This window comes from Natator depressus, chromosome 1 (assembly GCF_965152275.1).
Source record: "Natator depressus isolate rNatDep1 chromosome 1, rNatDep2.hap1, whole genome shotgun sequence".
Lineage (NCBI taxonomy): Eukaryota > Metazoa > Chordata > Testudines > Cheloniidae > Natator > Natator depressus.
The window spans coordinates 213,282,780-213,354,154 of record NC_134234.1 but is presented as its reverse complement, the minus strand read 5'-3'; the positions used below and the strand labels follow the sequence as shown (position 1 = coordinate 213,354,154).

Here is a 71,375-nt window from a genome sequence, read left to right as displayed (position 1 = left end):
TTCAGGTGTGGTTCATTTCAATCCAGTCCCAAAGGAAACCCCTTGGGCCTGGTCTGCACTAGGAAAAAAGGAGCTTTCTATCCAAGACCCTGTGATGGCAGCCCTTTAGGGTGACCAGACAGCAAATGTGAAAAATCGGGACGGGGGTGGGGGATAATAGGAGCCTATATAAGAAAAAGGCCCCAAAATCGGGATTATCCCTATAAAATAGGGACATCTGGTCACCCTACAGCCATCAGCACCTTGCAGGATAACAATCACATTTACATACTGTACCTATCATATACTGGCTCCACTTCTCTGGCCCAACTTGGAATAATGACCCCACCCAGCACTCTGAACCTTGGGGAAGTTCAGATCTGGACCTGGGGGTGAAACCTGAGGCTTTGGTTCATCCCTGATATTTTCTCATTTGTTTGCCTGAACCCCACATCATTTTACAAATTTGCTCTCCTGTACTGTTTAAACAGGTCAAGAATTGTGAAACATGATCTTCTGGCAAAGATTGACCTGGCCTCTACTCAGGGCTCAAGGAGGAAGATTGGGGCATGGAGGGAAAAGTAGCTACATGGTGATATCCCCTGTCCTGTAAACTCCCCAGCATCAATGTGTCTGCATCATGTGAAGCAAACTCAAATTTCCCATAGAAAATTAAATATATCTAGGGGTCAATGCACAAAAATATATTCGAGATGAACATGTGCTTGGCATCACTACATGACACTATCTCACAAATAACTGTGCAGTAATTTATTGCCCATCTCCTGCAATGTCCGTCTGATCACCCAGGCCTCAACACAGAATTATCCGCTTTTCGGTCATGGGCTCTAACCCCAGGATATTATATCTGAACTTCTTGAAAATCTGAAATATAAACTCCAAGTCACCTGCGAGACAGTTTGGTTTGCTCAGGATTTTCTGGTTATCAGCCCCCTACTCACCACACAGTTACTGAGCTGTTTGTGAAATATACATTAAGGCAGGTTTTTCTCTCAGACAATAATTTAAACTGCTATTTTTGATGAGCAGTTTCAGTGTCAGTTTCTTCCATAGGTGCTGGAACTAAGGGTGCGGGGGGCGGGGGGAGGTGCGGCAGCACCCCCTATCCACGCTTGCCAAGTAGGCTTAAAACAAGCTGTCATAAATATAAAGGGAAGGGTAAACCCCTTTAAAATCCCTCCTGGCCAGAGGAAAAATCTTCTCACCTGTAAAGGGTTAAGAAGCTAAAGGTAACCTCGTTGGCACCTGACCAAAATGACCAATGAGGAGACAAGATACTTTCAAAAGCTGGGAGGAGGGAGAAAAGCAAAGGGTCTGGGGCTGTCTGTGTGATGCTTTTGCCGGAGACAGAATAGGAATGGAGTCTTAGAAGTTAGTAAGTAGTCTAGCTAGGTATGTGTTAGATTATGATTTCTTTAAATGGCTGAGAAAATAGCTGTGCTGAATAGAATGACTATTCCTGTCTGTGTGTCGTTTTTGTAACTTAAGGTTTTGCCTAGAGGGATTCTCTATGTTTTGAATCTAATTACCCTGTAAGGTATTTACCATCCTGATTTTACAGGGGTGATTCTTTTTTTCCCTTCTATTAAGAGTTTTCTTGTAAGGAAACTGAATGCTTTTTTATTGCCCTAAGATCCAAGGGTTTGGGTCTGTGGCCTCCTATGCAAATTGGTGAGGATTTTTACCAAACCTTCCCCAGGAAGTGGGGTGCAAGGGTTGGGAGGATTTTGGGGGGGAAAGACGTTTCCAAACAACGTTTTCTCAGGAACCCAGATAAAGTTTTGTGGTGGCAGTGGAAGTCCAAGGGCAAAGGGTAAAATAGTTTGTACCTTGGGGAAGTTTTAACGTAAGCTGGTAAAAGTAAGCTTTGGAGGTTTTCATTCAGGTCCCCACATCCGTACCCTAGAATTCAGAGTGCGGAAGGAACCTTGACACAAGCCAATTTCTGGACTTGGCTTGCAATATTTTTGAGTTGCTTGTTGTTTGCTTTTGGTCTTTTCTGGCTCTTTAAGTGGCTTGTTGCTTCTTGTACTGGGCTTCTTGCTTTAAGTGGCTTATTGAGTGTTGCTTGTTTGGGCCTTCCAAAGGATTGGCTGCTGCTTTTTTTTTTTTTTTTAATTTCGCACTGGAGAGCATGATTAGCTCCTGGTTGCACAATCCCTCTAACCGAAAAAAAGGATCTGGGAGAGACTGACAGTCCACAGGGCCAATGGGGAGAAGCCAACGCTCCAGGTCAGCTTGATTGACAGGGCACTACAGGCCAATAAAGAAAGGGATTCAGGGAACCAAGAGCCTGGAAGACACGGGATCCTTCTGCTGCAGCTCAAGGTTTGATTTCTGAACCATGGATCTTCTCTCTCTCTAGATCAGCTTGCTTTCTCTAACCTTGGTTGGTCTTGCAGCTAAACTGCCTCCTGCTCACACTAAAAGGCATGTCCATCTTTTCCCTTCTACTCTCCTTTTGTCTCTCCGTGACTTTTCTCCCCAGTGAGTCCTTTTTAAACCCTTGCTCTGTCACTTCTGTCTCTCTGTCCTGTTTGGGAATTTTCTACTTTCCAAATTCCAGCCCCTTGTTTAGGGTGTGGAGAAAACTGGTTCTCCTCACTTCAACCAACCGCCTTAGTGTATCTATTGTGTAATCGGAGTATGTTGTTAAGGTTAACCACTCTCCATTGTCCTTAGTCTAGTGGGTAAAGGCTACAGGCCCTGAAAGTCCATTGTAGATTCCACATTTACATAGAGGCATTCACATGATACAGTTGTTTTCATAGTGACAACTTCATAATATCATCAACCAGAATTCTTTAATTGTACAGAAAATTTCCCCAAATTGTCACACTAGGAAAATACATTTAGTTTTCAGATAGTGAATTCCTACTTCCAGGATGCATATCCCCTTCTCACCTTGGCCATCTGGAATCCCTGGGACTTCACTAAATCCAGGCCCCTCCTTGTAATCAAAATACATCTGAGGCTTATCAGAGGGAGCTACCCTTGTAACAGCAAACACCACACTCAGCCCATATCATCCTGTGCTTCTCTTCAACGAAGGTGGCCCTTATAATTAGAGCCGTTGCTCATGACCTTTTTTCAGGGAAAGTCAGAGTGACCATGGTGAGAAGGGCACTAGTTAGTGACATACAGTAAGACAGTAGTTGTGCCACCATTATTTCCACATAAATAAGTAGGGGTCAGTCCTGTCCCTGCAGAATCCAACAGCAGCTCTTTTATGTGTTTCAGTGGGAGTTTGAATTTTCCTGTTACACTGGGGAGGGGGAACCTCCCCTCTGCAGGAAGTAAAGCTCCTGCTGGGAGGTGACCGGCCTGATCCTTTGTGAGCTCCTGCTCTCCACTAGCCTCTCAGGCAGCCCAGGGATCAGCTTGGCAGTTGTGACGTTATTGTTTTGAACTGGGACCATATAGATCATTGTTGCAACCAAGGTCCTGTAGTGGCACCAAATCTTATATAAAGGGGGTCAAATGAGGTGTCTAAGACAAGGTTGTGGTTTGCTGGTTATGATTATGCTGTCTATATGTGTGTATCATTTTTGTAGTTGAAGTTATGAATATTGGCTCTATACTGTCTGTATTTCAAACTTGTGCTATACTTCTGGGTGACACCCCAGACAAGTTGGTGTCAGCTCTGCCTAGCCTGCTTGATGGCCCATTAAGGACCATCAGCCATACAACTGACCCATTGAGAGAAGGTAGACACGCCTTGCGACTCAGCAAGGTATGCAGGGACCTGCCTATGGACAGAACTCTGAGGTTTTTCCAGGCCATGTGATGGACAGCTTGTCTTTGGAACAAAGAAAGAAAGACCACATGGCAAGAGAATATAAAAAGCTGCAGCAGCTCCTCCATCTGGTCTTCAATCCTGCTTCATACCTCTGGAGGAACTTGGCTACACTGAAGCTTTGAACCAAGGACTGAATGACCCATCCCAACTGTGGATGTTCTCCAGAGACTTGATTTGAACCTGCAGTTTATTCCATCACTGCTGCAAGCCTGAACCAAGAACTTTGCCATTACTGTATGTAGTTGATCCCATTTAAGCAATTCTAACTCATCTATATTTCTTTCCTTTTATGAATAAACCTTTTGCTTTTAGATTCTAAAGGATTGGCAACAGCGTGATTTGTAGGTAAGATCTGATTTGTATATTGACCTGGGTCTGGGGCTTGGCCCTTTAGGATTGAGAGAACCTTTTTTCTTTTACTGGGGTATTGGTTTTCATAACCATTTATCCCCTTAACGAGTGGCACGGGTGGTGATACTGGGAAACTGGAGTGTCTAAGGGAATTGCTTGTGTGACTTGTGGTTAGCCAGTGGGGTAAAACCAAAGTCTTCTCTGTTTGGCTGTTTTGGTTTGCCTTGGTGTGCCTAGAAACCCCAGTCTTGGGCTGTAACTGCCCTGCTTTAAACAATTTGTCCTGAATTGGCACTCTCAGTTGGGTCCCGCCAGAAGCAGCCTTGTTACAGTGGCATAGTCATGCTAGGATCCACAGAACCAGGTCAATTAAGCTTTGGGTCAGAACCCCACGCTATCCAAACTTGAATTTTGGGATTGAGAGTTTGGTTGGTTAAAAAGCAGTTGCAATGGGTGAGCGAAGAGCCTATGAGGACCTTAGCAAAAAAGCCCTGGAAGGTTTGTGTTCAGAAAAGGGGACAAGCTTTAGAAAGAAAGCTACAAGTCAAGAACTGAGAAATCTGTTAGTGGCCAGTAATCAGGAGGCAGGAGCACAGCCCTTACCTGAGGCTACAGAAGCTGCAGAAAAAATTAGAGTGCAAAAGGCAACAAATAAACTGCAACTGGAGCATGAACAGAATCTAGCAGATCTTCAATTGCTGGAAAGGCAAAAATAGCTGAATTAGAAAAAGAAGCCAAAGAAAGGCAGGCTGAACTAGAAAGAGAAGCTGCAGAGAGAGAGAGAGAGAGAGAGAAGCTGATGAAAGGAAGAATAAAGCTCAACAGATGCACCAGGAGACGGCCAAACTTCAGCTCCGAGTATTAGAAGAGCAGAGAAAGTCGCCACCTCCTGGTGCTCCACTTCCCCACCACCACGAGAAAAACTGGGAAAGGATGTGTCCCATTTACAATGATACTGAGAATATAGAGGAGTTTTTTGTCTACCTTTGAACACCTCTGCAATCTGTACCAGATCCCCAATGATCAGCGAATGCCTGTCCTGCTGACCAGACTGACTGGGAAAGCCAGGGAAGTATTTAATGAACTGGGGGAACAAGAAGCCTTGGATTATGAGCGGTTTAAAGATTCTCTGTTGAGGAAGTTCAATGTTACTCCTGATTCTTACAGTTAGGTTTAGAAAGTTTAAAATGTCCAATGATTGTCCTTTTGTAGAATGCCCTGTGTGCTGGGACAAGGGAAATGAGATCCCAAGCTGTGTGACTGTGAAAGGAGAATGTGTCTCCAGCCCTTCTTTGTCTGTGGAGCAGACAGAAGGTGCCTTTCAGCCTGTGATGGTTGAGAGTAGTGCAGTTGTCTCAGAGTTGGTTCTGGATTCAGCTAAAGCCAAGGAAGGGAATGGTCCTAAGTTTGTGTTTGCTAGGAAGAATGGCACTGTAACTACGGTGCATCCAGTTAGGGTCCTAGCAAAATCCCAGAGACCAGACAATTCTGGTGCTTGGATTTTGCCTGTTGCTAATGTGTCACTGGGAAAGGGTGTATCAACTCTGTCTAATCAGGGTGATAGCCTAGCCAGGGCACAAAGAGAGCAGAAAGGTGATTTGATGGTGTGGAAACTTGTAGCAAGAAGGAAAAGATTCCTGAGCTTGTGTGTGGCAAAGGGAAGGAGAATGCTTCTATCTAGGAAGTCTAGAAGTTTGCCTGAAGGGGGATTGTGTAGAAATCCGCCTGATGGGCCAGAGGTGATTCTGGATGTAAGTGAGACCCAGAAAGAGTCTGTTGCTCAGGGAAATGTTCCTTTAGAGCAAGCCCTAGGTGAAGAGGGTAAAGGCAGAATTTCTGTGAGGGGTGAATTGCTGCTTAGACAAGCTCCTGGGGAAAGGAATCCTCATGGTAGTCTTTGCAAGCAGTTTATGGCAACTGAAGGTTGTGAAAGGGATTTAATCAAGCAAGTTTCAGTTTCTAACCGCCAGAAATTTTCTGTGGTGAATGGATCCACTGACTTTCCTTGTGAAAGATCCAGTGTGGATAGCTTTGAGAAGGTCTCGGAGTGAAAGCTGGTAAGAAAGTTGAACAGTCCTATAACCAAGTGGCTGTGTTTGGCCAGCTTGTCTGGGAGACAAGGTTGTTGAGAGAGGAATGTCTCCATGATGATTCTGTGAGTGAACAGTCTGTCTCAGGTTCAGAGGGAAGACTGGGTAGCTGAGTCTGCAGAGCAGAACAGCTGTGTAGTTAATCTCTCAAGAATGCAGGGGATGGCAGGTATACTCTCATCTCTAGACACTTTGGATATGACTTACATTCACTGAGAGAATACAACATCTGATTCCATGTGGAAGCAGAGGTTGGTAAGGGAAGGACAACAGAACTTTGAGTCTGGCTTGTTAGTGAAAATGGATGGTATCTCTTTAAGACCTGAGTCCAGCCTTGGAATTGGTAGCAGTTAAGGATCTGAAAACTGGTGAACTAGCTCCTGTCTGTGGTCATGCTAATTACTTGGCTGGCAGGGAAAAGAAGGACTTGCTAATAGCTGTTAGCAGAGAGAGCACACCCAATCAGCCAGTGAATTCTGTTAAGCAAGAGAAATCAGGGTTTGATCCTTCAGGACAAGGAGGAAAAAGAGACCTTAATTTTGCAAAGGGAAGCCACAGGCTAACCCTATAAGGCCCAAACCTCAATGGTATTGAGCCAAAGGGATGGCATGACAAAAATGATTGTAAATGGACACTTGCAATGAATTTGTTATTGCTAATGGTAATTCTTGTAACTAATGTGTTGCTATTACCAAGAACTGTAAAAATGTACAATGTGCCTAATCTTTTGGAAAATCCCTTGAATATGTTAAAAGTGATACATAAGAACATACTTTATGTTAAAAGGCCTTGTTATACTGATGTTTCACAGTTAGTGCCTGTAAACAGTCTTGGAACTTTTCACAGGGGAAAAGACATTCCAAACCTGATGTGCTGTATGAAAGGGGAAACTGAGGCACACTACCATATTGCTTTCACGGTTAAATGCCAAGATTTCTATACTATGGACAACATTAATATCTACATTGACTTGATGTTAATTGGGTTTCAAACATTTGCCAGAGCTTGTGTGGATAAAGTAGCTATGTTCTTTAGCTCTTGGCAAAATCACATAAGTCATACAGGAACCATGCTGCAAGAGCAGATCCAATCCTCTATTGTTCTAACCAAATTTTACCTTGTGTTTGTAAAGAGATTCATTCGTGTTATTGAACGTGACTTTGATAGATCATTTCTGTTACACACTGGTATGGCTTCTAACCCAATACCAGCTGCAGTAAGACAAAACCAAGGATGGGGAGCTCCTGGGATGCAGTCAGTGATGTTTGCGTCATCCCTTCCTGCATCAATTTTGCGTTGGGGCTGTGACGTTATTGACTTGAACTGGGACCATATAGATCATTGTTGCAACCGAGGTCCTGTAGTGGCACCAAATCTTATATAAAGGGGGTCAAATGAGGTGTCTCAGACAAGGTTGTGGTTTGCTGGTTATGATTATGCTATCTGTATATGTGTATCATTTTTATAGTTGAAGTTATGAATATTGGCTCTATACTGTCTGTATTTCAAACATATGCTATGCTTCTGGGTGACACCCCAGAGAAGTTGGTGGCAGCTCTGCCTTAGCCTGCTCAATGGCCCATTAAGGACCATCAGCCACACAACTGATCCATTGAGAGAAGGCAGACACGCCTTGCGACTCAGCAAGACATGCAGGGACGTGCCTGTGGACAGAACTCTGAGGTTTTTCCAGGCCATGTGATGGACAGCTTGTCTTTGGAACAAAGAAAGACAGACCACGTGGCAAGAGAATATAAAAAGCTGCTGCAGCTCCTCCATGTGGTCTTCAATCCTGCTTCATACCTCTGGAGGAACTGAAGCTTTGAACCAAGGACTGAATGACCCATCCCAACTGTGGATGTTCTCCAGAGACTTGATTTGAACCTGCAGGTAATTCTATCACTGCTACAAGCCTGAACCAAGAACTATGCCATTACCGTAAGTAAGTGATTCCATTTAACTAATTCTAACTCATCTATATTTCTTTCCTTTTATGAATAAACCTTTAGCTTTTAGATTCTAAAGGATTGGCAACAGCGTGATTTGTAGGTAAGATCTGATTTGTATATTGACCTGGGTCTGGGGCTTGGTCCTTTGGGATTGAGAGAACCTTTTTTCTTTTACTGGGGTATTGCTTTTCATAACCATCTGTCCCCATAACAAGTGGCACTGGTGGTGATACTGGGAAACTGGAGTGTCTAAGGGAATTGCTTGTGTGACTTATGGTTAGCCAGTGGGGTAAAACCAATGTAACCCTTCTGCCCGTCAGAGTTGGCAGCAACAAGGGCCGGGTTCAATATCTAGGGGATTCATTCCAATAAGACAATGCAAACCAGCTCAAGCCCCCACCCAGTGACCTGGGACAAATATATACCACCCCCACTGGGCGCCTCCAAGAGGCAATACTTCCCCTCTCGCAAGCACATAGTCTGAGTGTAGCAAAAGCCTTTTAATAACAGAGAGAAACAATGTGGCATTATGTTGGGGAAACACCACCAACAGGATTCGTAACACAACCCGTGAGCAAAACCCCACCTCAAGCAAATTGGGGCATGCTCTTTCCCTTTGGTTCTGAGTCCAGCAACCCCAAATCACCCAAAGTCCTAAAAGTCCAATGACCCAAAAGTCTCTTTCCCTGGTCAGGGCAGCCCCAGAGTTTGAACGTTTATCTGCAGAGCTTTACCTCCCAACCTGGGTGGAGATGGGGTGGCGGGGGAAGAGAGGTAAGGGGCACCTTACGTGATCTGAAGCTGACCACCCCACAGCTCCATAGGCCTTCGCTCCGCTCCGCCAGCCGCCCCACGAACTGCTTCGCTCGGCTCTGCTCCGCTCCGCTGCCCACAAGCATCTCCCGCCGTCCCACAAACTGCTCCACCAGCCGGTCCACGAACTGCTCCGCTCCGCTGCCCTCAAGCAGCTCCCGCCGTCCCACAAACTGCTCCACCAGCCGGTCCACAAGGCACTCCAGCCATCCCGCAAACCGCTCCACAATATATCTTCAGGCTCCCCCACTAAACACAACGCTCAGTGATTTCAGCTCTTAGTCAGTTCAGCTCTTTGGTGAATTCAGCTTGTAGTAGGGGAGCCTCAGTGCTGGTGCACCATTAGCCCAAAGTGAGCTCAGCAGCCTGTAACTAGACTCCTAATGGAATCAAAATTAGCTCTGATATTCCACAGTGGAGAGAGAAGAAAGTGCAATTAGCAAGTAAGGCCCTCACCCAGGGGCCCATGCCACCAAGTATTAATACTTGTCCCCAGCCTCTCTCAATTCAGAGTTTTGGAACCCATGACCCTTGCCTAGCGAGTGCTAATTCGTTGATGGTGAATCCCTCCATCATAACAAAAGGCCAAGTACAGTTCCAAGCACAGTTCCCATAATCAGGGTAATAGCAAGTTATTCTTCCTGCCCCAATAACAGAGAGACTGGGGATCCCACAGCAGCCAAAGTGACCATTTGGGCAGCTATGGCCTCATTCTAGGCGGAGTGGGTGTGCCTATGCAAATGAGATCAGCCCCTGAAGTTCTTTTCCACAACTTGCCACACCTCACCACCAGATATCAGGGTGGAGCTCATCCTGACACTGCTTACACCAAAATCTTCTTTGTCTGGCTGGTTTGGTTTGCCTTGGTGTGCACAGAAACCCCAGCCTTGGGCTGTAACTGCCCTGCTTTAAGCAATTTGTCCTGAATTGGCACTCTCAGTTGGGTCCCGCCAGAACCAGCCTCATTACAGCAGTGCTTCAGCTTCTCAGCAGAACTGGCTCATCTGTTCAGTGTGTCCTCCCCCCAGCCACAGGCTAAACTCCCAGTGGGCCAAAATTCATGGACTCCCTTGAGAGCAGCTGAGGTAGAAATCCTACCCCGTTCTCAATTAGAGATGAGCCCAGGCCAGGAAGTTCAGATCCAGAGTTCTTGTTGAGCTTGTTATAGTGACAGGTGCCAGCTGCATAACTGAGATCCAGAATCTGTGACTCCTTCCTTCCCCAGAGATCTGGTGGGTTTGGATCAGTGAGTTGGGCTGAGCCCATCTGTAATTAAAACAGACAATCTTCCTCTTTCTCAGGGGTGTAAGATGAGCCCTGCTGGGCACTGATGCTTCCACTGAAAGAGACTGACCCATCTCCTCCTGCTGCTCACCTGGGGAGGTCACTGGGAGGCATTCCCAGGGATCTGTGCTTGTGAGATGGTCACATGTTCCCATCCTGAGATTCTGACAGAAATCCTGTTCAATGGGATTAGACCTGACTGTGTAAAATGGGAATTGTGTGAGGGAAAATGGCTGTGATTGCAGAAAGTGTGATAGAAATTCTGTTCTCCAGATTTGGGTCTTTTGGCCTGAGTCTGCCCCTCCCCTTTTACCTTGTTCTGATCCAGGATCGTTTTCCCCCTCACTGTCCCCCGTGCAATACTGCAGCTTTGTCATTGAATCATCTGAGTAGGAGACTGGAGAAATGAGAACCAGAAATTCATCACAGTGAGAACAGTTGAACTCTGGGACTGGCAAAAACATTTGGGTCCTGGAACAGGATTTCTAGTCTTGGTCTATTCCTTCTTCTACAGGAGATGGTGACTCACCCTGACTCTGAGCAGTGAGAGGGGACACAAACTTTCCAAGAAAAATCTCCATGTTATTGTGGTAAATGTGGCTGCTACAGTCTGACCTGAAAGATGCTGGGAATTCCCATATCCTGTGGGATGATAAGTCTCTGGCTGCTGCTCCAGGGAAGTTCCACAATGGTCCTGGCCTTCTCAACCACAGAGGGGGACTCCGCCGCCTCCTCCTCCTTAAGGGTAAATACCCGCCTCCCCCATGAATTAGTTGATCAGCTCTCTGTGGTGTTTCCAGATTAGGTCAAGACTGTGGTATTGGGTACTGTATCTTTTTGTTGTCACTGTCCCAGATAGCTGGGGGGAGGGGCACTCCAGAAGCCCATAATCTCTAGCAGAGACGGTTTGAATTGGTGACTTAATACTGAGGATCTTTTTACAGGGGCTCAAAGTGGCTGCTGAACACTACATCTGCCATGGAGCAAGGAACCTAAAATCCCTGAGAAGCCCAACTTGAGCCAGGGCACCCAGAGCTCCCAGGGATTCCAAGCCCAATGGATCCTCAGCAGGGATCCTGAAAGGCCTGAGATCGGGAACCCCAGACAGTCAACTGACGGAAAGCTACAGATCCTAGAAGCCTGGGCTCCCGAGGAGCCCACCAGATGAGCTGGCAAGAAACCAGAAAGGTTTGCGATGGATTCCAGCCTGGGGGGGCGGTTCCTTCAGAACCAGCCTGTATTTCAGTCACAGATTGTCAGAACCAAGGAAGTTTCCATAAGACATTTTGGTTTCATCAAATTGGTATCTTCCAGTGAAAACCATCTAATTGAAAAATTCCCAGTGAGCTCTAGTGCTGTTAACTGCAGCCAAACAAGTTCTGACCATGTATTATTTAAATCATATCTGGGTCCCACATTAGATTTTAACCTGATTTTCAATATGTTTGGGAGACTTGGGGCCAGATTCACTCCCTGAGTTGCACCAGCACTTGCAACCTATGGTCTCCCTCCACCCCCCAACTGGTGTTAAATCTGCTTGGAGCTGGGACACAACGTGGCAAAGAGCCTGTAACCCCTCCATACTGGAAGAATCAGAGCAGCCTGAAACTGGGCAGGGGCAGCCTTGAGGGAATGAAACCAATGTGGCCATGAGAGGCCCTGCTACAGCACCTCTGCCATGCAGCTTGTGCTGGTCAGTCTTCTCTAGACTCCAGCTAGGATTCAAAGCTTCTCTGCTCCAGCAGAAACCCTGGGGGAGGGAGGCAGATCTCCTGCAGGATAAATCTTCCTGCTGGAAGAGCTTCCAATACCCTCGTGGGTAAAGGCCTTGCACGTTGCACCCCAACACATGCACACACACATCCCACCCTCTGTGGGAGGAAGCAGCTCAGGCCTTATTTGGGTCAAACCTTGCTCACCTCACACTTGCAAAACTTCTACGGGCTTCAGCGAGTTAATGGGGGAGTGACAAGTCAGGATTTGGTCCTTGGAGCTGTTGGATTTGGACCAAACAAACATTTCTGTTGGAGCCCAAATTATTGACGTATTTATTTGGATTTAGAATACTAAAGTGATACCTAGCGAAGGCTCTAGGCTCCTGGATGGCATTGATAACACATTCAAATCCCAGCAGCATTAAGTGACCATTTCAACAGGAACCCAGCCAGCCAGACACCTACAGAAACTCCTTCCACCCCTTTCTTGCTTTGTGAAGAGGATCCTGGGTCATCCCTAACTGCCCCATCACACAGGGCATGGGGGCGGGGACTTACACCTATTAGCAAAGGATATAAAGAGTCGAGGTGATCTCCTAAACTGCTTAGTCCTACCCAAGAAAAGGCTAAAGCCCTGTAATGATGCTGGTTTTGGTGGTACCCAACTGAGAGTGCCAATTCAGGACAAATTGCTTAAAGCAGGGCAGTTACAGCCCAAGGCTGGGGTTTCTATGCACACCAAGGCAAACCAAACCAGCCAGACAGAGAAGAATTTGGTTTTACCCCACTGGCTAACCACAAGTCACACAAGCAATTCCCTTAGACACTCCAGTTTCCCAGTATCACCACCAGTGCCACTTGTTATGGGGATAAATGGTTATGAAAACCAATACCCCAGTAAAAGAAAAAAGATTTTCTCTATCCCAAAGGACCAAGCCCCAGACCCAGGTCAATATACAAATCAGATCTTACCCACAAATCACGCTGTTGCTAATCCTTTAGAATCTAAAATATAAAGGTTTATTCATAAAAGGAAAAAGATATAGATGAGAGCTAGAATTGGTTAAATGGAATCAATTACATGCAGTAATGGCAAAGTTCTTGGTTCAGGCTTGCAGCAGTGATAAAATAAACTGCAGGTTCAAATCAAGTCTCTGGAGTACATCCACAACTGGGATGGGTCTTTCAGTCCTTGGTTCAAAGCTTCAGTGTAGTCAAGTCCCTCCAGAGGTATGAAGCAGGATTGAAGACAAGATGGAGGAGCTGCTGCAGCTTTTTATATTCTCTTGCCATGTCGTCTTTCTTTCTTTGTTTCAAAGACAAGCTGTCCATCACATGGCATGGAGAAACCTCAGAGTTCTGTCCATAGGCACGTCCCTGCATGTCTTGCTGAGTCACAAGGTGTGTCTGCCTTCTCTCAATGGGTCAATTGTATATCTAATGGTCCTTAACGGGCCATCCAGCAGGCTAGGCAGAGCTGACACCAACTTGTCTGGGGTGTCACCCAGAAGCATAGCATAAATTTGAAATACAGACAGTATAGAGCCAATATTCATAACTTTAACTACAAAAATTATACACACACATATAGACAGCATAATCATAACCAGCAAACCATAACATTGTCTGAGACACCTCATTTGACCCACTTTATATAAGATTTGGTGCCACTACAGAACCTTGGTTGCAAGCATGTTCTATTACGTCCCAGTTCAAGTCAATAACGTGACAGGCCCCTCTAACATCCAGGGTATGGAAGCAGGATTCCTGCTGAGAACTGAGAGATTTTGGAATAAATACTGGTAGATGGATCAATTCGCTAAGATGGAAGGTCCAAAGCAACCTTGGGCAGCAACCTGGGATGTGGGACATAAATAGACCTTATCACAAAAAAAATGTGGTACAGCGTGGATCCACCATCAAAGACCCCCCTACTCTATGGGCTGATGTGTTGATAACTACAGAGGCCGCCTTCACAGACAAATGAGGAAGGGATCAGGTAGCCATTGGTTCACATGGGGGCCTCATGAGGTGGTTGAGAACTTGATTGAGGTCCAAGAAGGAATGGGGTGTTTAATGTGGGGAAAGAGATTAGTCAGACCCCTTAATAAATCTGGACCATACCAGGTGAGCAAAAATTGAAACATCTCTTGACTGGGGGATGAAAGGCTGATGCGGCCAGGTGTACCTCGGTGGAATTGATGGATAACCCAGATGTGTTCAGATCCAGCAAGTAAATCAGGATGAGGGAAAGGGGAACCAACTCAGGCTGAAGATAACAGTGACCGAACCAGTGGGTGAAACTCTTCCACTTCTGCAGGTAAGTCGTGTGGGTTGATGTTTTTCTGCTGAGCAATAACACCTGCTCTATACCAATGGAGCAGGAGTGTACTCCCGAGAATCATCCAGGAGCCAGCCTCTGAGATGTTGAACTGCCAGGTTTGGGTGAAGTGCATGACTGGCATCCTGAGACAGGAGATAGGGAATGGCTGGGAGCTTGATCTGCTGTTGGACACAGCTGAAGCAGGTAAGGGTACTGTGACGGATTGCCCCCCTCCCCATACACTGCGAGGTGCCACCTCATGTATTGGAGTCCCACTGAGCCTGCCCGTTCCAGCAGCCTGGGCTCCCTCACCCTGTCCCGCTGTGTCAGGCCCTCAAGCCTCCTCTAGCACACACACAGCTAGGGACACACCCAGCTGCAGAAAGACACAGACACTGAAATCAGCTCTGCATGGGAAGACTCAGCTAGGGGATTGCCCGGTACTCAAGTGCGTATCCCCCCCGCCCCCAGGGTGCAAACCTAAAATTACACTGTCTTGCGCTGCACAGAAAACTGTAGTGCATAAGCTCTTCACTCCCTCCCTCAATGTGGAGGAACATATGCACAGATTTTGCCCCCCAAAACAAAACAAGTTTATTAATTACAAAAGGTAAATTTTAAGCGATTATAAGGGTTAGCAAACAGAGCAAAGCAGATTACTGACGAAATAAAACAAACGCGAACTAAGCTCAATACACTAAAGAAACTGGTTACAAGTCATAATTTCTCACCTTAAATGTTGTTTTAGGCATTTCTTTCACAAGCGAGACACCTTTTCCAGCCCGGGCTCAGCTCTTTCCCCCCCCCGAGTCCTTTTTTCTTAGATGTTGTCAGCAATCATCCTGGGCAGGGATGAACCAAGATTAACTCACTTACCTCCCTTAAATAGGATTTACATATGGTGGGAATCTTTTGTTTCCCAGTTTGGTCCCTACCCCCTATTAATGGAAAAATACTAGTAGGCCAAAATGGGGCCCAGTACCAAGTGACACAATCACATGACCCTGCAGTGACAAAGCAGCATCCCAGGAAACTTGTCAGGAAGGTGGGAGATTAGCATCTTCTGTGTTTCTATTGTTTTCCCTAATGGCCTATTGATTAACCAGACAGCCTGATTGCATTTTGTCTGGTGAGTGTTCCTCAGGTGCAAACATTTTTGTAATGATACATAGTCCATATTCCTAGCTTCAGATACAGAAAAGATAAATGCATACAAATAGGATAATCATATTCAGTAAATCATAACCTTTCCAATGATATCTTACATGACCCATCTTGCATAGAACACATCTTAGTTATGCCATATTCATATCATAACAATATCTCTATGAATAATATACGGCGTAGGGTCACAGGTACCAAGCTTGTCTTGGCCAGGTAGGTACCATGAGAATAACTCTGGCCTTGTCCTGCCTGATCCTGTTCATCACCCTTAGAATTAATGACATTGAGGGAAAGGCATAGAACAGATTCCTCTTCCACAGTAGCAGGAAAGCAATCCCCAAGCAGCAGTGCCCCCCATGCCCTCTTGAACAGAAGAGTGGACACTTCCTATTCTCGGAGGTGGAGAAAAGATCAGTCTCTGGCCATCCCCATCTCTGGAATAGGTCCTGGAGGATCTGAGTATCCAGCTCCCATTTGTAGTCATGGGAGAAGTGTCTGCTGAGGGCACAAGCAGTGGTATTCCAGATGCCTGGAAGGTAGGCTGCTGAAAGCTGGATGTGGTTGACTATGCATCAGTTTCAGAGCTTTATAGCTTCGGAGCACAAGGAGGGGGATCTTGCGCCTCCCTTCTTGTACCTCATTATCCTGATCACTCTGCCCTGATCAAGGGCAGGAAATGGAGACAAATGTTTTTGACCACCTTGAGCTCCAACAGGTTGATGTGGAGACTGGACTCATAAGCTGTCTATCCACCCTGAACTGTGAGGGTGCCAAGCTAGGCTCCCGACCCTGACAGGGATACAGCAGCTGTTATAGTCACTAATGGGTTGGGGTGGCAGAAAGGGATGCCTACACAAGTGGAGTCACTCCTTCTACCAATTCAGGGAGTTCTTTATATGGAAGTGGATGGCCGCTTGCCTTCCCAGGGCATTTTTGGTCAGAGAGTTCTCAACCAACCTTGGAAATAGCAGATGTGTAACCTTCCATGATTGGTCACAAAGGCGCACTCTGCCATGTGGCCTAGGAGTTGAAGACAGTTCCTAATTGACGTCCAAGGGCTTCCCTGAGTTGTTCTTACCAGACCTGACAGAATCACAAATCTGTCTAAAGAAGGGAGGTATGCTCGGCTGTCACTAAGTCCAAGCATGCCCCTATGAACTGAATTCTGTGTACTGGTACTAACATGGATTTCTTTATGTTTAGCTATAGGCCCAACTCTTGGAATACTGCAAGGGCATTCTGAGTGGATGACAACACTGCCTCAAAAGAGTAGCCTTTGAGAAGCCAGTCATTAATGTATGGGAAGATGAGAATCGCTTCCTGTCCAGGGTAAGACACCACTACCACTAGAACCTTCAAGAACACCCTTGGAGCCTTGAAGACCAAAGGGAAGCATTCTGTACTGGAAATTATATTGGCCCTCAGTGAATCACGTATTTCCTGTGTGTGATGGGTGAATGGCTATATGGAAGTAGACATCTTGTAGATCGAGGGATGAAAACCAATCCCCTTCTTCTAGAGCAGGAATTATAGTTGTGAAAATCACCATCCTGAACTTCTGGGGCTTCACAGACTTGTTCAGCTGTCTTAGATCTAAGATCGACCTCCAACCTCTATCCTTTTTCGGTACTAGGAAGTATAATACCTTGCCCCTGTAAGGGAAAGGAACCATCTATATCGCTCCTAGCCAGAGGAGAGAGACCACTTGCCTTAGTAGAAGCTTGTGAGAGAGGGACGGGGAAGAGGGATGGGGAAGTGTGGTGGAAGGGAGGGAGTATGTCAAAAACTAAACAATGTAGCCCAAAGTTATGACCTCCAAGACCCATTGGTCCATGGTAATCTGCTCACAATCCTGATGGAAATGGACAAGGTGATCCCCAAAGTAAGGGAGATGGGCTAAAGGGTTCAACTGTAAAATCAGAGGAGCAGGAGGACTCGAACCCTTGACCAATCATCAAAACTGTTATTTAGATTATGTCTGGATGTTCCAGAGGGAAGATGGGCGGCCCTCCTCCTCTGAAACCTGTCTCTCTTTCTGGAGGGTTCTGCAGGTCTCTGGTACTCCGAGAACTGAGCAGGGCTTGATCTCTGAGCAGTCTGTGACCTCCTGAAATGCTTCTTACTTATAGATGTATACATGCCCAAGGAACATAAGATGGCCCTGGAGTCCTTAAGCATGAGCAGGGAGTCATTCGGGGTCTCCAAGAAAAGCTTGTGACAATCAAAGGGGAGGTCCTCTCCTGTATTTTGGACCTTTCTCAGAAACCTTGAAAGCTGGAGCCAGGATGCCCTGTGCATAACTACTGTTGTGGAGATGGACCTGGCAGCAGTATCTGTAGCATGTAAGGATGCCTGAAGAGCCATTCTGGCCCACAGCTGACCCTCAGCAACAATTGATTGGAATTGTTCCCTGCTGTGGCAGGTGTTTGCTAAAGGCCAGGAGTTTGCTATAATTAGTAAAGTTATATTTAGCCATGATCACCTGATAGTTTACGATCAGAACTGCAAGCTTGTGGATGAGTAAGACTTTCGTCCAAGGAGGTCCAATCATTTTGGTCCTTGTCATACCGTGTAGCCCTGAAACAGTGATATCTACCCTGCTCATTCACAGCATCCATCATGAGGGAGTGGGGTGGGGGATGGGAAAACAAAAGGTCACAGTCCTTAGCAGGCTCATACTACTACTTGTCTGCCCATTTACAGTTGGTGGAATAGTGTCTGCCATACCATCTTAGGTGGATCCAGGAGGGAGCTGAAGAGTGTCCGCTACCCTTCTAATGAGGTTCTGGAACTGTCTGAAGTCGTCGGCGATGGAAGGAGGGGCAGGCATAAGCACCTTATCTGGCAATTACTATGAAATAGGAGTTTCAGGGGCAACTTCCTCATCTTCCCCAGCTTCCAACTCCTCAAATGTCTTTGCCTGTCTTGAAAGGGTGAAGGGAGGATGTGGACCTCCAGTCTCCCTCCAGGATGGTACCAGTTGTTTATTGTTACCTATAGGCAACCCAGTGGTTCCAAGATTGCCATTGTGGGGGGTCCATAAGGGAGAGGGAGATGGCATATAGGGCTGGTTCCACCATGCTTGATGCACTGCAACATCCTCCCCGAGAGAAGGCAGATTTCTGGAGGGGTTGTAGGAGAACCCCTAACAGAAACCGAGGAGACAAACTGGGAGTCTTCTTCCTCCACATCCTCCCATGGGGGAGCAGTCAATGGAAGAAACAGAAAGAAACAACATTTGTAGCCTGGGGAATTAGGCATACCCTACCAGAAGAAGACAAATCTCACAGGAGTAAAGAGAGGGGGGAAAAAGCAATCCTCTTACGTTAACTATACTAATGCTAACAACAATGCTAAACTAAACTAACTTTACAAGAAGTGAAGAGAGAGGCTGAGTATGCTCAAGGTAGACACACTAGTGCGCTGCCTTGGGCCAAGGTGGTAGAGAAGGAACTCCGGGTGGTTCACCCCACGCACTCCTATATAGCCTCGGTGTCTGCCAGGAGGAAGCAAAGGGCGCATGTGTGGGTTGAACAGGCGCTGCTTGCTAGAAATCTCTGATCAAGGCCTCGAGAGGTATATGTGCACCTGTAGTGGAGCACCTCTATGGACATTACTTGAAGAGCTATCAGGTAGCTTCCAGTGCATAGAGGGCAAGTGGGAAGTGAGTAGGGCGATATGCCAGGAGATACAGAAGCAGGACATTGTGGGAATGGCACTGGAGGACTATCTAAACATGAGGCCAGGTGCCTGTACTTTTGCTGTCTCCACACTGCAAAGTGGGCAGGTAAGGAAGTAAGTCAATTATTAACATATGCTTGGCCCTATGCTACCAGCCAAACACGCCAGCATGGATTCAGGGCCCTTGTAGCAAGGGGGCATGGCCTCCCTCTGAGACTGATGGGGAGGAACAACTGTCCACCCCCTGGAAGCAGAGGGGCAGGACAGAAACTATAAAAGGTGGGCCCAGCATCTCAGTTGGGCTGGAGCTGCTGAGGGAGACATATGCCTCCCACCCGCTGCTAGAGCGGGAGCCTGAAGAGGACCTCTAGAGTGCTAAGGACTCGCCAGGATCACCAGAACTGCCAGCTGACCTGGACACTGAGGAGCTACTGGGAATGCCGCTGGTGGTGTACCCTGGGGAGATGGAGAAAAACGCCAACATACAGGTACCCAGCGAGGGGAGTGTAGGAAGTAGCCCAGGAACACTGGATTATAGTCTGGTTGTGTTGTTGCCTGAATCCAAGTCAGCGTGTTTTGGCTGGAACCCTGGTGATCCAGTGGCAGAATACTCCACCACTATTAGGGCCCTGGGCTGGGACCCAGTGGAATAGGATGGGCCGAGTCCCCCCTACCCTCTGCTGCCAACACCACCTCTGGGGTGGCAGCCTCCACTCACGTTTGGTCAGGAGGCCTGTGTTTGTCTGCTGTATGCCAGACCTAGGACGTTAGATTGTTTGTTGCTCCGCCCTGCCTGTGGGCCTGAGCCCCTAAACTGTTTAGTGCTCCACCCTGGCTGAGGGCCTGAGCCTCTAGATTTGCTGCTTTGCCCTGCCTGAGGCAGAGCGCTGGATTACTTGCCTCTTGGCCCTGCCTAGAAGGCCAGGGCCTTAGAGACCGCTAATCGTCCAATAATCCTTGCCTTCCTAGGGATCCGAGAGTGATGGGGCATGGCCTCCTTCCGTGGCTGATGTGGAGGGACAACCACACACTCCTACACATGGTGCAGAATGCGGGCAGCGCTCGCCCCTTGAGACAGAGGGGGACTGCACTTGTTCATAACCCGCCACCAGGCCGAGTGTTACCCCTGGAACTGGATCAGCTGATGAAATGGTGAACTGAGAGCCAGCAGCAGCAATAGGCCACCCAGCTCTAACAACAACAGCAGCTGCTCCAGGAACTTGGGGGCCTAGCAGCAGCAGCTGATCTGGAGTACCAGCAGCTGTGTTTCCAGCAACTGTCTGCCCTTCTGCCTAGCCCCTCCAGCCCAGCTCCCAGAGGAGCGACTACTTCTGTACCCCCGTGTTGTCAGTACAGCTCACAAAAATGGGACCAGAAGATGACCCAGAGACCTTTCTAATCGTCTTTGAGTGGGTCATCTCAGCTGACAGGTGGGCCCCAAACCAATGGGCCACACTCTTGGCCCCCTACCTAATGGGGGAAGCCCAGGCCATATATCGTAACCTCCCCAATGATGAGACCCACGACAACAGGGCGGTAAGGATGGCTATCCTGGACAACCTAGACATCACCCACAAAACCTTTTGGTGCCAGTTTTGGGGAAAGACCTATCCACTCTTAGGAACTTAAGGACACCCGTTGGTGGTAGCGCCAACCCAAGTGGCACTCCACCACCAAAGTAGCCGAGCAGGTGGTTGTTGAATAGTTTGTGCATATCCTCTCGCCCCGAGGGAGTGCCTGCGTCCTGCGACATCCACCCACCGCCCTAAAGGTGGCAATTGACCTCATGGAGGACTTTCTGGCCACAGAGGCTCCTGTGATGCCTGTGTAACGCCTTTGAGGTTTAGAGAGCGTGGCCCCTTTAAATCTTTTTCCTGGGGGGGGGGGGAGCAGTGAGAGAAAGATGGAAAACTTGGGGGTGTGGCTCTGGAGCTCTGGGGAGAGAGGGGCTGCAGGCCCTAGACAAAAGGAAAGCAGCAGAGAACCTGCCTGAAGCCTGAGAGGGACAGGGCGCTTGATCGGGGACACCCCAGGACAGGAGCCAGGAGGAGCACTGTGCCAGGGAGGAATTGCCCGAGAAGGACAGGCCGGAGCTGGATCCAGTATCACTGCTGCCCAGAGCTGCATGGGGCCCTGAGTACTGGGGCTTGTGACTCTGCACGAGGAATAAGGAGGGAGGCCGCTAGCTAGTTAAGTGGGGAGGTGGTCGCTCTGTGGCTTTGCAAAGAGCGGCAGAAGAGGGCACCGGAGGGGTTTGCTGGGGAAAGTTCACTGGTGGTGAAGACGACCAGGAGCACCCAAGGCTCAGCACTGGACTGGAACTTTGCTCAGGACTTCCAAACTGTGTGCAGACACATTGCTCAGTGTCTGCCCTTTCAGACTGTGCTACCACTGGGCCTGAGGGGCCTTGGTTTGAATGCAACCCTGTTCTACTGCTCCCCCTATACTTCCCCTTGTTGTTTTTCTCCCCTTATGCCTCTGTACATAAATATCTCCCGTTGTTATATCCACTGTACTTTTCTGGTGGGTGTGTGTGTTCACTCTGGCGGGTTTGGAACTGGTGCCCCTGGGGTGGAAGGGATTTTTCCTTCTGCATTCCTGCGCACACCGTCTCTTGGCCAGAGTTGCCTACAGCGCAGACTCCATCTTGGTCACAAGGGTGCTAAAGTTACACCTGGAACTGCAGTGACGGCTCAAAGCCCCCCAACCCCAGCCTCAGAAAGACCCTCCAGTCCTAAGATAGCAGCCCGCTGGGACTCGAACCATGACAAGGGCCATCACAATGGTCCCCTGCCACAACCCATCCCAAAGGCCCATGGGATGCTTGCAAGCCACAGCGGAGGGGGGAAGCCAAGGCCCAGACTGTCCCTGCCAAGATTGGGCCCTGTTTCACTTGCGGCAGCCCAACCATGGACTGCTCCTTTGTGCAAGTTTACACAGAGGAGGCCCATGCCTGCTGGTGCCCGACTGCCAAGGTGATGATTCCCATGGACTCTGGCTGTGGGCAGACTTTAGTGTGTCAGGGGCTTGCCCTGGCAAGTGACCTGGCCAGATTTGGCTCCTCTGTATCCATGGGAATGTGAAAGTGTATCCGAGTACTCGAGTGCCATTAACTGTGGATGGAGTGACCTGGGTAATAATAGTAGGGGTCGCCCTGAAGCTGCCTTACCCCATCATCCTTGGACTTGACTGGACAGAGTTCACCAGGATTCTGCACACCACAAGCCTTTGGGACCTGCCAGAGCAGATGGCTCTTGAGGGAGACCCCCTTGAGGGCAGGCTGAGGTATGCAGGGAGGCTCACCCAGGCAACCCACCAGCCCCACGTGGGGGTCTCAGCACTCCAACCCAGTCAGACGACCGGGAAGCCCCCTTGAACATGGGGGTTGACTTCAGCCGGAACCAAAGGGAGGACTCCACCCTCAGCTGGGCTTATAAGCAGCTGGCCTACATTGCCAGGGCGGCAATGAACCTATAGCGCACAGCCCAGTGGCCACGATTTGAGCTGACAGGGAAGCACCTACAAGGGTTTCCCAGGATCCTCAGACCTGCAAGCCCTGGTCCCAGCTAGTCATGCCACCAGTGTCGCTGTCAGACTGTACATAGGATGGCTTATGATGTCCCCACAGCCAGCCATTTGGGTCAGGTGAAGACCCTGGCTTGGGTCTTGGCCTGGTTCTTATAGCTGGGCGTACACCGAGATGTCAAAGATTACTGCGCTTCCTACCTGGAGTGCCAACTGCCACTACCTCCGGGGGTACCGAAAGCTCCCCTGGTCTCATTTCCGGTGGTGGGAACACCCTTTGAAAGGGTCGTGATGGACCTGGTGGGGCCTCTCGCTAAAAGCAGTGCTGGCTACCACTACATCCTGGTAGTGATGGATTAGGCCACCCACTTTCCCGAGGCAGTCCCCCTATGGAACACCACCACATGCAGCATCGTGGCAGAACTCCTGAAGATCATTGCTTAGGTGGGCTTGCCCTGGGAGATTGTGACACACCAGGGGACAAACTTCACCTCCTGGCTGCTCCGTGAAGTTTACGGCCTCCTAGGGATCAAGAAGCTGCGGACATCAGTCTGTCACCCCCAGATGGACAGACTGGTCGAGCGCTTCAATTGGATCCTCAAGGAGATGCTCTGAAAGTTCCACCTCGCACTCTTGGGACTAACTGATCCTCCCCCTCTACTGCTTGCCATGAGAGAGGCACCGCAAGCCTCCACCTAGTTCTCGCTATCTGACCTACTGTATGGGCGTCAACTGCAGGGTTTGCTCGACCTAATATGGGAGACCTGGGAACAGGCACCGACCCAGACCCAGGGGCTCCTACAGCATGTCATGCAACTGCAACAACACCTAACCTGGGCCGGGGACCTAATGAGGAAGAATTTGCAGGCCATCCAGGGGGCCTGGGCCAGGATTTACAATTGGGAAGCGCACTCGGACCTTTGAACCAGGGTATCAGGGCCACGTACTGATCCCCTCCGAGGAGGCCAAGCTTCTAGCCCAGTCGAAGGGCTCATATGAGGTAATGCGCCAGGCAGGCCCCGTTATCTATGAGGTCCATCAGCTGGATCAGCGAAAAGAGTGCCAAATCTATCACGTGACCCTCCTGAAATCATGGCGCAAGCGAGAGGGGCTGCTGATCACCCTGTAATGCCTCCCCCACACTGAACAGGAGTTGGGATCCCTGGTCCCTGCAGCTGCCGAGCCCGAAGTGCCCCTGTTTGGGGACACCCTCACCAAGGAACAAATCCGGGCCTAAAAGCCACTCATTCTCCACTAATGGTTTTTCAGCTATTCATGTGCTGTTCTGAACTAGCTTAATCTAACAATTTATAAAACTTAAGTTCCTTCATGGAGCTGGGTATGAGCTGGGTAGAGCAGTTTGAGATTATTTTTTACATCTTTTTTATTATTCAACCAATTCTACTATGAAGCCTGCACTCTGGAGAAATTAAGGTCACATGAGGTCACCAGTTTTATTGAATCAGGTTTATGCAAGAGAATTGCCAAAACCGAGTGAATTCATAACAAGAGCTGACCACTGAGAGCCACATCCAGCTGTGTGGGGGATGGTCGTCTTCTTGTGTGTATTGCAGGTGGAGTGCAGAGCAACACCTGTGCTCCAGACTACAGTTAAGTTGCCTGGGCATTTCCATTTTAAAGGGATCCTTTCCACCTCCTTATAACTTTTTATCTTTAAGGCGGAAATTTTCTAACCTAGACTCTCCTTAAGGTGATTAAAGAACAAAATCAGCCAAAACAGGCCAGACATTTGAAGAAAAAGAAAAAAATACAATTTTACCATTGTTTAGGAAAAAAAACACCACCACCTTCAATTGAACAGCAATAGCATCTCTGGGGTTTGGTGTAGAAACTAGAAATTTCTCAGAATGGTTGCAGATACGCTTTTAGCACAGAAAATCTTTTAGAGAATTGGTCTAGTGCTAAGAATTTAAAAAATAGACTTTGCTAATGACCTATTAATACAGTAATACAAATAATTACAGATAATTTTAGTGTTCAGACGCCCCCATCAGGATTAGGGTCCCACTGTACATTGAGGACTATACAGACATATATGTTAAAAGATATCCCCTGCCCTGCAAACTCTTACAGTCTAAAAATATATATGAGAGAGAGAGAGAGAGAGAGCACACACTCCCCAAGAGCCAAATTACCGGGGTTTCATAGTTCTATTTACAACTGTATGTTTTTATGAGTGCAGGTTTGATTTTCAGCAGCTGTTATCTCTTATAAGGATGTTTATGTAAGAGATGGAACTAATAGCAGGGAGGAAGGAGCAACATTGCTTGAGGGGAAATGAGTGGTGGGAAAGAAACCACTTTCTTCCTCACTCAGGCCTTGAGGGAGTTTGAGACTTATATAGAGGAGGTACTGTGGTTTCTGCAGTTCAGTCTGAGTTTATAAGGATTAATCTCTGTATCTCAAATGAGAGAATGTTGGGACCCTTTTTTAAACACACACCTGAGACAAATCTCTCTGGATCAGGGTGTGTGTGCATGCTTTCCTGTATGCACCAGTCTGCTTCAAAAGCTTCCTCTGCTAGTCAGAAATGTACTAACTCCTGCAAGAGCCAAACATGTCAGGGGAGAGCTGATGAAATATTTTTTCTAATGAAAAATTATTCATCACAATTGCTGTTTTGAAGACTACAGATGCCAAAGAAATTTCCTTTTTGTGAAAAAAAAATCAATTAGAATTTTTGTTTAATTATTTTCAAATTCACACTTTCTAATTTTTTTTTTTTGTCTCCTTGTTCCTTCTGTTTGGTGACTGATCTTTGTCCCATGCTGCCCGCTGGTGTTCCTTGAGCGGTGAGTGTGCCCCCACATACTGGGAGAGTGTGGGATCAGCTCAGCTGACCTGCAGGTCACAGAGGGTGAACTGCTGCTGCTCTGGCTGTGATGAGCACTGGGGCTCGGCCAACACACAGTAAATGACTGACCATCTGCTTGTGGGGTTCCCTATAGGGCAGCTGAGTCACACTCCCTCCAATCTTTGGAGCAAAGGAAAAGTTTGGGGGCTGGTGATTGCCTCACTCTTTGCAGCTGCTTGGCCCAGGGTTTTCATTACACAGGCCTGGATTCTAGACAGGCCTTAAACGTTGCGGAGCTGGGCATCTGCTGGCAGGGTTCTCTGCTGGGCTGCTGAGCCGTGCCCTTTCCCCATCCTTTCACATCAGCCTCCCCCTCCTCTTCCTTCTCTCCCACCCTCGTGCCCTCTTTCCACCCTTTCACACTCCATAGGGGTTATAGCTGTGACATTTTCAGTATTGCCAACCCAGAAGTTCAAAAATCATGAGTCAGGGCCCAATCATTGGCCCAAAACCAAGTTTTTTTAAAAAAGATTGTATTGCATTTTTGCCTAACTTTTGATTGTTGAACGACCCTGCTTATACCCAGTGGGTCTGTCTGTCCATCTGTGTGTTTGTGTGTGTCATGTGACAATTTAGTGTAGCACCCTCACCTGAATTTATTAAGGTGATTTTTGGCCCCTGCTACATGGACTCACCCCCACATCAGCCTGTCCCCTGCCCAGCAATTCATTCTGCTTTTCAACCCTGCTCCCACGTCAGTTCTGCCCTCCCACCTCACCTTTGCTCCCCCTTCAGCTCCAGTATGATGTTGTCCCACTGGAACAATCCCAGGCTTAAGAACAGTCTGATATTGCACCCAATCCTATCTTCCAGGAATAATGAAGAACTTGGGAAACACATGAGCATGCCATGAAAGTAGCTGTTCTAATCCTGTCCTTTCACTGCCTTCTACGGCTGCTTTATTCTGAGCTACCACAGGGTATCACCCTGTAGGCACGGTAGAGGCATCTCGAAGGTTCAAGAGTTGCCCCCCAGCATCCACCCCAGGATTTTGTAATTCCCTAGATGAAATCTACTCCCAGTACATCATCACTGGAAATGTTGGTCACCAGAAGAAGAGCCCATTTAGTAGGGTGGCCTTACTGTAGCAGCAACTTTTAGTTTCCCTAGGTATGGCTTCCCCCTGTTTGGGCAATTTAATCTCCCAAAAAGAAAAGGAGTACTTGTGGCACCTTAGAGACTAACCAATTTATTTGAGCATGAGCTTTCGTGAGCTACAGCTCACTTCATCGGATGCATATTGTGGAAACTGCAGAAGACATTATATACACAGAGACCATGAAACAATACCTCCTCCCACCCCACTCTCCTGCTGGTGGGAGGAGGTATTGTTTCATGGTCTCTGTGTATATAATGTCTTCTGCAGTTTCCACAATATGCATCGGATGAAGTGAGCTGTAGCTCACGAAAGCTCATGCTCAAATAAATTGGTTAGTCTCTAAGGTGCCACAAATACTCCTTTTCTTTTTGCGAATACAGACTAACACGGCTGTTACTCTGAAACCTGTCATTAATCTCCCAAGGCCTTTGCCTCTATATCACCCACAAATGTCATCTGGCCTGGGACCCACTCGAGAAATAGTCTCTCTCTGACCCACCAGATGTCCGTGCACAGCTTGCACCTGGGCCTCCACTTTTTTAGCCATTTCCCTTGCAACTTTTTCCAGAGTTGCTGCACAGGAGTCACACCGGGGCTGGGAATTAACAGCTGATACCTTTAAGGAAACATCACTTTCTGCTTCCACATTTGCAACTCTGTGTATAATCTGGCCCTTAGGTTTGTCCAGTATGTGATCTTTCTTCACCATCAGCTTATGAAGATCCTCTGTTGAACAGTTTATAAACTACTTTTCACATGGGATTCTCTCACAGCTCGCCACTAGGCATAGGCCCCCTCTCTGCATTGCCAGTTCCAGATTCAGTGCAACAGATTCTGCTTCATTTGAGCCATCTCCCAGGCAGGGTGGTGCAGGGAAAGTCCTTTCGAACAGTGTCTGCAATGCACTCAAATACCTACACAGATGTTTCCCTCCCTGCCACTTCCTGGCTTACCATTCCTTCCAGTATTTCAAAATGATGAATCTCTCCCCCCCCACCATGGTGGTCATACAAATGTTCCTGTTACTGTCTATAAAAACCATGATCCACACTGGGAAGGTGCTGGTAAAATTAGTTGGAGTCACCATCCAAACACACTGCTAGGTACGTGCTGCTTTTTCACCAGACCACTCATTAACAGAGAGCAACAGCTGAAAGTCTGCCAACTATTCACAGACTCCAGTCTCATCTGCACGATCAGCACATTTCTTCTCAGGCAAAACTGATTTTGCCATCTTGAAGCTGGTGCCACCAGTTGTAATACTTGCTTGTAGAACCCAAAGTATTTATTGGGACACGGCAAGTAATAACTCCAGCACCACAGGCAGGACTGAATTCCCAGCTAAATTCCCCACATCGGATACAACAACATAACAACACACAAGACAACAACTTAACACTAAGATAAAGATACAGCACCATCTATTGGTGGAAATACTGTCTACACTAATCATTACTGTATTTTCATTATTTTTTCTCTAAGGACTTGTCTACATGGCCCTGCAATTTGAACTGGAGGGTTGCAAACTGCACTGTGCACTAGTATTCTTTCCTGTAACTGCCCCATATAAACCCTACAGGTGCAAATAAAAGGTACATAATTTACACTGCCATACTCCTGAAACAGGACTACATTAATGTAAACTATGTAACTTTTAGTTTGCGCTCACAGGGTCTACACAGGGCAGTTATAGTGTAGCACATTAGTATGCACTGTTACACCCCTGTACTTCCAACTGCAGGGCCATGTAGGCATGCCCACAGCATTTAACCCTAGAGTCAGCCTTGCTAGCTTGTTACTATTATGACAAAGTCAGGCTGGGGTCCTGTTGGGTTCTGGGAAGTGGGCGGGTATATTAGCCCCAGAACGAGAAAGGCGAGAAGCTGAAAAGGGGTTACTTCAGGTCAACTAGGGACACCTGAGTCCAATTAAGGACTACCTGAGACTTTTAAAAACACCTCCTCAGGTGAGAGACAAGCTGCTGCAGGGCTAGTGGCAGCAGGGAGAAAGGCTTTGCCAGGTTGTATGGTTGCTCTTCTCTTTACAGTGGAAGCTACCTGCCTGCCTGTTTAGGGGAAGAACTGGTACTCCAGGGCCAATAAGAGGCAACACGCCTCCAGAGAAGGATAGGAAAAGGTATTCCCTTTTGCTTTGTGTTATGAACATATTTCTTTTTGTTTGGTGGAGGGGCACTCCTTGGGCCTGCTCTGAGACCTACTTGGAAAATATTGAGAAATAAATCGCAAGCAGGAGAATAAACACCATCTGGAGCAGGGCTGACTTACTCCAGGCCCCCACTGCCAGAGGGGGAAGCAGTGAGCCTGCTGGCGTGAAGGAGATGCCTTGCCACACTATCTAGTGGTCAGTCAGGACCTCCCTCCTTGTTTTAATGCTCTGATGTGAAGGGGTACTGGGAACAAACTAGACGGTACGTGTTGGTCCCAGAAATATGATGTGGGTCAGACTGACAAGGGGACAGTCACATGACAGGGGCCCCATAATCGTTGGCTCTAGCTGTATCATAGACACAAGCAACACACTGATTGTGTGGGTCCTATCCTGCATTAGGGTAATTGTGGTATTCTCTGAACTGAGTACTGACCTAAAGCTGGTACATCCTAGGGACAAGGATCAAGGGAAGGGGGGTGGGGGGGAGGAGTGACTGATTCAGCACGGAATGAGGCCAAATGGAATGGTGCCAACTTTCCCTTTTGTTTTTCCTGTAATGGGCTGAGTAATTGGGAAGGCGCTGTGAGGTGGACAAGGCAGAGGGATGCTCTGTCCTTTAAATGGCACAGTCCCCTTCTTACTTACCCTTCCCTTACTTACAAAGGAGGGGTGTGTGGGGTTTTTTAATTCCACAGTAATCAGGTTATACGTAGTACTGAAATTTGTGGAAGACCTAGTGAATAGTGCTCTTAAGAGATGACTAGGACTGGACTAGCAGGGGGGCTGCAGGGCAGGACTGAGCGGCACTGGCAGAGCTGTGTAGGGAGCCCAGGACTGGAATAGCAGGGGGTTGCAGGGCAGGACTGAGGGGCATTGGCAGAGCTGTGAAGCAGATACTTTGCCTTGCCCACAATATTCCTGACGATTCATCCAAGAGTCATGCATAACTCCATTGCCCTTTTGTTACGTTCTTTCTGGGATTGCCTCTAGCTCTAACTAGAAATTGCACACATCATTGCTTACATAGGCCCAGCAATCCACCTAAGGGAGAGACAGCAGCATATTAAACAGCTGCCTGTGATTTGTGTATGCAGCAGCAGGGGGCACCAGAGATTTCTCTGCCCGCAGCACCAAATGGGCATCCTGTATGCCTAACTTTAAATCACACATGCACCAGTGGAAAATCAGGCTTGTCCATGTTTCTTCAAAATCTGCAGGGTTCTGCCCACTGATGCCTAGAACATTGCCTGAAATTTTGGAATTGGTCAGCTGGGGTGTTTATAAGTTATTATTGCACTACAAAAGAGAAATGCCATTGAGTTTACTAGCGAAAAATGTTCTTCAGTTTCATGCCACTAAAGTGTGTGGCGAGAACAAGATAACCAGGACCCAGGCATGTGGAATTTGAGAAGTTTATTATGGGAAATGTTACATGCTTTGACCAATTACTGTTCTCAGTCTGACCGTGGAACCAGGGTAGCGTGTGGTCTTCTAGATCTGGGGGGAGTTCGTGGAGGGGACCTACACACTAGAGCTGAATCTAGCCAAGTCACCTACTGCATAGTCACAGCGTGCGGTCTGTCAGACTGTAAGTATAGACTGTTAGTAAATGTTACAGTCAGAGGGAAATAAGCTGTCCGGCTTCTTTCCTTAGTTCACATTCCACACTTGTCCTGTGAAGAAGAGAAAACACAGAGTAAAAAACCATGAGTGATTATAACAGGGTGATGCTCTGTCCATCCTCTGATGCTCCAGAAACTGCTCAGACCCACTTTCTTTTAGTGTTCAGTCTGTATTTTATTCCAAACCCTTCCACCAACACCAGTACAGGGCAACATCACAGTTTTTAATCCTACATGTTTCACTCCATCTTTACCAGGGTCCTAGGAAGAAAGGAGATTTCCCTCTCTTGGGAACTTTCAGCCTGGACTCAGCTAGCCAAGTCCTCCTTCCCTTGTAGCACTTCCTTCCTGGCTTCTATCAGGTTAGCCAGCTAAGGCCTAATGTGTTCCTTACCTCCCCAGCCTCCCCTTCTGATTAGCTAATTGCTCTAGCAGCTGTCCCCGGGGGAACTAATGGAGGCTAAAGCCATGAGGGTGCTGTTCAGCCTCAGCACTCTGTCACCACAATGAAAAGGGGGAGTCTGCACCAAAAAAAAAAAAAAAAAGCCCAATTTTCTCCCCAGAAAATGATGTCATTCTGTACAGCTAAACAGGCCAGTCCTGAAAGGGGGGTTCTATTAATTACATGAAACAGTCTGTTTGGCCCCATGCAGAGCAATCCTACATCCCCACCCATGCTCTCTCCTTCATTGCTGTAACTCTGTGGACTTCATGGAAGTTACTCTTGATCTATGCTGGAGCAAGAGAAATCAGAATCTGCCCCATGGGCTTTAATGGGAATTCTGGTTGTGCCAGGAGGGAAAAATCCACTCTTAATCCCACTTCCTTTCGTCTCCTGCTCTACAAATCACTGCAGCTGCATGAAACTGCAGCTGTAGAAGTCAGCACAGAGATTTTCACCGTGTTTTAGGCAATTTCATGCCCCACGTTTCACTTTTCCATGAAGTTCCCTGAAGTGGCTGTTACAGCATCAGCATTGTGAGACGTTTCAAATCCTGAATATGCAGGAGTTCCGATTCCAGAGTCACTTTCAGCTGATGTGCGGGATTTTCAAAAGTGCCTCAGGAGTACATGGCCCACTGACTTTCAATAGCACGTGTGCTCCTAAGTCATTTAGTTGCTTTGGAAAATCCCTCCTGATGGGCCCATTTTCTCCTCAGGAATAGGTTTATTTTCATTGTAAAAAGGGATTCACTTCCAAGCCCAACATCTGCAAAATCTTGTATATTTTTCCAGTGACATGGGCTCATTTTCAAATACGTCAGAGCATTTTGGATTTGGAACAACTCTTCCTTTCTTTTAACTACATCTCTGCATGCCACCCACTCTCTCCTCCCCCCACCTTCCCCTCTCCCTATTCTTATCGCTCTCTATGTAAGTATCACTCACACGTTACTCTAATCGCTGCAGACTTGCAGCTGCTTTCCGGGTGAGATGTCTGACCACAGGCTGTGCTGCACTCAGCAAGACGTGTTTGCTTGGAAAGGGAAAAACCCAAATGTCACATTCTATCAAACCACTGCTGTAACCTCCATACGAATGTCCCCTGCCCCCCTTACAGAGTATTCCCAACTCACAAAAACCTTTGAGAAGTTGAAGCCTGTGTGATGCTTCCCGGGGGTATCCATGGATATAAGGGACCTAGCTACCACTCACCCTGAGCATGAGGAAGCCTTGTCTGTACCTGCTGTGGGGCGATTCTCCACCACCACCAGCCTGGGGCAAGACAAGCACTACCTTCCAGGCCCCACTCTCTGTATTGGTTAATGATAGATACGCTCCAACCCCTGAGCCCTCCAAGCATCCACCTTCAGTGCGAAGCCCCCGATCCACTGGACGCTCTCAGCTTCTCCAGATCTGACATTCCCAAAGAGCAGTACAGCACAGCTCTGCTTTACACACAGCACTTAGATTTGTCTATAGAGAAAGTTTTTTGTTTTGTTTTTTAAACAAAGAGCAGAGATTCAAGTGATAATAAGCAGACATTTTGGAAACAAAGTGTTACATATAAAATAAAATTGTAACATGCATTCTAGAGCCTATACTTTACTTGTCATATCAGACAGAGCAAAAACTCACCCAAAATCCTTCCAGCGTATTACAGCCAAGCTAGGCTGTGATCTTCCATTCATGATACAAGTATGCTGACCTCTTGCCTCCTCAGTGGAAACATGCAGAGAGTTTGTTTCTATCCCTACAGCTGTAGTAAAAAAGAAATCCATTGTCTTCACTGGAGACTTTGCAATCACTCGATTAGCATTTTGCTCAGACTGTAAATAGGTGTTCATTCTGAAGTATACAATACCCAATTTAATTGTAGACAGACCAATAGATAAATATTTTCTGGCTGAAATAAACTTGTTTATCCACTGCTGGTGGGTGCATTCAACTCACAGAACTTAAAACATAATTTTCATTATATACGCGTAACTCTTTACATATTAACCACACATATATTTTGCAATGATTATGATGGCCAGTGTGACAAGATTTCAGCAGAGACCTTGCATCAGACTCTGACAAAGTAGTATGTAAATACCAGACCCAGGGGGATCCCTGTAACATTTATGCATCCCTGTGTCTTCCACCAGTTGGCACCAAGAGTTCCCCCTGCTTCACAGCCTCCCTTGTTTCAGAATGACCTGTCTTCACAGCTGATCTATAAACTCTTGGGCAGAATCTGACATGTTCAGAAAGTCACTAAATATTTGATGACACTCTCTTGAAATCTCCCCATTTTGGATTGATCCATTCCCAAGGCAGAGCTACAAAAAACAGGCAGTGTCTGGTGAGTTCCAGTGAGTCTATTAGTCGCACCTGGGAGGGGCATGGGGCTAACATGCAACACACAGGCTGGTTGTGGCCTTTTGTCAATTGTGGTAAGGTACCAGCAGCAAAGTGCAAATAAACATCACCCAGTTTAGTGGAAATAGACAAGGATCTCAGCCAGGCCTCCTACCTCTTTTATAGTAATTACATATCAGCACTGAAGCTGGTTTGATGTTGGACAAAGAAAGTTCTTGCTCAGCTGAGAAAGAGAAACTGATATTCTTTTGTGAGACCTGGGAATGGGAGGACAGAGGAGGGCATTATATGTTTTCTTTTAATATCAATTTCTCTCCACCAAAGACCTACTGAGGTGGATTCCAAATACACGGGGCTCCCACCTTGCATGGCACCATCACCCCAGAGAGTCCCTGTTCATCCAATCAGTTTCTTTACAGTTGTCTTGTTAAGATTTTTGGCCCTGAGACTAAAAATTTTCAAAAGGCATCTGTTTAAAGCTTGTAGACATATATAACACCAGGGGGAAAATCTCTCTTTGAATGTATGTTCTCCATGTAAAAGGGGACACAGTTGTTCTTGGTTTCCATCTGCATCATCACACAATCATCCTGAAGCTTTAAACAAAGAAATGGGAAAGAGGATCCATTATTAACAAGCATTAAACATAAGAGGCGTCCCAGATACTGCAGAAATGCCCATGTGATGATATTATGACCCACCACTTCCTTAGCTACTGGGAGTAGTGACAGTTCTATTCCTGCGAAAGAACAATGGCATCTAGTGGTCAAAGTGGGAACTGCAAAATAATCACTGGGGGCAAATTTTCAAAGGTATTTAAATACCTAGATACCTATAAAATCGGTCTCTAGGTTGTATGTGTGTGGCCTAAGCTAGTCTGCAGCAGTTTGACAGGAAATCTACACACAACTTGAGTATCATGTTTGTTTCATTAAGTGGGTTACTGGTTGTATGTAATGAAGGGGATGGCAATGTGTCCTGAGCCAAGTGGGCTCCAGTGAATGCCCACAATGCTCAGAACACTGGTTAGTTGGCCCGGTCCTCTCCTTCTATCCAGCCCAGGGTACAACAGCCTGTAACCCCCTCTGCCCCTGGGGTGGTTTATTCATGTCGCTTCCATCGTTTACCTTCCGCAGGGATGATCTGAGAGAGATGAAGCCTGAGAGCATCTTGCCATCAACAGTGGCCATGCTGGAGCTATTGCATATCCGGCATTACTGAAACCAGGGAGACTGGATCAGTCTAGATCATGAATGAGGAGGAAACGTTCTGCTCCAGAGCACGAATAGCCTGTGAAGACCTTTCTGATTTACCTGTTGCACTGTGGCTACTTAATGCCATGGAGGAGAGAGAGGGTAGCGAAGGGCCCCCTGGAGGGACAGGGCATGAGAGGAGGCCTATTAATACAGTGCCTGGCTTCTATGGTGCTGGTGCTCTATAAATACCTAGAGACAGAAACTGTGCTTTATGGAAACACCCTAAGTTCCATGCAGGGTGAGGGAACTAATGTTCCGAGTGTTTGACTAGGACCATAGTACAGGGACACGATCCAAAATTATTGGACTTTGTTATCTGGGGGCCTGTGATGGGGTGGAGTAGGCCCAAAGGCCCCGGCTGGAGGCCTCAGGGTTTGCCACACCCATCCCAGGAAAGGAGCTGTGGAGAGATCCTCCAAGAGGCCTAGAGTGGTTGCGAGGAAGCAACCAATCAGAGGGGCTGCTGGAATGGCCAATCAGGGGCCAGGAGGGCCATATAAAAGGAGCTGCAGAACAGATCATCAGTTAGTTGCTGTTTGGAGCTGGAGAAGAAAGGACTGTGTGCCTGGCTGGAAAAGCGGCAGGAGCACAGGCAGCTAAGCAGGGGCAGGGACCAGGGGAGTAAGAGGCTCCTGCCTGGCTGCTAGGACTGAGCCAAAGACAATTTGCTAGCAGGGACTGGGGGAGCAATGAAGGAGCTCCCGGCTGGCTGCTGGGACTGAGAAAGGACTGAGCCCAGCTCTAGGAAGATAGTGTCTCCAGGGAGGAAGCCCTGGGGATATGGCCCCATACCAGGGCTGGGACTATTTAACAATTGAGCCCAGGGAGGAATCATCCCCATTATAAAACAGCACTAACACTGTACTCAACTATTTAGTGTATATGTGCACTCTAGGGCATTGCTGGACAGAATCAGAAATGCTTAGTTGTGTACCATAGACTCTATACTGCTAACATCTAGTGGAGAATCTCCTTTTGCTCCAGTCATTGAGGCCCAGATTTTTGGGGCAGGAGAAGCCAAGTCCTATGCACACAGTCACAGTGCAGCCCTCAGAGGCCATGCAGTTCAGCAGAGTGACAACAGGGAAGTCCTTGGGTGCTCCAGATTTGTAACAATATTTCTAATCGATAGTCCTGTTTTAAACCCTCCCCTCCCCTGTTTCCCAGTTGGCTGGTTCTTATCACTCAGGGAGCTGGGGCAATGGTGGGAAGTGACCTGGCTGAAAGGAGCAGATCAAACTTTGCTGCAAGGCTGCTGTGCAGGAAGCATTCACTGTCTGCAGAGAGAGATTGAACCCAGATATCTTTTTGGGCATGAGGATGTTGTATCTCAGGACTGTCTATAACAAAGGGAAAATAATCCTGACAATAAAACCCCAATCGCTCCCATCCTGCATTTAACACTATGGCAGTTCTCAAACACCTTTCTGACAGATCTACCTCTATCCTCTCTATTAGCTCTTTAGAGTAGAAGTAACTGTTTTTACAATGTAACCCTTCTGCCAGGTGAGATTGGGTTCAATATCTAGGGATCCCTCTTAACAACAGAATACAGAACTGGCCTGAGTCCCCACCGGTAATCTGGGAAAAATTACACCGCCCTTGGGCACCTCTAAGAGTCAATACTTCCCCTCTGGCAAGTACCGAGTCTGAGTGTAGAAAAGAAAACTTTCAATAAAAAGGGGAAAGGAAGCCAGCATTAATTTGGGGAACCACCACAAGCATGTGACCATGAGCAAAACCCCCACCCCACAATACACTGGGCAGTGTTCTTTGCCTCAGGTTCTCACCTTGCAGTGTGAAAGTCTGACAAACAAGTGTTCCTTTAACTTGCCACTCCCCTCTCCCTCCACCACATTGCACTCACAGTTGTTGTGCTTGGTCAGCAAAGATGCAGAATTCAGAGGTGCGTTCGGGTGAGTTCACCTCCCACCACAGTGGGTATGAGGGAGGGGCTGAACAATGCCTCAGCGGCTTGCTCCACCCTTCACCCTGTGTTGCTGCCTGCTGCTGCCACTGCTTCATCGTTCACCCTGCCGCTGGCCGCGTCGCTGCCAGTCCCTCGGCCGCTGGCCGCCTCGTTGTTCACGCCACCACTGTGCCGCTCTACTGCCACCTCTGCGATGCCTTGACGTCCCGCCCCCGAACACAGCTCTCGGTAATTTCAGCCGTTAGAAGAGCAGCCTTGCTCCTAAAGCAGACTGGTCAGTCTCTTGCACGGGAGATACTGCCCCACAGCAGGTCACACACACCTGGGCATCAGCCACTTCAGCGCTAGTGATCTGTAACAAAACAAGAGACTCCCAAATGAGTATAATCCACTTCGTTATTAAACAGTAGAGAGCAAAGGGTCAGAACAACGTCTAGGACTCTCTGGGCAAAGCCTATACCTATTATACCACCTCAGCCAGCCACCCCCAACTCACCTCTCCGCTAGCCTTTGGCACCCTACCCCTGCTTAGTGAGGGCAGTAAAGCTGAGGGTGACCATGCTCAATCCGGGCAGGCCAAGCACAGTTCTGCTGCCCCCACTCATACAACAAGGACAACAACCTTTCCTCACCCCTGCACCCAACACCACAGTAACCTGCAGTCCTACACCAGCCAAAAGTGGTCATTTGGGCAAAGCTGCTCCATCACGCTGCACATCTTGGCACAACAGGCGTGCCTATGCAAACAAGGCTGGTTCCTGAAGTCTTTCCCCCCCAGCTGATCACTAGATGTCAGTGAAGAGCTCATTCAAACCCTGCTTAAATCAACTTCAGGAGCCACATCCTATAATTGTACTCAGCCTTTATCTGGTAACAATGAATGCCTCTTCATTACCCCCCCCCGCCCCCTTTTACCTCTACCAGATGTGTCACTGATCCCAATATCTGCTTTACCACACCTCCTTCCTACTTCATCCGCCCCTTGTAATTTCGTACCAATACTCTCTACCCTAGACAGAAAAACCTGGGGGAGGGGCTGTCAGGAAACCAGTATAGGCTGTAACACAATATGGTCAAAAAGCTAGAATCCAGGTAAGGCTCATTCTGCTGGACTCAGGCTTCAGACATCTTTCCCTCTTCATTCCCTGCTTCTCATGGAAATGTCATTACTACCTTACACAGGACTAGGGTTGCCAACTTTCTAATCACACAATACCGAACGCCCTTACCCCATCCCTTCTCTGAGGCCCTACCCCTGCCCCTTCTCTGAGGTCCCACCCCGCACTCCATTTCCCCCTCCCTCCGTCGCTTGCTCTCCCCCACCCTCGCTCACTCACTCGTTTTTACCATGCTAGGGCAGGAGGTTAGGGTGTGAGAGGGGGTGGGGGCTCTAGCTGGGGGTGCGGGCTCTGGGGTTGGGCTGAAGATGATGGGTTTGGGGTGCAGGAGGAGGCTCTGGGCTGGGGCAGAGGGGTTTGGAGTGTGGAAGGGGGCTCCAGACTGGGGCAGGGTGTGGGAGGGGGTACAGGCTCTGGGCTGGTGGTGTGGGCTCCACAGAAATGAGAGGTTTGGGGTGCACGGAGCTCCAGGCTGGGGCAGGGGTTTGGGAAGGGGAGGTTCGGGAGGGAGTTTGGGTGCAGGAGGGGGCTCAGGGATGGGGCAAGAAGTTGGGGCACGAGAGGAGGTTCGGGATGTGGACTTCGGGTGGCACTCACCTCAGGCAGCTCTCAGGAGCAGCAACATCTCCCTCTGGCTCCTAGGTGGAGGTGCGGCAAGGCAGCTCCACGCACTGCCCCTGCCTGCAGGCGCCATCCCCACAGCTCCCATTGGCTGGGGTTCCTGGCCAACAGGAGCTGCAGAACTGGCACTCGGGGTGGGGGCAGCATGCAGAGCCCCTGTGGCCACCCCTATGCCTTGGAGCCAGACGGATATGCTGGCAGCTTCCCAGGAGCTGCATGGATCCGGGCAGGCACCCTGCCTGCCCTGCTGTGGGCGGCCAAGTGGAATTTTAAAGATCTGGTCAGCAGTGCTGACGAGAGCCGCCAGGGTCCCTTTTCAACAGGGCATTCCGGTCAAAACCTGGACACCAGGCAACCCTAGTCCCCATAGTAAACAACCATCCTACAGGGATAACTCCAGCTTCCTGAAATAGGATGGGCTAAGTTGTTCTTCTGTTATGTGATTTGGCCACCCTGATAGTGCATAGTGCATCACCTTAAAAGATCCCATTTTGGTTCTTATTTCCAGAGCAATTTCATTAGCTGTAATAGGAAGGTCATCTAGGAAAGAGACTCGATATACAGAGTTTTCCTTTCTGTTTCCCTGTGTAAAGGGGCAAACAGGACAGTGCTTCTGCAGTAGCATGTTTTTCTGATGGTCTATAATAAATGGCATACGGGTACGCTGCTAAGATCAAATCCCATCGCTTCAGCCTTGCTGCCACTAATGGTGCAACGCCTTTGGACCCAGTATTTTTACCAGTGGATTAAACTTCCCAACACTAATAACAGTAGGACAATGGAACAGACTGCCTCGGGACGTTGTGGAAGCTTCTTCACTGGAGGTTTTCAAAAGGAGGCTGGATAACATCTGTCTTGGATGGTTTAGACACAACAAATCCTGCATCTTAGCAGGGGGTTAGACTAGATGACCCTTGCGGTCCCTTCCAACCCTATGCTTCTATATCAGTGATTAAGATCAATTGTTTCCCAAACAGGTATTCATGGAATTTAATAACCTCCCAAATGATGCTAAAGCTTCTTTTTTAATTTGAGAGTCTCTTCTCTCAGCCTTTGATAATGTTCTGCCAGCAAATGCTATGGATTTTTCACTCCCATCTTTACAAATGTGTGAAATGACAGGCCCAATTCCTACAGGAGAGGCTAAGTTATGGCCCTGAGAAAATCTTGGGTTTTTTTGTTTTTGTTTGTTTTTTAATTACAGCAGTCACAGGTAAAATAGCAAATTTCACAGGATGTTCACAGAATGCCATCAGTAAAAGGTCACTGCTGCATTCCTTTGTATAAAAACAGACACTGAATCACCCCAAACTGCTGCGATTTCCCCTACAACGGAGCAACAGAAGCAGGCATCCATGGGCAGTTTTACGTTGAAGCAGAAGTTCAGGTGAGGCTACAGATTTCCCCAAGCATGAGAACGTACAGGTGCCCACTTTTACTTCCCTACTGTAGGAAAAACTGCAGTACTGGGCTAATTCCACAATTTCTGGGCAGTCACAATTTTCTCAGGGCCCTAATTATGGAAAGCTCAGTTTTACAATCTAGCAATAAACTGGAACTAGTTTCTTTTTCACTACCTCAAAAGTTTTATGTTCCTTTTCCATCCAAACCCACTTTATAGTTTCTGAAATTAATGTTGCTAAATTCGGAATGAATCTTCCATAATAATTTAACATGGTCAGAAACAATCTAAGCTCTGAGACAGCGTATAGCACTGGAGCGTTCTCAATGGATTTTGTATTCTCTTTTAATAGGTAAACCTCTTCCGCATCTACACAATGCCTCAAACAAGTAACCTGATTTTGAAAAAGAGCACACTTATCTCTGTTAACGTTACAATTTTTCTGCAATCTCTTTAAAGTCCCCTCTAGATATTTTAAATGTTCCTCTGAAGTCCTCCCAGTTATTAATAGATCTTCTAAATAACAGACACCACCATTTACCTCCTGCAGTGCCTGATCTGTTATTCATTGAAACAGAACAGGTGTGCTAGCTCCCCATAGGGTAATCTTTCATACCTAAATACCCTTGTGTGTGTTGTGGACAGAAATGTTTTTGCATCTGGCTACATTGCCATCTGCTGGTAAGCTTGGGGCAAGTCGAGTTTGCTCAACTTCATTCCCTCTGTCAGCTTTTGCAAATAAATCTTGTGGTTTAGGAAACAGATATTTGTCCATCTCCAGCCCGGGGTTTATAGTGACTTTATAATCCCTACAAATTCTTACACTACCATCACCTTTTGGGATACACACAATTAGTACAGTTCTTTCACTGGACTCCATAGAGAAATTATACCCTGCTTTTGCAAGTCATCCAGTTGCTTTTCCATGGGCTCTTACAGAGCATATGGAACAGGTGTAGCCTTCAGAAATTTAGGACTGGCCTTTGCTTTGCTGGTGTATGTCTTTAACCAAACCCATATCTGTACTAATTACATTGGTCTTTTAGTGCCCCCACTCTGTCTGACAAATGATGTACCACAATCCAATTTAATCTTGTATAGCCAGTCTCTGCCGATTACTAGGGGGCCATTTCCTTCCATTACAATTAATTCTAACGGTGAACAGACACCTTTATAAGTTACAGTGACAGGGAGACAGCTTAATACCCCTCTCTGCCCTTATTGCAATTCTGTAAAAGCACAATAGTTTCTTACCTCAGATAACATTTTTTTTGCAAGCCCCCTCAGAGATCATGGTCATTGCCATTCCTGTATCTCTCTCCATTGTCAATATCACATCATTAACCTTTACATTAACATAATACAGGTGATGACATCTGTTTAGTCTCCACCATATACAGTTCTGTGAAATGGTACAGCTCACATATCCTTTCACCTGGAGACAACCTGCCTCCGGGCCCGACTCCTCCTAGTCACATAACTAGTTCCGTGGCTCCTATCTGCAGTCATTGATGGCTTCCGCTCAGTGTATTCTTTGCTGTTCTGTGGGGCACTGTGGAAAGATCAGGTGATGTTTTCCCGCTTACCGCACTTCTTGCGGTGCAGAGAAATAGTGCTCCTGCTGGTGTGATATCCCTAAACCATGGAAACATGGCTCCCTCTGTTTTATCTGAACCTGTGAGAGGTGCTGACCAGTGTTGTCATCTTCTTCCTCCCCTGCTGAGTCCCTTCTTTCCAGGCCTGGCATGATGGGGAGAGTTTATTTTCAAATTTTGGTGCATTTTTCTTTATGGATTCAAATAACAGAACAGTCTCCACAGCTCCCTCTAGTAGCAGGTGTCACAATTCAGGGCAACTGCACCTCCCCTCAGGGGTTCAGCAAGGGCAACCACTCTATGGGGTAGTAAGAATTTTTCCCCTTAAAATACCAAGGAAATTAACTGCCCCAAACCTTCATTAATACAGAGTTAGGTTTACTCAGTGCGGCCTAATGCCCTTCCAGAATGTGGACAATGGGTAACCTTAAACCTCTGAAAACAAGGAAATAAAAAGTTAAGGTACAAACCATTTGTGCAATGGAAGCTTTACTCTGCCCTCTGAGTGATACTCCAACATGCCAACACCACACTGCCCTTACAGATACTACAGACACTCTGAGAACAGAGCACATAAGCACTGTAGGACGAAGTCTAGCATCTACTCTTTGCTAAGGCAAAACTCAAGTTTAGATCAGGCATAGCAAACAGCAGCTACCTACACACAGATACTAACCATCCCAGATTTGCTAAATGTTACTACCTCTTCACCCTTGCCCTGAGGATTCCTTCTGAGACATTGCCTTCACTGACTCCTCACTAAGGACTGGAGACTAGTCATGTAGACCACCAGATAGCTGACAATCCCCATAGCAAGACACACTCCCGGCACCCCCTACTGACAAAGCCTATAAACTCAATGCTGAAATGAGGAATACTTGATCCCTCAAAGTACAGATGCAACTCTCCTCATACCACAGTGACAGAGCAGCCAATTTGCTCCAACTGCTCCACCATTCAATACAGTTACACCTAAGGCAGCTGGTGTGCATGCAGATAAACGGTGCAGCTCAAACCATTGGAACACAACAGAACACAGTGGCATGTTCTCTTAGTCATTCCTCATGTCTATTTATTATGGCATTATCTTTACTGAACCACCTTATCTCTTATTCCAAAAGGTAAAGAGAGAAACTTGTATCTGTCCCAGAGTGTAGTAAAAGTGCAAAGATCAAATGACTCATTACCTAATGTGACTTATCAATATCCATCTTTCTTATCTAGCATAATAAATATGCTTTTTTACCAGCTAGTCAGGACATCTGCTGGTGTGGGGATAGAATAATGCTGTATCAGTATAGTCTTATTAAGGCATCTGGGATCCAAACAAATCCTAATCTTGCCATATTTTGTCCCAGTTATGATTAAACTGCTAACCCATGGAGTGGGTGAGTTCACTTTGGCTAAGACTCTTTCCTTTTCTAACTGTCTGAGTGAATTTCTGAGTCTGTCACTGCAAAAGGTGTAGTTCTGCAGCCATGCACCGTATGACAAGGGTGACTGATGGGTCTGTATATATGCGATGCTTCCCACAGAACTCTCCTAGTCCCCTGAAGAATTCCAGGTATTGTGCAAGCAATTCTTCTTAGTGCTGTGTGCTTTGGTGTGCAGCATACTCATTCATACATACTAGGTGTACCCGTATGCAGGCTTCTCTGCCTATCAGTAGTGTTGTAAATGCCTTAGGGATTAAGTCTTCATCACTAAGGTGAAGTCTTCAATTGAAGACTGACCTTAGCTTTAACAGTTGCTGTTGTTAAAGTGACTTCCCCTTCAGAGTATATTCTGGAATCACCATATGCTATAAGCACAACATCAGACTGCTTTATCTAGATGGGACCGGCTGTCTTTCTCGAACACTGAATTGGAAAACATTTAGCTTCCACCCCAATATCAAGATTAAAACTTCATAGGTACCTTCCTTACATGCAGTGTAGGACACCAAGGTTCTGTGAGCGAGCTATATGATTTCTGACAGAGCTATAGGATTTCTGTTTCCCTGTGACACTGTATACACAAAAAGAGACTGTTCGCATTCTAGTTCAGTCAGAGATTTGTGGCTTTGCCTTTTGGGTAAGTGTGTTGCTCTGCAAATAGAATAGTGATTTAATTTTCCACATTTGTGGCATATTTTTCCATAGGCTAGGTGTGTTGTACCACAGTGTGTACAGAGTTTTTGTGCGAGTGGTTGGTGTGCCTGCTTTGCTCTGACTCACCAGCCGCTGGGCCCTCCCCATGAGTATTCTTTTGTGTAACAGCCTCTACAAACTTGTCAGTATGTGGCCCAGATGGGATCTCTAGTTGTGTCTTTGCAGCTTGTGAGGCTCTGTGAATGCCTATTCCTTTCTGCAAACCCAAATCAGGTTTCCACTTTCCTCAACAACCTTTCCTTTAGCCCTTTATCAGTGACACTAAGCACAGTACTCACAAAAAGAAAAGGAGTACTTGTGGCACCTTAGCGACTAACCAATTTATTTGACCATAAGCTTTCCTGAGCTACAGCTCCCGATGAAGTGAGCTGTAGCTCCCGAAAGCTTATGCTCAAATAAATTGGTTAGTCTCTAAGGTGCCACAAGTCCTCCTTTTCTTTTTGCGAATACAGACTAACACGGCTGCTACTCTGAAACCTAAGCACAGTACTGTAGCTGAGAATATCCTTTTCAGTATTTCCAAACTCAAATGCTTGCTTTTTGCCTCAGCTCTGTGACATATTTGTCTATCTGCTCTTCCCCTAAGTGCAGGTGAGGCCACGACAGAACTGGTGCCGTTCAAACACAACAACATTTTTCTTACGGTTACCATAGTTCCTAAGCCTTGTGAAGATCTCATCCAAAAGAGAAGCATTTTCAGCTGGCTGCTGTAAGAATGTTATCAACTTCCAGAGCTTCCGGTAAAATGGCTACTCTTATCCCCGGCTCTTTTGTATCTGCTCCCGAAGTTTTCATATAGATCTGGAAGGTTTGTTCCCATCTCCAGCAGGATTACAACAGAAAGATACAGGTGGGGTTGGCTTACAGTTCTCCCTCTTTTTTTTTTTTTTTTGAAAACAGCCTTTTCTAGTTTAACGGCTTTAATTTGGCCTCCACTCGTGTGTACTCACTGTGTCTTTATTCTCCGCGCCTTCTGTGTGGTTTCTGCTGGTCTGTGCACGGCAGCTTCTTCTTGTCTGTGGCGCAGTTCGCACCACTTGCGGATACGCTGTGTCCTGGCAGGAGCGGCCACTTCCCGCAGCCCGAGCCCCCGGCGCCCGCCCGGCAGCGCCGCTCGCAGAGCCACGCAGCGGCCGGCGCCGCGGCCCGGGGGTGCGGCCAGCGGGGGGCCGAGGCGCGCCAGCCGCAGCGCTTCGACCCCGGGCCCGGCCAGGTGGCGCCCGCAGGCGGAGCGGGGCGGGGCCGCCGCCGGGTGTCTCTGCCCCGCGTGGGAGCGCCCGGGCGCCGGCAGGACGCGGCCGCGGGGCCCATTGTAAAGAGACAGCGGCGCGGCCCGCCCCCGCCCGGGTCTCGCTCACACACAGCTGTGGGCACAGACCACAGCGCAGCCGCCGCGCGGCACGTAGGGAAAGAGGCTGAACGCGCCCAAGAGAGGAAGGATTTCACCGCGGACACTGCACCCCCCCGGCCAAGGGAGATCGCGCCGAGCCCCGGGGCCTGGATGCTGGGACGTGGCCGCGTCTCCTCCCAGCCGCTCGTAGCTGTACCCGGCTGGGAGGTGGGCGCGAGGAGCTCTGATGTTTCTGCTTCAGAGACACCAGAGATAAGGGTATGGTGGGACTCAAGGAGGTGGCTGGGGTGTCTTTTCCAGTTGGTTTCCGAGTGGTAGCCGTGCTAGTGAGGAAGTGGGGGCTAGCCCGCGAAAGCTTGTGCCCAAATAAATGTGTTAGTCTCTAATGGCCACAAGGACGCCTCCTTGTTTTTCCAACTGGCTGGAATGACAGCTCCACTCACGACAGAGGAGAAATAACAGTGTACATTTTCTGAGCTCTGTTCTGTTTTTCCTGGTACTTGAGGACAGTGTGTCAGGCCAGGGAGACCAGGGTATGTTGCAGAAGTGAGGGCAATGTGGAGAGACTTGGAGCAGGGCTGGGGGCTGGGTTCAGGAAGGAAGGAACGCGTTGCACCTGGGTGGGAGGAGGGACAGAGCATTCAGAAGCTGTGTGTTAAAGGACAGCCGACATCATTTTGGGAGGAGGCATGGAGGTGCAGCAGATTCTGGGACACAAAGTATAGTTTCAGCATGACTCCCAGTGCTTTTGGAGAGAAAACGGGTTCACAGTAAGGTGGGAGGTTTAATTCTGAGGCTTTTTCTAGCAATCCAGAGTTCCACTAAGGAACGAAAGCTCTGCACCATTTTGCTTCTCTGGCAAAGCCTGGTGAATTTCACATGCTAACCTCTCTCTTCCAACTCAGCTTGCTACAGAAGACTGTAACATCTACCAATCTGCCTCTGAAGCCATGTGTCATGACTGATGATGATGTGTAAGGGTCTGCTTAGGGTGGGGAATGGATGTAGGGAGGCTCTGCTTGTGGAGACGAGTTAGAGAGAAGGAAACATGGCAGATTCAGAAAAAGATGCAGGAACCTTGGGATTCAAAGGGTTCATTCGAACACTCCCAAGGTGTGGATGGGTTTGCGGTAATGTTGGGATGGAAGGCCATTCCACTGGATAGTTTTCTGGGGAAAAGGGAACACTGTAAAACCTTAAACCCATTCCGATCCTCATGAGAGTCACAGCTCCAGCATGAAGGGGGCCATGACTGAGGGGCTACCTGTGGAGCAGCTTACTGTATACAGGAAGCCTTCCTACAGATGCACCTCAATCGCACCCCCTTAACTACCCCCAGTTCTTCCCAAAACAAGTGAAATTCACATGCAAAACTCTTTACAGCCTCAAAAGAAGAAAAGAAAAACAAAAACTAACTAACCAACCAAACAAACAAAAACCCTCAAACTCAAATAAACAACAAGCATAAAGCAAGGAAAAGCAAAGTTAAAGTGACACTTCGAACACAAAAAGAAAAGGAGTACTTGTGGCACCTTAGCGACTAACCAATTTATTTGAGCATAAGCATTCGTGAGCTACAGCTCACTTCATCGGATGCATACTGTGGAAAGTATAGAAGATCTTTTTTTCACAGCATAGCTCTACAACTGTAAATCTGTGGGAAGATAACAGTATGCTCCTCCCTAATTTTGTTTTTTTAAAAAGCCATTTTCTGGCAGTATATGTGAGAGACACAGAGAAACTTAGTCAACCTTTGGTATATCAGAAATGCTCAGCCTCTTGCTCACTCATCTCTGTTGAGTTGCTGGATTTTTCCTTCACTTTCTAAATCTAGATTATTTTTTTTCCCCATTCTGAGAACAAACTCTCCTTGTTTCTGGAATTCATGTCACACGCACTGAACTCAGATAGTTTGTTACACATAACTCATAGAGGAGACAACTTTCAAACACTTCTATTCAGCTGAAGAGTGATCAGCAAAAACTTTTTTGTGAGCGCAAATCTTTTAAAAATGCATCTGAACCCAGATTCAAAAGGCTTCACAGAAGCTTGGGGTTCTCAAAAAAAGGAAACGTGGCACAAAATGAGTTTTGGAAGAGACTGACACAGGAGAGTTTTATCTAAAAAACAAATTCAGAGAGTAAAACAGCCTCCCACACCCAGCTTTGCTGATGCCCCTCAATCCTAACCTGTGGTCTCCCATTATCTAGTTCTCAAGTGTTTCAGGCTATCCGGCTCCTCTCTTAGGTAAGGAAGGAGTTAATATTCTCCAATCTGTTTTTGGTTGTCAGAGTGAAAGTGAAAGGAAAGGCACTGGCAGTCTGAAGACTCATTCAGAGTTTGATTCTAGCACAGACGCCTGATGTTTTAGGGTGTCTGGAACCCCTTTTTTGGGGCACAGAATGAATCTAGGGCTCATCCTCATCTGTGGAGTGCTGGCTCTGAAGGCTGGTGAGTTTAGGAGGTGTCAGGGATTCTGGCTGGTCTACAGGGATGCCTCTTCAGAAGGCCCATTATAGCAGGGGTGGCCAAACCCTCCCAGCCACATAGCACAATCTTCAGAAGTTCCAGAGCCAGGGCGCACCTGCCAGGGCTCCCCTTGGTCCTTCAGCCCTGCTTCCGCTGAAGCCCTGAGACCCGCCTCCCCTCTGGGCAGAAGCCCCTACCTCACCACCCTGCTGCAAGGCAGAGGGCCTGAGCTCCTCCCCACCCCCCAGTCTGTTAAGTGGAGAATGGGGGGAAGGGAGGGGGGGGCTCCGTGAGCCACACTTTAATGGTAAAAGGGCCACATGTGGCTCATGAGCCACAGTTTGGCCACCCCTGCATTATAGGCTCAGGGAGCAAGAGGGGGAACAGTTTGATTAGCAGCTTGTGTCCCAGAAGGGATTAGACAAGTGAGCCCCCGTGCCCCCCCGCCCAAGATGGATGGACCAGAGGGAGGTGTGATAGTATAAGCTGATAATCATGGGGGGGGTGCTTGGGGTCTTCCAAAAGGATGATGGCAGTGGGGGACAGGGAAGTAATACCAAACTGGGAAGAGGTACTTCAGGGGAGGTGTTTCAGGGAAGGAGGGGAATTGTGTGGTGGTAGCGTGCCCCAGGGCTCACCTGGATCATCCCCGTTTCTATAGGGCTGCCCCAGCAAAGGGCAAGATGTCAGTGCCAAATGTCTTGTCCCGATGGGGCAGCAGGTATGTGTATGTATGTGTGTGCACCCCACCTCTCAGCTGGTTCTTTTCCTTCTCAGCGGAGCTGGCCCCGGGGTCCCAATTACACTCTGTGGATGTGGTCTTGGACTGTCATTATATAGAGGAAGCTGTGGGTGGATTTCCGGGTGCCTTTGCCGGATCATTCTCCTCAGACCCTGCCACCCTAGTGCTGAGAGGTGTCAGCATTGCCGATGATGGAAGCTTGGACAGTGTCACCAATTATGAGGCGCCAGGCACAAATACTGACTCCGCTTCTCCCATCATCTTTGAAGTCTCAGGTGAGTGAGGAGCTGGGGATGGGAGAATTGCCATGCCAGCCACAGTAAGCCATGAGTGAACTGAAATCTGCACAGACTCAAAACACAGAGCCCTGCCCCAGGGGCTCACATAGGACATGTGATGGACAAATGGATAGCAGGATGAAGGGCACTGTGTAAATAGAGACAGAGTCACTATCTATCAACTTACTTGCATTAGAGGGACAAGGTGAGTGAGGTAAAATCTTTTATTGGAGCAACTTCTGTTGGTGAGAGAGACAAGCTTTTGACCTACACAGAGCTCTTCTTCAGCCCTCCTTGAGATCCAAAGAAGAGCTCTGTGTAGCTTGAAAGCTTGTCTCTCTCACCAACAGAAGTTGCTCCAATAAAAGATATTACTTCAACCACTTTGTCTCTCTAAAATCCTGGGACCAGCATGGCTACACGAACACTGCTTACCCACATGACCCCACCACCACAATATCTGAGCACCACATACTTATTAATGAATTACTATCACAATGCCCTTCTGAGATAATTGCATTGGTACTCCTAGTGAAAAAAGGCAAAGCCATTATTTTCACTGATGGAGATTGAAACTCGAATAAACTGCCCTGGTGATAATCAGGCTTCACCTGTATAAATTGTATCATACAGAAGGGAGTTTGCACTCTGGCTAAAATCCCAGTTATATCAGTAGCTAAAGTTTCAAGATAGACAAGGCCATAGACCAGAATATTCATAGATTTTAATTAATATATTCATCTATTTAAGGCGAGAAGAGACCATTAGATAATCTAGTTCAGGGGTTCTCAAACTTCAATGCACCGCAACCCCTTTCTGGCAACAAAAATTACTACATGACCCCAGGAGGGGGGACCGAAGCCTGAGTCTGTATGATTCCCACTTCCCAAGTGGGGAGCCAAAGCCAAAGCCTGAGCCGCAATTCCCTGGAAAGGGTAGGGGTCAAAGCCGAAGCCCAAGTGTTACACTAATAAAAATGATACCAACAGGATCTTGTAAGAGGGACAAGGCAAATTGCCACGTTTATTGTAAATACAACAAAATATTCCTATATGCAATTTCTATATAGATCCATTCACACACACAGACATTCACACGCAGGTTCTACATAAAGGTTGTTATAGTTACCAGCCTAGATGTTGCTCGTGCCAAGTCACTGGCCAGGTGGCCTGGACACGAGAGTGGAGCCAAGTCGTTGTCAGATGCGCATCCGATGCTCCTGGAGGGTGGTCGTAGAACCAGACTCAAAGAACACAGTCCCTGGACCCAATTTTTATAGGTCTCTGGTTCAATACAAGTCTATGGAGGTTGCTTCATCATGCTGAATTTACAATTGAGATGACCGTCAATCAGCTCAATCAGCAGGTGATACATCCATGACGGCTCCATGATGGCTAGGTGTTATCTTCTTGTTCTCCCTTGATGCGTTTTGGGTGGATTCCGGTTCTCCCTCCGGGGGTCATCCGGTTATCTCCACTTTGCATATTCTTTAGCCCATCGATATCAAGGTTGAAATTCTTAGGATTAGGCTGGCACCATTTACTAACCAATTATTTCCCTGCTTCAGGCTCTCAATTCCATGCACTCATCATTCATTCTTTTACTTAACAACACAATCTGTGACTCTTGATTCATTTAACAAGTTTTATCCCACTATCTGTTTTTCCCTCTTTGGATACCAAGATTTACATAGGCATGACAAGGGGCCTCTGCGGGGGAAGAGCATCAGGGTGTTGTTTTAAAGAACAGCATTGTTTCCTCAAAGTTCTTATCACTTTCCAGCACAGACTCTTTGTCCTGTACTGGCCTGAAATAATTAGCACTTTGGCCTTGGATTTGTTACAGAGTGAAATTCAGCAGCATGGAACTGATGTTCATACCTTTTTACAATACCTATATACTCTTTTGTCTATCTTTATTTCTACTACTACATAATTATAATTCTATCATACTTATATAACTTTGTGGGCGACCCAACACAAGGGCTTCAGCCCCAGCCAGAGGATCTGTAACCTGAGCCCCGCCGCCCAGGGCTGAATCCCTCGGGCTTCAGCTTCGGCTCCGGGCAGTGGGGCTCAGGCTTCAGCCCCAAGTCCCAGCAAGTCAAAGCCAGCTTTGGCGACCCCATTAAAATGGGGTTGTGACCCACTTTGGGGTCCTGGTCCACAGTTTGAAAACGGCTGATGTAGTTTAACATCCTATATAGTACAGGCCATAAAATTTCTCCCCTTTATCCCTGTATTGAGCCCAGTCACTGGTGTTTGTCCAGAAAGGCATGCAATCTTGATTTGAAGACTTAAAGAGATGGCAATTGTTCCAAGAGTTAATCACCCTCTCTGTTAGAAAATCTGTCTTATTTTTAATTTGAATTTGGTTGGCTTCAACTTGCAGCCATTAGTTCTTTGTTAGGCCTTTCTCACTAGATTAAAGAGCTCTTTCACACCTGATATTTTCTCCCCGTGGAGGCCCTTATACACAGGAATCAAGTAACCTCTCAGTCTTTTTGATAAACTAAGCAGGTGGAGCTCTTTAAGCCTCTCATTGTAAACATTTTTTCCAGCCTTCAAATAATTTTTGTGGCTCGTCTGTGAACCCTCTGTAAAATTTTCAATGTTTTGTTTAAAATGTGGACACCACATTTGTACAAGTATTCCATTATCAGTTTCACCAGGGGCATACACACTACACTCCTGTTTATATGTTCAAGGATCACATTAACCCTTTTTGCCACAGCATCACACTGGGAACTCATATTGAATGTTTGTCAACTATAGCCCCTAAATCTGTTGGATGGTCACTAGCTTCAGGATACAGCCTCAAGTTTATAACTAGGGCCTGCATCTCCTGTTCCTAGATGTACACTTTTGCATTTGGCTGTATTCAAATGCAGATTGTTTGCATGCACCCGGGTGTAACAGTGCCTTTGTGGGTCATGACTGAGAATACCAAATTCAGGACAAACTGCTGAGAAATAGGGCGGACATACCCCAGACTAGTGGTTATTCTCCCATGAGATATACCAAACCAGCAACAAAAGTAAACTTCTGTTTCACCACACTGGGTAACAAGAAGTCATAAAAGCAGTTTCCTTAGGCATTCCAGTCCTTGTATCACCACTGTAAACACTAGACTTAGAGATGAGTGGTTCTTTAAAACCAATTTAACCAAACAAAAGCTTCTTCTGATCCCAAAGGACCAGCTACACACCCAGGTCAATAATATATTACTCAGATCTTACCCAAAAATCACGCTGTTGCCAATCCTTTAGTATGCACAATATAAAGGTTTATTTATAAATGGAAAGAAAGAAAGGTGAAAGTTAAAATTGGTTAAAGGAATCAAGTACATAAAATAATTGCAGAGTTCTTCGTTCAGGCTTGTGGCGGTGATGGAATAAACTGCTGGCTTAAGTCAAGTCTCTGGTTGCTTCCAAATCAATGGAAGGTCCTCGATCCCTTGGTTAGAATGCTCCCATTAGTATAAGTCCATACATAGTCCAGAGGTTTGAGCAGGAAAGAGGCAACACGGAGGTGTTTCCAGGGCCTTTTATAGCTTCTGCCATGTGGAGGGAAACCCATTGTTTCAAACAAAGAACTCAACACAGCTAGTGGAAAATCACAGGTGACAAGATAATGTTTGGAGTCACATGGGCAAGTCACATGTCCATGCATGATTAGACACAGTAGAAGCCATTACCTATACCTCAAACAGCATGTTCACAGGAAAGTCCGTTCAGGGTAGGTGGGTGTCTTCCATTGTAAGTTAAATGTTCTTTTGATGGGCCACTCAATTTCAATAGTTCCTCCAAGATGTGCTGGCTGACTACCTTGTGGGCACTACCCCAGGCAAAAACATTTGAAATCCAGGTATAGAACCAATGCTCATAACTTCAAATACAAAGTGTTACATGCATACAAATAGCATAATCATATTCAGCAAATCATAGCCTTTCTAGAGACACCTTAATTGACAACCTTCGTACAGTATTTGTTGCAGTTATATAACAGTGATAGCAACAATGATCTATATCAAAGGTGGACAAACTTTTTGGCCCGAGGGCCGCATCTGGGTGGGAAAATTGCATGCAGGGCCATGCATGTAGGGCTGGGGCAGGGGGTTAGGGTGCGGGAGGGAGTGCGGGGTGTGGGAGCGGGTGCGGTGTGTAGGAAGCAGCTCAGGGCAGGGGACTGGGGCAGAGGAGGGGTGCGGAGTTTACGAGGGGGCTCAGGGAAGGGGGTTGGGGTGCAGGAGGGGGTGCGGAGTGCGGGAGGGGGCTCGGGGCAGGGGTGCAGGGAGGAGTGCGGCAGGGGGCTCAGGGCAGGGGATTGGGGTGCAGGCAGGGTGTGACAGGGGTGCAGGTAGGGTCCAGCAGGTGGCTCAGGGCAGGGAGTTGGGGTGTGGGGTGCAGGAGGGTTTTAGGGTGCAGGCTCCAGCCTGGCGCTGTTTACCTGGAGCGGCTCCGGGGTGGCAGCAGCATACAGTGGGGCCAGGGCAGGCTCCCTGCCTGCCTGCCCTGTCCCCGCGCCGCTCCCAGAAGCAGTGCAGGGCCCACGGGGGTGGCAATCCCAAGGGCCGAATCCGGCCCACGGGCCGTAGTTTGCCCACCCCTGATCTACATGGTCATATTTTAATCAGATAATGTCACACCAGGTTACCAACTGGTCCAGTTCCTTCTGTATGATTGCCCTATCCTCATTGCTATTTAGCACTCTGCCAGTCTTTGTGTCATCTGAAAATTTTATCAGCAGTGATTTTGTATTTAATTCCATATCATCGACAAAAACGTTCTTAATCCATGTAACATGTGCTGTATTGGTATTGTGTTCATGCTAATTTTTAGAATCACATTGGCATGCAGTACTGAGCCAAACACCTTACAAAAGTCTAAATGTCTTACGTCTGCTTTTGTCAACCGAACTTGCAATCACATCAAAGAATGAATTCAGGTTTGTTTGACAAAATCTATTTAAAATAAAAGCCTCTGGAGAGGCATTAATTATATTTCTGTCCTTTAATTTTTTTGTTAATTGAATTAATTCAATTAATTGTATCAGCTATTCGGTTGTTTTGCTGGGGACTAATATCAAGCTAACTGCCCTACAGTTGCCTGTGTCATCCTGCTTGCTGTTCTGGAAACGTGGCACAACATTAGCACTCTTCCAGTCTTCTGGAATTTCCCATGTGACAGGATGTACCTGGCCCTTCGAGGCCCCTTGCTGGAGGCCTTGTGGTCTTACCACACCCTGCCCCAGGAAAGGAGCAGTGAAGGTGGGTCCTCCAGGCCTGCTTCGAGGGGTTGCATAGAAGCAGCCAGTCAGAGCCCCGCAGGATCAAATAAAAGCTGCTGCTGGGCCTGAGCAGGTCAGTTCCTAGCTGGGCCCAGAGGAGCAAGGCAGGGTGCGCCTTGCAGGTCACAGGAGCTTGAGGGAGAACTAGAGGGAGGGTTCTGGTGCTACTTGTGTTCTGTGAGGAGGAAGAAGATCTGAGAACTTCAGCCCTAAGGGAAGGGTGAAGAGAAGGGGGCTATGTGGGAAAAGGCCCAGGGAACAGCAGCAGCACACCGGAGGCAGCAGTATGTGGCTGCGGTTTATAGGATTCCTGGGTTGGGACCTGGAGTAGTGGGTGGGCCTGTGTTCCCCCACTGGCCACTAGCAAAGTGGCCTAAGCCCCAAGAAGGGGACAAGTTTCCTTTAGAAGCCTGAGCGAAGGGACTGGATTTAAAGGTCCCAGAGGTGGGTCTGAAGACCCTCATGTGGGCAGATAGTTTGTTGGACATTTGCTACCCTGGAAGGGGTTCATCTGTTGAGGACAGTGAGTTGGCCAGAGGGCTGAGCCACTGAAGACCTGCCTAGTGTGACTGACAACCTATAGAGGGTACCACGAGTGGGGAAAAGAGGATTGCAGTACCACACCCAGCCAATAGGAGGCATTCAGGAGATGAGTACCCCATCGCACCCCAATATTCCAAGCTTTATTAAAAATGAACATCAGTGGGCCAGAGATATCCTCAGCCAACACTTTTTTATGACTCTTGGGTGCTGGGGACCTGGTGATTTAAATTATTTTGTGCTTTATAGGTATTGGTTAACATACTTCCTAGTTACTAAGTTCTTGAAAATAATTCGTCATCCTCATGTGATATGAGTATGTCATCCTGCTTCTTTTAAAATACAGAACAGAAATATTTATTGAACACTTCTGCCTTTTCAGCATCATTATTAACAATGTTACCATCTCCATCTAGTAATGGGTCTATACCATTGCTAGGATTTCTTTTGTTCTTCATATACTTACAAAACTCCTTATTGTCCTTGCCCCTGCCAGCCATGCATTTTTTCTTGATGTCTGTAACGTTCTTTATCAATTTTCTACACTTCATAACTTCAAAACTGGAGCCCCTCTGAGTTTCAAAATATGCCCTTGACTGGCACCAGACCCAATGCTGGTAGAGGCATCAACATTGATGTTGGCACCATCGGCCCTAGCATTGGAGCCCTTGTCACAACTATCAGCATTGCCATTTCCTGAGAGCTACTTTTCATCCCTGTCACCAATATACTCCTTCTCTACCACACTGAGCAGGGACCCTCACCTGAGGGGTGAGGTCGATACCGCCAAGGGTACTCTGAGGCATGCAGCACTGAGTCCTGGTGCAGAACTAGCATTGGACGGGGCATACCCAGTTATGCCAGTATCAGTACAACCTGCCACCATGGCCTCATTGGCCAGCCCTCCCATAGATCTTGGAGCAGGGTCCCCTCCCATGTCTCAGCAAAGAGGAGAAGATTTCAGTTGCCTCTGGTGTTGCTGGCCAGAGCACCCCCGTCAGAACCGGAGGGAGTCTCTGAAGATGTGATAGAAGCAGTGAGGGAAATGCTCCAGCTGCCTTCACCACCAGAAGAATCTTCTTTGTCCCTGGACAGGACAGTTACAGTGGCTCTGACACCAGCTGTTGATGACTTCAGCTGGGCATCCCAGGAGATACTCTCGAGGACAGTGAATACAGGACACTGTGGTCCAGGAAAATGCACACAAGGTATTCAGCAGCCTCAGCACCTGCAAGAATTGCCCTCCTGATCAGTGAGGGCATCCTAGATCCAGCCAAGATCTGCTGAATACTCCTAGCCTCACCCCCTCTCAATGCAGTGGGGGAGCTGTCTTCACCCAAATTCCATTACTTAGGGCAAGGACAGCAAACCAGCAGCCTGCAGCACTGGCTTCCTCAAGGGGTTAATATTGGTCTGTCAATCACCTTGCTTCCTCTCCTGATTGGCTAAATCTGTCCTGATGTTACCGCCTTAGGCCCTTTGTGAGACATTGCTAGGCAGGATAGCAGTGAGGGCTGGCTCTGCCCACCTGATATTTCCATTGGTGTGGTTTTGTGATTGCCACATGTTCCATGTTGCTGGGTAGAAAAAAACACTCTTTCTCTGGCACTGTAATTGGCAGAGGAGGCTGAGCTTGGAGCCTAATGATTGGCCAGGGCAAAATCATATTTTGATTGGCTGCTGCCCTCCCCGCCTGAATTTTTTATTGGTGGGTGAGACCTGTTGCTAGGCGGAGTAGCCGGCGCTGGGACTTTGCAAGGGTAATACAGGATCGTGGGAGAACTTAAAAAATGGGGGCCAGGTGTGGGGTATCTTGGGATGGATGTTTTTGCACACTCTGCCCCAGGTGGTCCTGCCCATGCAAGTCAGTGCATATCCAGGCGTGATTTCTGTAGGTGTACTTACACTCCTGGACCCCAGGAGCTGCTACTGCGTGGCAATTTTGCAGTGTGCAACCCTGGGCTCCTGAACTCTAGTCCACCACTGCCATAATCACATAACCACATAGATAAAGACAGAGGCACACTCAGAGAGAGAGAGAGAGAGAGAGAGAATGCAAAGTTGCATGGTGGAGTTGATGGTAGAGAGGTAGAGAGCAGGGATAAGTAAGAGCAAGAGGGAAGGTGTGGGATGAAGGTAAGGAAGAAGGTGGGAATGAGGGAGGATAGGAAGGGGGAGAGTGGGGCAAAGGAGAACATTGTTGCCGGCACCCAGTGCCGAGAGGCTAAACAACAGCTCGGGTTGGTTCGCTACCCGGTGTGCTACACCCAATAATCACAACGGGGTGGAGAAGCAGAAAAGTTTATTTGCAGCTGCAAAAAGGTACAGGGAGAAAAGAATCTCAAATCCTGCACACAGAGCAGGAAGTTACACAGGCTTTTATACATCCTTTTTTCCCAGCATACTTATCCGATAGCAAGCTGCCCTAAGTATCCATATAGCCAGCCAATCCAGTTCCCAGCTAGTTCCCTTGTTCTCTGTATCATTTGTTAAACTATACATAAAGCTGCTTTATTCAGCATTTTTCTTCCATATCTGCCCTGTTTGGCCTTGTTTAGTTTCAGGCAGTCTGACTTTGCAACATATTGTTGCAGATCCTCAGCATAACTGCTGCGAGTGCCTCCAGGCGGGGGGGCCAAGGAGACTTGGGCCTAGTGCGCGGGAGCTTCATCGACACTCGTGGTCTTCCATCCCCTCGAGTTACCTAGTGGCCATGCCCCAGTGTCCCCAACAACATGATGAAGGGGGACACATAACTTATGAGGAGAGGCTCAGGGAACTGGGGTTATTTAGTCTGCAGAAGAGAAGAGTGAGGGGAGATTTGATAGCAGCCTTCAAATACCTGAAGGAGGGTTCCAAAAGGGATGAAGCTAGGTTGTTCTCAGTGGTGGCAGATGACAGAACAAGAAGCAATGGTCTCAAGTTGCAGTGGGGGAGGTTTAGGTTGGATATCAGGAAACACTATTTCACTAGGAGGGTGGTGAAGCACTGGAATGGGTTACCTAGGGAGGTGGTGGAATCTCCATCCTTAGAGGTTTTTAACGCCCAGCTTGACAAAGCCCTGGCTGAGATGATTTAGTGGGGGTTGGTCCTGCTTTGAGCAGGGGGTTGGACTAGATGACCTCCAGAGGTCTCTTCCAACCCTAATCTTCCATGATTCTATGACACACTTGGATGGGATGTGGGCTGCTGAAATGGTTAGTGGAGGAAAGCTACAGGTGAGAGATCCCGGCTTCAGTGATAGTGAAAAAGGAGGAGAAGATAGCAAAAGGAAAGGAAAGGGTGGCCTTTTCTAATCTTGCCGAAAAAATCAGCAAGATTTTGAATGGAAAAGTTGAAATGGCAGGAGAGGGAGAGTTTAAGGATGGACGTGAGAGTGGCAAAGAAGTGGTGGGGATTTGAGGATGGTCTGCAATGAGAGTGCAGAAGTGCTGTTTGGTTAGAGAGAATGTAGGAGGAGAGAGCCTGAGAATCCTGATACCCACAGTTCTGTGCTGTCAAGCAAGCAGCTATGTAACCTGCTAGCAAAGTATGTCACGCTACCCTCTCGTGCCTGGTCCGTAGGCTCGACTGGATACTTCTGCTTCCACTTACTACTTCCTTGGGTTCGTCTACACTGCAATTAAAAACCCATGGCTGGCCCGTGCCAGCTGACTGGGCCTCAGGGACTCAAGCAGCAGGGCTGTTTAATTGCAGTGTAGGCTTCTGGGCTTGGGCTGGAGCCCAGACTCTGTGACCCTCCCACCTCGCAGGGTCCTGGAGCCTGGGCTCCAGCCCAAGCCCAGACGTCTACACTGCAGTTAAATAGCCCTGCAGCCTGATCCCCATGATCCTGAGTCAGCTGGCACAGGCCAGCTTGGGGTGTCTACTTGCAGTGTAGACATACCCAGTGAGATCAAGTGGTAGAAGTCTGTGTTGTTGATCTGAAAGTCCTGAGTTCAAACCAGTTGATGATATATGCAGAGAAAAATCATGGGTGATGATGTAATTTAAAAATGTAATCATATCATCGTAATGAATATGCATCAAACCCAGCAGCAGAATTACAGGTACCCTGTTCCCCGGACTCTGCAAGCACCTTCCTCACTGTGCACCTTTCAAATCGGCTGCATGTTATACATTTGGACTATCTGTGAAACATCTCGGTATGCTCATGCTCTGTACTATACATTTCCTTGCCCTCATGTCCCACCTAGACACCAAGCAGCAGAACCTGCTGCCTTCAACTGAGGACAGAGTTCCTTCGTGGAAGAATGTGCACTTCACCCTGGATCTGCAACTTGCCAGGGACATAAGGGAGGGATACAAGGAGAGGAGAGGGTGCAAGAAAGGGAGTATCACAGCTACAGGACTAGCTGCACTTCAGTCCTCTTTCTAGTCTCTCTCAGAGAACCTAAATCAGGTCTTGGGCCTCTTGCCCTTGTCTGTTTTGGGATGGAATCTTGTGACTCTTCCATACTTGGATCAGGTCTGAGACCACTGCCCCATGTGTGACAACTGCTTATCACCGTGCAGGTCCAGCTAGGTTTGGGGCACCTGTGTTTCCTTCCCATGGGAACCTGTGACCAGTGATAATGACCAACAAAATAATCAAATATTTTAAAACAAAATCATAGAATCATAGAATATAAGGGTTGGAAGGGACCTCAGGAGGTCATCTAGTCCAACCCCCTGCTCAAAGAATATTTACTTAGCAGTTGAAACAAAGTTTTTCTCCTCAATCATGACAGTTAGAAACTTACTTTTTTAATCAAAGCTGAAATTCTCATGCAATTGTTTGATTTTAGCGGGGGCTATAAGAAAAAGTTGGCAAAGCTGTTACAGGATCATCTTGAGCCATCTTCTCCTTTCTGCCTGGACCATCCCAGACGGTTACCTGTTGGGAAGCCCTTAATCGAAGACATTCTCACAAAAACCACCTCACCAGAGCCAGACCGATATACAGTATTAACAAATTATTTAAAGTGCTCCCATATTTTGTCATGGGGAGTATAGCTGAAGAGAGTGCAGGGCAACAAGAAAGATTGGCATGTGCTTCAGTAACAATAATGGATTTGGCAGGTAGATTTTCTCTTTGACAGACACTCATCTCTAGCTGTTGCTGCACCCTCAATACCTCTTCCTTTTTTAGGCTGGGACCTTTAATGTTTCAGCATCCCCTTTGCTCCTAGGTTTAGGCTTGGGAAGAATAAACCTTGCTAGCATGGTTGGTATGTAGGCAGGTAGGTATTTCCCAATTTATAGCTCTCCCTATTGTTCCCTTAAGGTATCGTCTGTCTGTTATTGTTTTGTTCCCTGTTGTTTTTCCCCAACAGCCTTTGAGCTTATCCAGTCTGGCTGTAAAGTTAAAGCAAACAGGTAAACTGAGGAATATATGATATTCATAAAAATAATACATATGACTTCCTCATTCACCACAAGAACTTCTTTAAACAAGCTGGGAGACCAATGTTACATGCTAAGGCTCTTGTGTTTGCATAGCAGCAGCCTGACCCCATTTTACACCAGGTGTAGACACAGCCCTTGGTGTCTCACCAGATTAGGTCCCTACTGAAACTTGATCCTGTTTTTCCTGTTCCATTCATCAAACTACATGTCTTCTCTTTCTCATTACAGAAACTTTGGTACCCATCCCATATGCGGAATCCCTGCTGCATGCAGATTGTGCTGGGGAGAAAGTGACCTGTGAGATCTCTCCATACAGCTTACACCTGGCAGATGAGGGGCCCAGCCAGGCCTCCTGGTTCATGGGGACCCTGAAGTTGTCCAGTGGGATCAGCATAGCCCTGGTGCTGAAGGTCAGCAGTGTCAGGGAAGAAGATGAGAGAATGGCTGTACTGCACCCAAGGCTGAAGGTCCCTATAAGCAAGGAGGGCACAGTGCTGACCACAGGTAAAGAAAGTGGCGAATGAGGGGAAAAGACTTGAGTGCTGGAATGCACCTATTGCACCAGGGAGCACTAGGGGAGCCAGACACTCCAGGGCTGAAGACTCCACATTAAGGAGTGCTAGGGGAACTAGAGACCCCAGGAATACCACCCCACTCTGTAGTCTGGGACTTAAGGGAACTAGAGAAAAGGACTGCACATGCTGTGAGTCAGCATAGATAATCCTTCCCTTCTTGAGGGAAGCTCAAATGTACGGGGCCCTCCTGCTATCTGTGGGATGTAACCGTTGGGCCACCAATGTGACCCCTTGATCACTCTGCCCTTGCACTTCTGTGCCCTTTGACTCCCCAGTTCTGGCCCCGCTGTTCTCCCCACCACTGTCACTATAAGACTATAACAGGGTTTGAAAAAGGGCTAGATAAGTTCATGGAGGATAGGTTCATCAATGGCTATTAGCCAGGATGGGCAGGGATGGTGTCTCTAGCCTCTGTTTGCCAGAAGCTGGGAATGGGCGACAGGGGATGGATCACTTGATGATTACCTGTTCTGTTCATTGCCTCTGGGGCACCTGGCATTGGCCACTGTCAGAAGACAGGATACTGGGTTAGATAGACCTTTGGTCTGACCCAGTATGGCCATTCTTATGTTCATTATTTGCCACACCACTGTGACCCTTGGCAAGTGCTATGTCTGCTCTCCAGGAGTTCGGTGTAGCAAGGAGAGCAATATGCACTTACTCCCCGTATCCTGCTAATAGCTCTGCAGCCTGCAGGATGGGATCTTCTTGTGGGGAGACACATGTCCAACCCTTCAACCCAGCATGGCCAGTCAGTCCACAGCATGCTTCCTCCAGGTGGGTGGAGCTGTGACCCAGTCCCTGATGACCTGCCAGGGGGAGTCTTCCATAACCACATATATTTAACACTCTCTCAGTCTATTTGTCTTTCTCCTTCTCCTTGTTCCTAGTTGAATTCCAGTTGTCATCTCGCACCCCTACTTTGCATACCCGACTTGGCACCTCCGTCACCCTGGACTGCAGCTTTGCCTTGGCTTCCAGCTCTCCGCTGGCCTCGCTGGAGTGGAGGCTGCAGCACCGAGGCAGCGGGCGTAGAGTTTTCCACTACCAGGCGGGGGACGTGGCACAAGCAGAACAGTCAACGGCCCACGTGGATGTGGTGCAGCTGCTGGAGACTGGAGATGCATCACTTAGCCTGCATGGAGTGGGGGTGGGGGATGAAGGGACATACATCTGTTTAGTGTCCACCCCCCAGCACCAGGCCCAGAACATCATCCAGCTGCAGTTGGTTGGTGAGGCAATGATGCTTTAAGGATACCTAGTCAGGGGGCAAAGGGGAGACAGGCCCCATTCACTGGAACCTGACCATTCCCCGTATCTCTCTGCTCCCCTCCTTATTTCCCCAGCCCCACCCAGTGGGGATGAGGGACTCCTCTGTACTACTCCATTCCCTCAAACACAGTTTATCACCAGCTGGATTTAATTTCCTGTTTGCCCCCCTCCAGAGCCCCCGAGAGTCCGTTTGTTCCCAGAGTTGGTGTCACGTGAGGGGGATGGAGGCACTACCCTGACCTGTGAGATCTCTGGCTATTACCCCCTGGATGTGTCGGTGAAGTGGACACGGGAGGCCCCTGACGACAAGGACAAGATCCCTATCTCAGGCTCAAGCACATACTTCTCCAGCCATAGGCAAGCCCAGGATGGCACCTACGGCATCAATTCATACCTGAGTATCAACACAGCCATAGAGCTGGGACCTGTCACCTACAGCTGCCATGTCTCGCATCTGGCCCTTGAAGAGCCAATTACAGCTAGTGCCCAGCTCAGGACACCAGGTAAACGGGGAAAGGAGGGCGAGTTCTCCTTATTGCCCCTGCCTCTCAGCTTTTGCTTCAACCCTCTGATCTCCTAGCTCCAGCTTTTCCCTCACCTCTCAATTCTGGGGTAGTGAAGCCCCATCCCATTTGGAGCACCCTCCCATTTCCACTGCCTGCCCTCATTCCCCATCCGTTCTTTCCTCTCCTGGCTTCTCCTGGCAGTCGCACTTCCTCAGCTCTCATTGCACCCTCTACAGCTCTTTGTAAAGCATGTTCTCTGCATCATGCAGCACCTTACACTGTTAAGGGGGCAGTGGTTTCAAGGGAGCAAAAAGGCAGCACACGGACTCCTTATTGGGAACCCAACCATGCCCCAAGGACCCCTATACACTGTTGTCTCCAAGGGAACCAGGACCTTCTTTGCCCCCACCCCCTTCCTTCCCCACCAGGAACTCAGCTTAGTCCCTGCTCCCTGTGGCACTGTTCTAATGAGATCCTAATCTTTCCCCAGAAACCTTGCACATCTCTCCTCCAGTAGGATCCCAGCCCTGCCCTGTGTGTGATCTGTGTGAAGAATTTTAGCTCTCTGAAACAGACTCAGATGAGCTTCACATCACTGACTCCCCCTCTTTCTCCAACAGAGCAAAAAACATCTAATGGGCTTGTGGGAGCCTTCATTGCTACTTCCATCTTCCTTGCTGCTCTCGTTGGCCTCATGCTCAGGAGAAGAAAAGCAGGTCAGAGTGTAAAGCACTTCAGCCCTCTCCCTAGACTGAGGTTCCACAGTCAGAGCTCATCTCCTGCTCCCGATGGTGCCGCTGGCTGTGAGACGCAGAGACTGGAGTAGCCTGGAGCACCTGCTGCAGCCAGCACTCCTGCCACTCTAATTACAGTGCTTCCTGCAGGGAGTAGCATAGCGGGAAGCTCCGTCACAACCAGCTGTCCTGCCTCCTTCCCTACAGCAGCCTTGCTGGGAGAAGCCTGGACCGGAGTATTTGGGAGCTCCCCTCCTACTTCGTGCGCCTACTTCCTTTCCATTTTGCCTCCTTGAGGGAGAAGCTGGAAATGGAGTAACTGGGAGATGATTCCATAGCTAGTTCTCCAGCTTCTCTTCTTACAGTGTCTCTTGCTGGGTAGGAGAGGGGGTAGCTCTTAGGAGTGTTAGTGATGATAATGTAGTACTCAGACCTGTATATTTGCCTGAGATAGAATTTTGGGTCTTGTTTGCTCATTTGACTTTTGATATTTTTATATTCTTACTAATATGTGTGAACAAAGAACAAAGATACTGGGTGTTACATCTGCCCACAAGCAGATCAGGTGAAAAGAGATAAGAGATAGTGCTAAAGTGTTGTTGGGCAGAATGGGTATGTAATATAAAAGCAGTCACTTGAAGGACAGTCCTGCCTCAACTCCTCTCCCGAGATAAGGTCAAGCAGCCAGTCGGGAGGGCAAGGGGGATGGGAGGGGAAGGTATAAGAAACACTAAAAGCCAAAGAAATCCCTGTCCCTGACTGGAGCACAACCTCACTCCTTACTCCTCCCATGGGACATGAAAGAGGTGGTACTGAAGCCCCCAGACCGAAAACCCTCCAAAATGACCATACATTATAAGGGGTAGGATCAGAGGTGCACTACTTCTGCTCTTCTACTTTCTGTCTGCATGACAAGAACCAGGGCAGGGTGAAGGGAAAGCTCTTAATAGTAGCCTACCATCGCCCTGGTAGCTGCAGATCATGGAAGAGAATGACATTTTACTGATTGTTTTTGTCTTCCTGAATCAATTATTTTTCTTCCTTTTCAGTTGATCCAAAATCTGAGGAATCTCTGGAGACTTCAGGGTAAAAGGGACAGTTAACTCAGTTACCCTTATTCCTGCGCCCGCTCTCACAGACCCCATACCAGATGAAGACCCAGCCACTCAGAAATTAACCTCCCATTTTACATTAATGGAGCTATCACCATTTCCAGGGACCCTCTTGCAGCTCTATAGGAAGGGATTGGAGGACCCTTGTGACCCTGGAAAGGTGGAGTCAGAGAAAAGGGGGTGTCTCCATCATGTGAGTGGGGGTAATACCATTAACCTCACTGGAACACTGTTCTTCTCACACTTTCAGGTACACAGAGCTAGATACACAAAGGGATGTAGACATTTTAGGTGCCTAAGACCAACATTTAGGCACCACTGAGATCCTCAAACCTCTGGTCAGCTGGTGCCTAACCCTTTAGCTACCTAAATTCCTTAAGCACCTAAGTTTCTGCCTGTGGACATACACAAAATCACCTAATTCCTGATGCCATTGAGCTGCTTGGTTCCCTAGCTCATGCATAACCCCTGGTAGGATTGTCAGCCTAGGCAATACCCTGCCTTTGTCACCTGCAGGGCCTGATCCCAGAGGCATGCTCAGAGCATACCTATCAGAGCAGGCCTTGAACAGAGACAGCTAGGAGCAAGCAGGTCAGAAATTTGGTGGGTGTGTGTATACACATATGTGTGTACGTGTTTACTGTCACTTTGCCTATGTCATCCCTAGCTTTTAATCCCTCCACTGGCTCTCCCTTCTCTATCACATCAAATATAAGCTGCTTATATTCACCTTCTAGTCCTTTCTTGGCCATTTCCCACCCTACCTATCATCTCTCATTTGCTATTGAACTGTTGATGCTCATCTCTGATGGGCCCATCATGCCAGCCTCCATTGGCCACAGGTTACATTTTCAGACAAGCATCTTTTTACTTTCTCCCACGCTGTTCAGCACACTTGGGAGGGGCTCCCTGAAAACATCCATAAAGCATCCACCGTCAAATACATCCACAAAACTCTCCTTTGCCGTGATGCCTGTAATATATTGACAATGGTTAGAATGCCAATCGTCCTGACCATTATTGTCTCATTGCTTCCTTTTATTCCCCTACAAGTCTCTTGCTTTACGCTCAAGATTGTAAGCTCTTTGGGGCAGGAATTGTCTTCTTATTCTGTTTGTACAGTGCCTAGCACAATGGGGTCCTGGTCCACAACTAGGGATCCTATGTGCTACAATAATGCAACTAATAACCTTATTAGCTTAGTGGACAGAGCACTCCCCTATAATGTGAGAGACCCAGTCTATATCCCTGTTCTGCCTGAGTTGGAGCAGGGATTTGAAGTCAGTTCTCCCACATCCCAGGTGAGTGCTCTAACCACTGAGTCGTTGAGTATTCTGGGGTGGTTATGTCTCAGTCTCCCCTGCTGCAGCTGTTCCACTTGATATAAATGAAATATTTTTGGAGCCGGGCCTCTCCCACATCTCAGGGGATTGCCCTGACCACTGAGCTACAGAGTCAAACTCCTGCTTTGACTCCTCTTTCTTAAATAAATATTTAATTATTTATAATGAAGAGGTTCTTCAGCAGGAGAGATTGAGAGCCAGTTACATCCCTTGTTAGTATCTTGATGAAAAGCTGTGTTGGGAAACTCAGGGTGGAGAGGGAGTGGGCGAGAAGTGGGGCTCACTCTGTAACTGGCTCAAACGAGATACGGTATTCACTGCACTTTGTGCTAGTTTGAATTTGACCTCTGAATAAAACCCTGTTGTTATTTTTCTAACACATTTCCACTTTAACTCCAAACTCATCTGAATTGGAAAGTCTGGGGAGGGAGAAGCATCATGCCACCACTTCTCAGGAGGGGTGGAAGGGTGAAATTGCAGTGACAGATCACAGTAGAGGTTTACTGGTTATTATACAATTCTCTTCTTTGTCCATTTCTTCAGAAGTAATAAGGTAAAAAAGAAGTATTTAATTCCCAGCCTCATTCGGTAAAGGGCAATATGAAGTGTAACTGATAGGAAACAAACTGGGGTGAAGGGCTGTCTCAGTAATGATCCCCATCCCCATGCAGGAGTTTCAACCACGGCAGCAGAAAGAAAACTCAGCAAAAAGAAATGGGGGGAGGGGAGGAAGACTTCAGGACCGGACTATATGTGCATACACACACCTAGGTGTTCAGCAGACAGAGCTGCATTGCCAAAGTGATCACTTTTGGCTGGTTTTGGGATACAAAACACTTTGAATGCAGGGATAATGAAATGTTGTTATCCTTACTGTATGAATAAAGGGCAGCAGAACTGTGCTTAGCATGCCCTGATTGAAGGGGACACCCTAACCTCAAACCCACTTGCTAAGCAGGGGGTAGGGATGTCACATCCCAGTGAAAGTTAGAGGGGTTAGGGATAGATGTTTTTATCTAGTGGGGGGGCTCTGCTTTAAAGGGTTCTAGATACTAGTTGATTCTCTTCTCTTTAGTGTTCAAAGGGAGAGTTGAGTAAACTCAATTAAAAGTTCTTGTTTCTGTTGGGTGGTTACTAGAGCTGAAATCACTGTTGAGCAGCTCTAAGCCTTCAACCTGGTGTGAGGACAGTGTTGTAATGAAAGACAAGAAGCAACAGTAGAGAGGTTCCTCGCTGTCCAGGGAAATCACTAAGGGTATGTCTACACTACTCACCGAATGGCGATTGATCCAGCGGGGATCGATTTATCGTGTCTAGTCTAGACGCGATAAATCGACCCCCAAGCGCTCTCCCATTGACTGCTATACTCCACCGCCACGAGAGGCGCAGGCGGAGTCGGCGGGGGAGCGGCAGCAGTCGACTCACCGCGGTGAAGACACCACGGTAAGTCGATCTAAGTACGTCAACTTCAGCTACGTTATTCACACAGCTGAAGTTGCGTAGCTTAGATCGATCCCACTCCCAGTGTAGACCAGGGCTAAGAGCTGGGCTAAGTGGTGGAACCTCAAAATGGGCATTGCAGAAGTGGTAGTGAGTGGCAAGCAGCACTGATGACAGCAGCATTGCTGAACAGCGGCAGAGGTAACAGCAACAGAGGTAGTAGCACATAGCTAACGGCGGCAGAGTACAGTGGAAGCAGCAGCAGAGACACTGCTTGGCACTCCCCCTCCCTTTTCAGGGGTGGGAGGTGAATCCAGGGGAGTGCACCTCTGAACTAAGGGTCTTCACTGACTAAGAACAGCCAACTGTGAGTAGGGTGCAGTGCAGGGAGAGGGGAGTGGTATGTTAAAGGGACATTTGTCAGATTTTCATGCTTCAAGATGGGAAACTGAGACAAAGGACACTGCCCGAAGGGACTGTGAGGTGAGTGTTGCTTATGGTTACATGCTTTTGAATCATGGTTGTGGTGTTTTCCCAAGGTAATGCTGGGTTCTATTTCCCTTTTAACAAAAGTTTTCTTGTGTTATACACAGACTCAATGTTTCTGAGTGGGTAAGTATTGACTCTTAGAGGTGCCCAAGGGTGCTAATTAGTTTTATCAGATTACTGGGTAGGGGTTTGAGATGGTTCTGTTTTGTACTGGTAAGAGGAATCCCTAGACATTGAGCCCCAGCCCTTGTTGCTGCCAATTCCATCTGGCAGATATATCTATGGAAAAAAGTGAGGCGGATGGCAAACAATATACATTAGAGGTTATGAAGTGTAGAAGATTGATAAGGAAAGTTAAAGCCATCCAGAAAAAATCCATGGCTGGCAGAACTAAGGACAATAAGGAGTGGTTTTAAAGTATATCAGGAACAAAAGAAATCCCAATAATGGGACAGGCCCATTACTAGGTGAAAATGGTAAAATTATTAATAAAATGATACAGAAAAGGCAGAAGTGTTTAATAAATATTTCTGTTCTGTATTTGGAAAGAAGCCAACTGATGTATTTGGATTACATGAGGATGATGAACTGCTTCCCCGCCTTTTAGTAACTAAGGGGGATGTTAAAACAGCATCTACTAGGGATAAGTATTCTAAAAGCATCAGGACCAGATAACAAGAGCTCTGAAAGAGCTGGCTGGTGAAATGTAGACAATATCAATAAAACTCATGCTATATGGACAGACATAACTGACAGATTTCAAAAAGGAATAATCAGTGGGAATAATCTTTGAATGGAAGTGTTTGTAGTGGGGTTCTTCAAGGCTGATGATATTTAATATTTTTACCAATGATCTGGAAGTAAATATGAAATCACTGCTGATGAAATTGGCAGATGACACAGAGATTAGCAGAGTGGTAAATGAGGACAAGGCAGTCATCCAGATGGTTTGGATTTCTCAGTAAATTGAGCTCATTCAAACCAAATGCATTTTAATACAGCAAAAGTTTAGGTCATATATCTAAGAAGAAAGAATGCAACCAAATGAGATCTCCTGGAAAAAGGATGTAGGGATCATGAGATCCCAAAGCAATGTTGTGGCAAAAAGTTCCTTGGAGGGGAGTAATGAGTAGTACTAGGGAAGTATATACTGGTAGACCTCATTGGTAAAACTGCTACTAAAATACTGCTGTGAAGAAACTGGGAGATATCTGTATTAATTTTATGAAAGTTATCTCCATGGGTTTGGTGGTTGGTGAACTGCAGGCTAAAAAGTAACTGTGAGGGCATGTCTACACTACAAAGTTAAGTCAACTTAAGGTAAGTTGACATCCGGCCGCTGCAGTAATTAAGTTGGTTGTGCCAGTCCACGCCATGCTCATTGTGTTGGTGGAGTGCATCCTCACTAGCAGCGCTTGCATCAGTGCACAGAGCAGTGCACTGTGGGTAGCTATCCCACAGTGCAACTAGCCACAGGGCATTTGGGGAAGAGCTTACAACACCTCATGGGACCAAAACATCGATGCAGGGGGGAATGGGAACATGGCTTTGGCTTCCCGTGATGCAGTTTCCTCCCTCCCTCCTTACTTTGATATCAATGGCAAACAACCCATACTTTCTCATGCCTTTTTCCGAAAGCCTGGCTTAGCCGTGCGTATGCCATAGCCCAAGAAGCATGGACCCCACTCAGCTGTGCACTCCTGTTGTGAGCATTACAAACACCTTGCGCCTTATCCTGCAATATTTCCAGAGCTGAGAAAGGCACCGCCGTGTGGAACATTGCGATGTCATGCAAGCAGCCCTGCCGCAAGCCATAGGATGAAAAAATTCCTGGTTGCTGCTGGCAGTCGTGCAGCAGCTGAACAGGGTGGAGCGCCATTTCTGGTCCTGGGAAACAAGCACTGAGTGATGGGATTGCACTGTTAGGCAGCTATGGGATGACGAGCAGTGGCTACAGAACTTTTGAATGCATAAGTCCACTTTCCAGGAACTTCGTGCAGAGTTTTCCCCAGCCCTGAAGCACAGCAACACTAACATGAGACCTGCTCTGACTATGGGGAAGCAAGTGGTGATCGCTCTGTGGAAGCTTGCAATGCCAGACTGCTACCGGTCAGTGGGGAATCAATTCAGAGTTGGCAAATCCACCATGGGATCCATTGTGATCCAAGCATGCAGGGCGTTAATCGACTTCTGCTAAAAAGGGTAGTGACTCTGGGCAACGTGCAGGACATAGTGGATGGTTTTGCCACGATGGGGTTCCCTAACGGCGGTGGGGTGATAAATGGCACACATATGCCTATCTTGGCAGCAGACCACCTTGCCAAAGAGTACATAAACCGTAAGGCATAATTTTCAATGATGTTGCAAGCATGGGTGGATCATAAGGGGCGTTTCATCGACATCAATGTGGGAGGGTCAGGAAAGGTGCATGATGCACGCATCTTTAGGAACACAGGTCTGTTCAGAAAGCTGCAATCAGGGACTTTTTTTCCAGATCGCAAAATAAGCACTGACAATGTTGACATGCCAATCGTTATCCTGGGAGACCCAGCCTACCCCTTGCTCCTATGGCTCATGAAGCTGAACATCGGCCACCTGGACAGCAGTAAGGAGCATTTCAACAAAAGGTTGAGCAAGTGCAGAATGGTGGTGGAATGTGCCTTTGGACGTTTAAAGGGTTGCTGGCACAATTTGCTTACTAGGTTGTATTTCAGTGAAAGCAATATCCCCATTGTTATCACTGTCTGCTGTGTGCTCCATAATATGTTAGGCAAAGGGAGAGGAGTTTCTGCAGAGGTGGGGTATGGAGGCAGATAGATTGGCAGCTAATTTTGAGCAGCCAGATACCAGGGCAATAAGAAGAGCTCACCAAGGAGCTCTGCATCTCCTGGATGCTTTGAAAACTTGTTTCAGTAATGTGCACCGCTTATCTGTGTTGTGCCTTCCCCTACCATCCCCTCCATTGCATCAATTTCTCTGTACCCTCCACCCCACCCCACCCAACCCCAATGACTGGAATAAATAAAGAGCATTTCATTCTTGAAACAATTACCTTTATTGCACACACATACATTATTTTCCTGTTCTTTCTGTTTCTTTAACCTTGGGAAAATGGTGGGATAATATTGGGAGGGGAGAAACCAAATCAGTTTGTCTGTGAAAGCACAGAAGTCTTGCCCATCAAAGATCTTCGAATGGCTGCCTTTTGTTCTTAGTACCCTCCGCAGTGTTGAGTGGAAGGGATACTGCACATCCCACTCCCAGCTCCCGGAATGTTTGTGGGAGAGGGATTGGGAACAGGGCAATGCTTGCAGGCAGTTCTGCATGGGCTGCAGAAGGAGTTTAGCCTCAAGCTGCTTTTCCTGAAGCTCAACCAGATGCCTCAACATGTCTGATTGGTCCTTCATAATCCACAGCATCTCATCCTGCATGGGATGCTCTCCTGCTCTCCATGTCCATGTCCATGTCCAGTTTTTCAGACAATGAAATCCTCCAGGCTCTTAGCCCTGTCTCAGCTGTCTCAGAGGCCTTATTGTCTTTCTAAACATGTCATCATGCTGTGATGGGATCCCTGGCATGCAGCCTGGGACTGTGCGACCGCTGTGCCCCCTGAACTCTCCAGACTCGGCTATCTCTTACAATGCTTTGCTAGTGACAAGCAGCAAACCCCTCCAGGTGCTGTTATCACTCAGCACAACAGCATGTGGAGCCCCACACCCAGGTAGATTGCATGAATGCTCCAAGACCCACTCATGAATCACACAGAGAAAGGCACCAGACAAATCCTCCCAGCCTTGTACCTCAGGAATATACCTTCTGATGAACAGTGCAAGTTTATTAATTGGTTCACCGCTTCATCAATGGAAAGTGGATATACACCAGCCTCTGTAAACCTGTGCAGATTTACCAAACACTTCAGGCAAACTCACTGGTAAAGATAAACAGTCAAACAAGTTTATTGACTACAAAAGATAGATTTTAAGTGATTATAAGTGATAGGCAAAACATCAGAGTGGTTACCAAAATAAAATAAAATATAAGTATGCAGTCTAAACTCTCAACCCAATTAGACTGGGCAACATCTAGATTAAGCAGTTTTTCTCACCCCACTAGATATTGCAGTTCATGGTACACAGGTTTCACCCATGAAACCTGGGCCAGTCTCCTCTGTTGGAGTCTTCAGTCTTCTCAGTGTCCTTGTTGCTTGTAGCATTTGTGGGGGGAGGAGAAAAGGCAAAGTATAGGGTCACTGTGTTCTGTTTTATATCTTTAGTCCCACCATGTGGTTGGAGAACACAAGTCCAGGCATGTCAGGGTATATTGCTGAGTCACCAGGCAAGGTTGAGCAATTCCCCTGGTGTGGTCTTGTGCAGCTGAGTCATCGCATTGTAGCTCTTTCACTGGACAATGGCTTTTGATGGTTGTTCGACACCCACCTGGGTGTTGGTTATCCCCTGGTTATTGTCTTTGGGGAGCTAGTATCCTGGCACTTCCCAAACCCACACCATATAT

At 47.5% G+C, this 71,375-nt stretch overlaps 1 protein-coding gene and 1 long non-coding RNA gene across 4 annotated transcripts; one reads left to right on the top strand and one right to left on the bottom strand.

Annotated features, from left to right (window-relative positions):
- Positions 1-30,268: 30,268 nt before the first annotated feature.
- LOC141975073 (uncharacterized) lies at positions 30,269-44,472 on the bottom strand. Of its 2 annotated transcripts, none has more exons than XR_012635846.1 (4): positions 44,287-44,472; positions 36,311-36,802; positions 32,539-32,659; positions 30,269-30,510 (listed from the first exon to the last, which is right to left on the bottom strand). It is a non-coding gene; the product is annotated as an uncharacterized LOC141975073 (long non-coding RNA). The 2 variants fall into 2 exon arrangements; XR_012635844.1 differs by having other exon boundaries at positions 30,272-30,510; positions 36,388-36,802.
- A 2,467-nt stretch (positions 44,473-46,939) lies between these two features.
- Positions 46,940-65,664, top strand: LOC141974946 (tapasin-related protein-like). Of its 2 annotated transcripts, XM_074935017.1 has the most exons (8): positions 46,940-47,138; positions 47,934-48,173; positions 59,621-59,896; positions 60,649-60,744; positions 60,858-61,199; positions 61,413-61,742; positions 62,366-62,461; positions 63,529-65,664. In XM_074935017.1, exons 1-8 carry the CDS (start codon positions 47,090-47,092, stop codon positions 63,567-63,569), a joined length of 1,470 nt encoding a protein of 489 aa, XP_074791118.1. In that variant the 5' UTR covers positions 46,940-47,089; the 3' UTR covers positions 63,570-65,664. The 2 variants fall into 2 exon arrangements, with proteins under 2 accessions (XP_074791118.1, XP_074791127.1); XM_074935026.1 differs by lacking the exon at positions 60,649-60,744 and having other exon boundaries at positions 46,946-47,138; positions 63,529-65,663.
- The last annotated feature ends 5,711 nt before the right edge of the window (positions 65,665-71,375 follow it).

What these genes read in the sequence shown, in the direction of transcription:
- LOC141974946 (XM_074935017.1), top strand. Translation starts at nt 47,090, where the DNA reads ATGAATCTAGGGCTCATCCTCATCTGTGGAGTGCTGGCTCTGAAGGCT. An exon ending in AGTGCTGGCTCTGAAGGCTG is followed by an intron (nt 47,139 to 47,933) that starts GTGAGTTTAGGA and finishes TTTCCTTCTCAG; the next exon opens with CGGAGCTGGCCCCGGGGTCC. An exon ending in GGGCACAGTGCTGACCACAG is followed by an intron (nt 59,897 to 60,648) that starts GTAAAGAAAGTG and finishes TCCTGCTAATAG; the next exon opens with CTCTGCAGCCTGCAGGATGG.